The sequence below is a fragment of the Canis lupus genome, chromosome 12 (genome assembly GCF_011100685.1).
Source record: "Canis lupus familiaris isolate Mischka breed German Shepherd chromosome 12, alternate assembly UU_Cfam_GSD_1.0, whole genome shotgun sequence".
Taxonomy (NCBI): Eukaryota; Metazoa; Chordata; class Mammalia; order Carnivora; family Canidae; genus Canis; species Canis lupus.
The window spans coordinates 434,569-498,938 of NC_049233.1; the positions used below are offsets into that span (position 1 = coordinate 434,569).

Genomic DNA, 64,370 nt, shown 5'->3' on the forward strand with positions numbered 1-64,370 from the left:
ATAAACGAGATAAAAGGGGCAGAATGGGAATGAAGAGAGAATATAATCTCACAGCATGAACCAGCACGGTATACCACTGGGTTCTGGGTGCATGCTGGTCATGTTTTAGAAGGTATTAACTTCTACCACTGTAGAACAAAACGAGGCAGAGAAAACAAAAAACACAAAACAAAAAAATATATCTCGTATATCTACGAAAATCAAATTGAGTATGTTGAAGGAAATCTAGAAGTGGAAAATATATCTAAGATATATAATTGTAGAAACATGAAAGTCAAAAAGGACAAAACTTTTTTTTTTTTTAAGATTTTATTTATTCATTCATGATAGACATAGGGGGAGAGAGAGGCAGAGACCCAGGCAGAGGGAGAAGCAGGCTCCATGCAGGGAGCCTGACGTGGAACTTGATCCCGGGACTCCAGGATCGCGCCCTGGGCCAAAGGCAGACGCTAAACCGCTGAGCCACCCAGGAATTCCCCCAAGGACAAAACTTAAAAATGAAGAGGTTGTAAAATATTGTAGTTAAGGTGGGAAAAGAGAAAAAATATTGGAAATTTTTAGTGTGATATAAAAGTGAGTTGTACTGGAAGAAGGGGGAAAAGGGGGGCGGACCCTCTGGTTCTATATACTGTAAATCCTTCAACTTTCCCTGGAGTTTTCCAGTGCTGCTCGGTCCAGAGCTTGCTCTTCCCCTGTTCTTCCAGCTGGTCTTCTGGGGGAGGGGCCTGCTGTGCTGATTCTCAGGTGTCCGCACCTGGGGAAGATCCCCCGCCTCCTGCCAGGTGCTGAGCTCAGTGGGAGCTGTTTATCCTGTGAGGCCTCTGTCCCCTGGCGGCCCCGCTCCGTCCCAGGCACAGGGTGACACCAGGAAGAACAACCACACTGGCCGCGGCCAGCTCTCCAGCCCTGGAGTCAGCTCCCACAGTAACTCCCACAGTCTCCCAGTCCACACTGGCCTGGATGCTCCTGGGGCAGGGGGTGCTGACCTGCACAGCTTGGGGGTGCCCGAAGGCAGGAGGGTCCTTGGGGTCTTGTGCCCTCCCCGCCTCCACCTGTCCTGGGGGGAGCACCGGATCCTGGGCTGTTTCCCCCCGGTGCTCTAGGATCTGGGGCCTGCGCTGCTAGAATCATGCTCCCTGGGCTGCGGCTCCCTGGGAAGGCAGCAGGGCAAAACACCCTCCGCCCAGAGCCCCCACCTGACCGACCGGCTTCTCCCCGAGGCCCCACCGGGTGCAGCTCCAGCCCTTTACCGAGCTCGGCCGCAGTGTGGGTGCACTCTCCCCGGGTGCCCCTCCTCTGCTAGTGACCCTGGGAGACTGGAGGCTCCACTGCACCCCTGTGCTTCTGCCCAGTATCCCTGATGAGCGCCTTTCCATCGGGGAAGAATCCAGAGCGGAGCTAAAGTCCGCTTCTCAGGAGCTGGGCTTTCCTGTCCCCCTCCCCAGGCTCCCGCAGGCTTTAGCCCAGCTCCTGGCAGGGCCCCTCCCCCACTGGATTCTTTTTTATTTTATTTATTCCACCTTCCTACCTTGTTAGAAGCGAAAACCCTTCTCTCTGTAGCATTGAGGCTTTTGTCTCTTTAAATCTCAGATAGGATTCAGGGGTGCTCAGGATGGTTTGAAAGTTATCCAGGTAAGTGGGTGGGGCCGGGTGAGGTGAGGACCCTACCCCTGTGCCATCCTGCCTGAATCTCCCTGAAGACTATTCTCTAGTTAGTAAGATAACAGACTTAATGTCTTCCTTATAGTTCACTGTATTTTCTACTTCTTAAAATGAGCTTATATTACTTTTGGATGAGACAAAGTATTTTGAAAAACTAAAAATGTTTGTGATTAAGATCATATAAAGAAAACCCTTCGAGATTCTTAGAATTATTCAGAGACCCAGGCATACTTTCATTTCCCACAAGACTAAGACCTGCTTTTTACATAGCAAAAACAAAACAAAGATATGAGCTTACTTATCATCCTGAAGGCTAAGTTGTAACTTCTCTCTTGGTTCAGCTTCACTCTGGCTACTAGAAGATGACGCAGATGGAAGGGAAAACCTCCCTTCTACTAAATAAGAAGCCTCATTATCAGGATACCTACACAAAAACATTTTGTTTTGTTAATAATTAAATTAAGCATATTTAAAATTCACCATGACATTAGGGCCTCATGACTATAAAACCAACTGCTAGGGGATAAAAACAAATAGGTCCCCTGATGTTCAAAACCATCATCTCATGTGCAAAGCACTGAAAATCTATGTATCAGGAATGATGTGTATATGTATTAAACAAGTCACAGAAATCTTAAAGCTAAAAGTTTTTAGAATTAACTCCTTCATTCCAAAGATAAAGATAAAGCTTCTCACCAAATGTTTAGGTTGGGAGGAAGACAGGAAAGGAGTTAGATATTTAAGCATGGGCAAACTTTCCAGATCATCATACAAGATGGATGAACTGTACACATTACATATGGAGATGCAACTCAAATTACCAGCCACCAGTAAGACTGAACTAACACAAATCCAAAACACTGTGAACAGAGAAAACAATTAGTAGACCAAAAGGTCACTGGTACTCAGTTCCAAATCCACCCACCCACTACTGATTAAGGCAATGGAACCGGGCGGGAAACACATAAATGTTTTATAATAATTATATATATGAATATATATATAATAGACATATACATACAGATCATATGTTTATATATACAATATATGTAAAGCAAAAGCTCAAGCTTGGCTGAGAAATTTTTTTTAATTCATTTATTTGGGAGAGAGAGAGAAAAAGAAAATGTGCACATGTACCCGTGCAAGTGAGCAGGGGTGAGGGAGAGGAGAGAATTCCCAAGCCAACTCCCCACTGAGTGTAGAGCCCAACACGGGGCTCAATCCCAGGATCCTGAGATCATGACCTGAGCCAAAACCAAAAGTCAGACTCTTAACTGATTGAGGCACCCAGGTGCCCTTTGGCCAAGAAATGTTTACAGGAAGTATCAGTGTGTATTGCAGGCTTTCTAGATCTTACCAAAAAATCATCTGTTCAAGCAATTCTTTCCTGTTGTCAATACCAGAACTATTTCTAGCAAGTGTTGAAACAGCAACAGGCAAGCCAAGACCTGAACAAGGAGTGATATTTTCAAAAATCTCATTATTACCAAGTAATGAATAGTTTAAAAAGCTTGGAAATGATTTTTCAGTTACCCCTCAAAAATTTTCCATCTCACAGTGAAACGCCGGGACACCTGCACCCTGATGTTTATAGCAGCAATGTCCACAATAGCCAAACTGTGGAAGGAGCCTCAGTGTCCATCAAAAGATGAATGGATAAAGAAGATGTGGTCTATGTATACAATGGAATATTACTCAGCCATTAGAAACGACAAATACCCACCATTTGCTTCAATGTGGATGGAACTGGAGGGTATTATGCTGAGTGAAATAAGTCAATCAGAGAAGGACAAACATTATATGGTCTCATTCATTTGGGGAATATAAAAATAGTGAAAGGGAATAAAGAGGAGAGAAGAGAAAATAAGTCGGAAAAATCAAGAGAGGGTGATAGAACATGAGAGACTCTTAACTCTGGGAAAATGAGTGAAAATATCAGTGAGGGTGACAAAACATGAGAGACACCTAACTCTGGAAAATGAACAAGGGGTGGTGGAAAGGGAGGTGGGCAGGGGGTGGGGGTGACTGGGTGACGGGCACTGAGGAGGGCACTTGATGGGATGAGCATTTGGTGTTAGGCTATATGTTGGCAAATTGAACTCCAATTAAAAAAAATTTTAAAAAAATTTTCCATCTCACTGCAATAGTAAGTTTTTTTTAATCAAATATTACTACAAATTTTTAAAATAATTAAAAGCCTCACAAATCTTAGAAAACTAATAAATCTTAGGGAAAAATAATTTTCTGGAGTAGCACAAAGGAGATAAAATCAGCAAGCATTGAGAGGTAATTTTCATAATATTTTGCTACTTCATAGCAGAGACTATAAATGTCAAACTATCTTTTTATAATTAAAATAAACATAATAACAAAATACAATACAGCTTAATTTACTCCAGGTTTGCAATAGTAAAGAACAGCAGAAGATGTGGTCTATGTATACAATGGAATATTACCCATTAGAAACGACAAATACCCACCATTTGCTTCGACATGGATGGACCTGGAGGGTATTATGCTGAGCAAAATAAGTCAATCGCAAAAGGACAAACATTATATGGTCTCATTCATTTGGAGAATATAAAAAATAGTGAAAGGGAATAAAGGGAAAGGGGAAAAAATGAGTGAAAATATCAGTGAGGGTGACAAAACATGAGAGACACCTAACTCTGGAAAATGAACACGGGGTAGTGGAAGGGGAGGTGGGTGGGGAGTTGGGGTGACTGGGTGATGGGCACTGAGGGGGGCACTTGGCAGGATGAGCACTGGGTGTTACGCTATATGTTGGCAAATTGAACTCCAATAAAATTTTTTTAAAAAAAAGAATAGCAATTGCCACACTTATGTAGTAAAGAAGCAAAGACCCAACACTGAAGGAACACACAGATGATTTCAGGATGTACTTAAAGTCTACCTAGAATGAGTTAGGTACTCATTCTAACATGGAATAGAAAAAAAACTGAACCAGCAAAATCTAACCCCTGATTTCAGAAATTACTGTTAAGGATAAGTAAATGTTAATTCAAAAAGGAAGTCCACTAAAGGAAAAATCTAAGTTAAAGCATAGCTGGCACATATACAAGGCAAGAACCGTCAACATGTATACAAAGGACTAACTCTGGAAAACCCTGACACAGAATCTGTATTATTCTGGAGAGATTCTCCAGTCCACATTGGTTCTACTTAACCCTGCTCACAGTACTTAGGAGATGTTATCTCTGAAATATTTCAGAGTGTTTATCATGTAAGGGCTATATGGAATTCACTAACAAAAATTTAATCACAAAAGGCTCAATAAATGAGAGAGTATTGGCCCTATGCCTTGAAAAATGAGCAGAACCAAGTATGACATCAGGGGGCTTTTAATGATGACAAGTAAACAAGCAAAGGTGGAAGAGAATTCAGCTTTATTGCATACCCACTACCCCACTACCTTAACTCATTTATCCAATTTTATAAAAGAAGAAACAAACTGAGACTAAATTAGCTAAATTTACCCAAGATTGCACAATTAGGAAAATTCAAACCCAGGTCTGACTCCAAAATCCACTCAAAGCACTAAGTGTGTGATGGCAATAGCTAAGTGCTTCAATGTGTTTTGGCAATGTGTTTAGGTGTACAAAATAACACGGTGAATGACACCGTGGAGTCTGATTCTAAAGACCTTAAAAGGTGTATTAGGAAGTACCTGTATTCTGCAGCCAGGGAAGGACTAATCCCAGCAGAGAAGGGGAGCGAGCCTAAAACCTGGAAGGATAATCAAAGAGCTACCACAATTGGTGAGATAGACAATGACGGACTATGCTGGGGCCAATGACAGAGGCTCGCAAGTATAGGTTTTGGGGGAACTGGGTTAACTTAATTACTCTATAGAGTAGAAAATGTGACTGTGAAATATCCATGCTCCTGTGGGAAGCTCACTTCACCCCTGTCACCAACGCAGTGACATCCATTCGAGCAACTGGCCCTCCTCCTAACTGTTGTCAAATCTCTGTGCAGTCATTCCCACCAGCATGCAGTTAGTTCCCCATCTTTTAAAAAAGCCCTCCCCCCTCATACCCTGTTGCCCCCCGGCAGCTCTCTCTGCACTCTCTTTACCACATACTCCTCCAAAAGGAATCACTACAGGTATCTTACACTCCTGTCATCTCCTGGACCCACTCCAGGCCGGCTCTTGTCCCACCACCCCATCAAAATGCTTGTCACCATCACCACTGAGCTCCCTGTTGCCAAACTCCATAATCCCACAGTCAATTTTCAGTCCCATTTTCTTTGTCCTAACAATATGGGATTTGTACTCTTTCCCCAACGAGCTACTTTCTTCACTGGTTCCCAAGACACAGATGTCTAGGTTCTCCAACCTCACCCAAGCTACTTCTTTCCTTCTCTTTGGCTAATTCCTCATCTCCTGGACCTCCACACAGTGAGGGTTTCAGGGCATGCTCCTGGATCCCTTCCACTGACTCACCCTCTCTGGGTGATTGCCCTCAGCTTCAGAGTTATTTATTTATTTATTTTTCATTCATGAGACACACACACACACACAGAAAGAGAAAGAGAGAGGGAGAGAGGCAGAGACCCAGGCAGAGAGAGAAGCAAGCTCCATGCAGGGAGCCTGATGTGGGACTCGATCCTGGGTCTACAGGATCATGCCCTGGGCTGAAGGCGGCGCTAAACCGCTGAGCCACCTGGACTGCCCAGCCTCAGAATTTTAAATGCAATATGAAATTTCTATCTCTAGTTTGGGCCTCTCCCCTGAACCCCAGATATGCAACTACTTACTAGACATTTCCACTTAGGCCTACCACCTATCACTTTTTATTTTATTTTATTTTTTTTTTAATTTTTATTTTTTTTTTTATTTATTTATGATAGTCACAGAGAGAGAGAGAGAGGCAGAGACACAGGCAGAGGGAGAAGCAGGCTCCATGCACCGGGAGCCCGATGTGGGATTCGATCCCGGGTCTCCAGGATCGCGCCCTGGGCCAAAGGCAGGCGCTAAACCACTGCGCCACCCAGGGATCCCCACCTATCACTTTTTAATCTAAACTATTACACAAGTCTTCCAAGTAGCCTTCCCACATCTAATCCGGTACTCATTAAGTTATTCATTCATTTACAGATCTGTAAACCACATTAAAATATATACCACATGCTGTATTCCTATTTAGAGTCAAATCCAAGAAAATTCAGATATAAAGCAAATATTCATGCATCAATCATTACAAACACAAACCATGAAACACACTCTACTTATCACTGGCAATGCAAATATAAAGGAGGATCTCTATTAATTACAACAGTGTTAAGTGCTGGGATGGAGATTGGCCATAGGTGCAGTGGCAATATAAGCCAGTGGAAGACGCCATCCAATACCTAGTCTTTCATTTCCAAAAAAAGATTACACTTGTTTAAACCATCCATGGACATACCACATTCCTAAAGTTCTCCTAAAAGGAAAAATTCCCTAAATTCCCTCTATATTGCATTTCCCACCCCTCTGCCATCACCTAAAGTGAAGAGAATACATTATTTTTTCTTTTACTGTATCTGAACTAAGTAGCTATGTCTGAGATTTCTCTTGCTATTTCTTTAAAGCAGGAGCCTCAAAATTTTACACTTGAATTCACTAATAATGCTTTAATTACATTCCTGGGTATATAAATTTTCATTTACTGTAGTCAGTAATTGTCTACACATACAATTAACCACATTCAAAAGCATAGGCTGTCAAGCTTTCCTAACATTCATCATTTACTCCGGGTGTTCTAAGAAATAATCGATAATTAGGTAGGCATTTAACATATTAGTTCAAAGTTTGAAATAGAAAGTAGAAATGTGGAGTACCTTCAGTGGAAATGGGGAAGACTCTGGAAGTAGCACATTTGAGTAAGCAGCATCACAAGCATCCAATTTAGGAAATGATTAATCTGAGATGTCTATTAGAAATGCAAGTGAGCTGCATCCATGCCTCTTTTGGACATTAAAAGTCGATTGATGAAAAAAAAAAGAAAAGAAAAGAAATGCAAGTGAGGAGTGCCTGGGTGGCTCAGTCGGTTAAGTGTCCAACTACTGACTTCGGCTCAAGTCATGATCTCAGGGCCATGAGATCGAGCCCTGTATCAGACTCCCTGCTCAGTGGGGAGTTGCTTGGGATTCTCTCTCTCCATTTGCCCTTCCTCCCAAAAAGTAACTAAATAAATCTTCTTTAAGATTTTATTTATTTTTTCATGAGAGCTACAGAGAGAGAGGCAGAAACATAGGCAGAACCCCAATGTTTATAGCAGCAATGTCCACAATAGCCAAACTGTGGAAGGAGCCTCAGTGTCCATCAAAAGATGAATGGATAAAGAAGATGTGGTCTATAGATATAGCGGAATATTACTCAGCCATTAGAAATGACAAATACTCACCATGTGCTTCAACATGGATGGAACTGGAGGGTATTATGCTGAGTGAAGTAAGTCAATCAGAGAAGGACAATCATTGTATGGTTTCACTCATACAGGGAATATAAAAAATAGTGAAAGGGATTATAGGGGAAAGGAGAGAAAATAAGTTGGAAAAATCAGAGAGGGTGACAAAACATGAGAGACTCCTAACTCTGGGAAACAAACAAGGGGTAGTGGAGGGGAAGTGGGTGGGGGAGGTGGGCAGGGGGATGGGGTGACTGGGTGATGGGCACTGAGGGGGGCACTTGATGGGATGAGCACTGGGTATTATATGTTGGCAAATCAAACTTCACTAAATAAATATATATAAATATATATATATAAAAGAAACAGGGGATCCCTGGGTGGCGCAACGGTTTAGCGCCTGCCTTTGGCCGAGGGTGCGATCCTGGAGACCCGGGATCGAATCCCACATCGGGCTCCCGGTGCATGGAGCCTGCTTCTCCCTCTGCCTATGTCTCTGCCTCTCTCTCTCTCTCTCTCTCTCTGTGACTATCATAAATTAAAAAAAAAAAAAATGAAGACTGTATTTTAAAAAAATAAATAAAAAGAAAATTAAAAAAAAAAAAAAAAAAGAAACATAGGCAGAGGGAGACCCAAGCTCCCCATGGGGAGCCCAATGTGGGACTCAGTCCCAAGACCCTGGAATCATGACCTGAGCCCAAGGCAGACACTCAACCACTGAGCCACCCAGGTGCCCCTAAATCTTTTTAAAATAAGGAAATGCAAGTGAGGTTGGCAGGTACATATAGAATGCAGGGTAGGAGAAATATCTAAGTTGGAGAAATAGATGTGGGAGGTGATGTGTTTTAAACTGTGTTTAAAGCCTTCAGCAGAAAAAAAAAAAAAAAAAAAGATTTCAGCAGAGGTGAGGTCCTGAAGGGGGTGAGGCCCATAGAAGAAAAGGAAACAGAACCAAACCCTCGACTCCTCAGAGCTAAGCAAGCTGATCAGAATGCACACCTAGAGCATACTGCAGTCTGGTTCTGTGTCTAGAAAGCACGTAGACCAGGGAAGCCCAACCTTTAGTGTGCACAGGAATTTCCTGGACTTACAAAGACCTAGACAGGCTGGAGTAGAGCATGAGATTCTGGATTGATAACAAAGTAGGTGCTGCTGCTGCTGGTCTCCAGATCACAAATTTGGCAACAAACACATAGAGCAGGATTACGCACATATGGCTGTGCGTCAGTCTCCTCTGTAGGGTTTATTAAGTGATTCCTGGGCCCATGCCCAACATTCCAAGATGGTGGGTCTGCAGAGAGACCTGAGTATTTGGTAACAAAAGCACAAGCAATCCTGGGGCTTTGCCAGATAGGGAAGCATTGAAGAGAGTACTCATTGTGGGAAGGGGTCTTACATGAACATTTTTTAAGATTTTATTTACTTATTCATGAGAGACACAGAGAGGCAGAGACACAGGCAGAGGGAAAAGCAGGCTTCACGCAGGGAGCCGGAAGCAGGACCAATCCCAGGTCCCCAGGACCACGCCCTGGGCCGAAGGCGGCGCCAAACCACTGAGCCACCCAGGCTGCCCTTACATGCAAACTTAAATTGTTTTTTTGTAGGAAAAAAATTCAAGATATGCTGGGAGAAACATTTTCTCTTCCATGGGATACAACTAGATGAAAGATTTAGGAAGTGGTTATTAGCTCAACATAAAGAAAAGCTCTCATTGCTAAAAGAGTAGACTTTCAATGTTCCCACCACAAAAAGAAAAAGAACTATGTATCATGATGCATGTGTTAGCCAAGGTTATGGTGGTAATCATTTTGCAGTATATAAATGTATCAAATCAACAGACTGTACACTTAAACTGACAATATGTCAATTATTTCTCAATGAAAGTGGGAAAAAATTCTGAATTCCTGATCTCTGCAAGTATTCCCTCATGGATTTCTTGTTCCTTATTTTGAACAACAGATTCCAAGTTGTTTTAATTGAAACTATATATATATATATATATATATATATACACACACACACACAAAACTATATATAGAGAACTATATATAACTATATATTCTTATATATAAACATATAAACACATAAAATATAAAATATCCATAACAAATATAAATATTAAAGCATATTTTAAAATATATGAAATATATGTAAATTATATATATAGGGAAATATATACTATAGATAGATTACATAGACACATAGAGCTAGTTAGAGAGTATTGGGCCTCATTTTATTTCAGAGAAAGCCACAGAACAGGCCTGAGGCTACACAACCAGTAACTGAATACACAATCCCACCCTAGGTCAAGGCCAAATAGGAACCACTGCCCCTGCTGCTGGGCACAGATGCCACAGCTCACATCACTGGACTCTGAGGCCAAGACTACTGTCGCTGCTGCTCCTTGCAGCTGGATGACACTGTGGCCACTCACCCCACCTGTGTCAGATGCATGCAGCACTGTCCCAGCTTCTGTGTCACCAGGTCCTAAGCCAGAGTCTGGCACGTGGTCACCAGACTGGTGGAGCCTCAGCCTGTGTTGAACTACAATGATGTTCGACATCATGGCTTTGATCTGGATTCCTCAGGAGTAATCACCAACACCCTTGCACTTGAACTCATTTATTCTAGTCTCTGCATTTCTAGCCACAGGATTGAGAGGCCATGCATTCCAGTGATTCCCAAAGTCACCCCTGTTGTAGGCAGACTCTAAGATGGCTCCAGTGTTCCCATCCTCTGGTATTCATGCCCTTGTGTGATACCCACTTTGGGAACAGAAGCTGGACTTGCTGGTAACAAATAAAATAGGGTGAAGTCATGCAGTGAATATCTGGGATCACCAGGAGACAAGATATGAGGGGCCTGAGGCCAATTATCTCAAGGTGGGCCATCTAAGCCAGGCTGGGCAAGTGCAGGTTTCTGATGGAACCCCATGCCAAGTGATGCTGCATTCCTTTACCATCTGAGAGATTTGTTCTCCAGATCTCAACTTCCACTACCACCACCATCGGACAGAAGGATGAGAGGTCACCAACAGGGATTCTGATTGTGGCTGCAATGAACAGGGAAATTCTGGGAAAAGGCCGGGAAGAGAAGGGAAGAAACCCAGACTCCCAAATGTAACAGCTAGTGAGCCCATGTATGCCCCCAGGGTAGCCCCGTGGTTCCAGAGAGAAGTCTCCAGTCTCCCTGTGCTGCCCCTGGGGCCCAGCTCTCCTTTATTCCAACAGTGTCCCAGGGAGCCCACAGCGGTCCCCCCTGTATACCTATCTCTGCTCATCATGAGAAGAGACCACTACGGCCACCCTATCCCAAAAGTCCTTTCCTCTTTCTATGCAGTAGTTCAGTTGTGTGCAACAGAAACCCAGCTAACGGTGGTGTCAGTGGGACAGCAGCTTGTGTGTGTGTCCCATGTGTGAGGCAAGCCGTCTGGGGCTCTAGGGCAGCTCTACACCACAGGCTATCCAGACACAATGGTCACGATAACTCTGGGAAGTTGCTTGCCCTCATGAGCATGACCCAGAGGACTTAAGACTATGTCTGTGGTCCATGAGCAGGGCAGGGAGAACAGAAAAAGTTTCCCTCCTTTAAGGGCAACAGCTACTACCTCAGTCGACAGACACCAGAATGACCAAAATGTATTCACACCGACAAAAGGAGCCTCAAGGGAGGCTAATGAATGAGGCTATTTTTAATCTAAGTGACTGTGCTCCCATGAAATTGTCACTACGGAATAAGGATGACTTCTGCTTCACTTAAAGTTTAAAAAATCACCAGCGACAGAATTGTCATCGTCAATATCAAACTTGGACCAGATTTGTATGTAAATAGTGAGATGATCCCACAACAACTTGTTAATTGGGAACAAAGCAGTTGAAGAAAATTTTGAATTGCCATAGCAAGCCCCACCTCCATTTAACAGACACGTATTAAGCAGTAGTAGACATCAGGCTCTCTGCTAGTGAGAGAAACATAAAGGAATTCACCACGGGGTGAATAATTTGCTAAACATAAATTGTACAGTGCAGTCTGGGTGGCTTAGCGGTTTAGCACCGCCTTCAGCCCAGGGTGTGATCCTGGAGACCCGGGATCGAGTCCCATGTCGGGCTCCCTGCGTGGAGCCTGCTTCTCCCTCTGCCTGTGTCTCTGCCTCTTTCTGTCTCATGAATAAATAAATAAAATCTTTTTTTTAATCTTTTTTTTAGTATTTTTTTAAATTTTTATTTATTTATGATAGTCACAGAGAGAGAGAGGCAGAGACACAGGCAGAGGGAGAAGCAGGCTCCATGCACCGGGAGCCCGACGTGGGATTCGATCCCGGGTCTCCAGGATCGCGCCCTGGGCCAAAGGCAGGCGCTAAACCGCTGTGCCACCCAGGGATTCCAATAAATAAAATCTTAAAAAAAAACACACACACACACACAAATTGTACAACTGTTTTTTTTTTTTTTTGTACAACTGTTTTTGAGGAAACATCCTCCAGATGTTTATTGAGGCACTTACTGAGTACCTACTGTGTGCCAGGTGTTGTGCCACCTGCTAAGGACATAAAGAAGATGCAGACACATCTTTGTGATCTGTCTCATGCTGTTGAGGTTCCATGCCAATCCATGACTTTCCAGAAACCCTACTTGTCCTCAGTGGGAAGGAGCTGAGACTTGGAAAGAGAACTTTTGCCCATTTGGTCCAAAACTTAGTGGAAAGGTGTAGTTAGAGAATATGGACTTCCTAATGTAATTGATTCATCAATACAAGAGAAAATTACTAAGAAATCATCTGGATGAAGGAAAAAAAAACAACAAAGTAGAATCACAAGAAGTGACTTTGTGGGATCGCATCTGAGGCAAGCTGGAATAGTGGGAGACCAGGATTTCCCTGGCAGCCTAACACAGTTAAGTTAAAAAAAAAAAAGGTTTAGTTTAGTGATCGTGCTTTCCTAGATATTTAGAAGGTCTAACAAGTAAGGGGGGAAATATTCAGGGAGGACAACCTCTCAGGTTCCACAAAGTTGAGACAGACCTCTGCAAATGACAGCCATGATTCTCATATCTAGGACCCTGCTTTGATAACACAGCTCAGCCTGCAGACTATCTTGTCCAACAAGGAGCCCAGAGTGATAATTATCTTGTTCAGTGACTGTGCAGATGATGTATAAACACATCCAGTGTAAAGACCTTGTACCCTCCATTCCTGCCATCTGTCACCTAGAACATCCCATGCAGATGGATCTATAATAAGACCCTATGGTCTCCACCTCCTGGTCCACATGGCCTTGTAGAATCTCCTCCTACTGAGTGTGGGCAGGATTTGGAGTATATTCCAACCAATAAAATGTGGCAGTGGTGATGCTGGATCATATAAGATTATGACTTCCATCTTGCCAGCTTCTTCTCCACTTGCAAGTTTTGCTAAAGCAAGGAGTAGTGTGGGAAAAGACCAGCAACGGAGGTCCGCCTCTCACCTACATCAAGCAAGACAATGAGGCTCCAGTCCACTGGCCCAGAAGGAACTATTCAATCTTCCCCCATAAGGCAGCACTTCCCTTTTTTTTTTTTTTTTTAAAGTTAATTTATTTTTTATTGGTGTTCAATTTACTAACATACAGAATAACCCCCAGTGCCCGTCACCCATTCACTCCCACCCCCCGCCCTCCTCCCCTTCTACTACCCCTAGTTCGTTTCCCAGAGTTAGCAGTCTTTACGTTCTGTCTCCCTTTCTGATATTTCCCACACATTTCTTCCCCCTTCCCTTATATTTCCTTTCACTATTATTTATATTCCCCAAATGAATGAGAACATATAATGTTTGTCCTTCTCCGACTGACTTACTTCACTCAGCATAATACCCTCCAGTTCCATCCACGTTGAAGCAAATGGTGGGTATTTGTCATTTCTAATAGCTGAGTAATATTCCATTGTATACATAAACCACATCTTCTTTATCCATTCATCTTTCGTTGGACACCGAGGCTCCTTCCACAGTTTGGCTATCGTGGCCATTGCTGCTATAAACATCGGGGTGCAGGTGTCCCGGCGTTTCATTGCATTTGTCTCTTTGGGGTAAATCCCCAACAGTGCAATTGCTGGGTCGTAGGGCAGGTCTATTTTTAACTGTTTGAGGAACCTCCACACAGTTTTCCAGAGTGGCTGCACCAGTTCACATTCCCACCAACAGTGTATGAGGGTTCCCTTTTCTCCACATCCTCTCCAACATTTGTTGTTTCCTGCCTTGTTAATTTTCCCCATTCTCACTGGTGTGAGGTGGTATCTCATTGTGGTTTTGATTTGTATTTCCCGGATGGCAAGTGATGCAGAGCATTTTCTCATGTGCATGTTGGCCATGTCTATGTCTTCCTCTGTGAGATTTCTGTTCATGTCTTTTGCCCATTTCATGATTGGATTGTTTGTTTCTTTGGTGTTGAGTTTAATAAGTTCATAGCACTTCCCTTTCTTGAAGGCAGACGTTTTATTTTGCTTTTTAATTTAAATTCAGTTTAGTTGACATATATATTATTAGTTTCAGGGGTAGAATTTAGTGATTCATCAGATGCATGTAACACCCAGTGCTCATTACATCACGTGCCCTCCTTAATACCCATCACCCAGTTACCCCATCCTCCTACTCACCCCACCCCTGCTCCAGCCTGTTTCCTATAATTAACAGTATCTTATAGTTTGCCCCACTCTGTATTTTTATCTTATTTTTCCTTCCCTTTCCTTTGTTCATCTATTTTCTCTTTACAAATGTCAAGTTCTTTTTTTTTTTTTTTTTAATTTATTTATGATAGTCACACAGAGAGAAAGAGAGGCAGAGACACAGGCAGAAGGAGAGGCAGAGACACAGGCAGAGGGAGAAGCAGGCTCCATGCACCGGGAGCCTGACGTGAGATTCGATCCCGGGTCTCCAGGATCGCGCCCTGGGCCAAAGGCAGGCGCTAAACCGCTGCGCCACCCAGGGATCCCCAAATGTCAAGTTCTTAACCAAGTTCTTCCCTGCCTATAAAATGGGGTTGAAAGCAATCCCTATTTCATAGGGCTATTATGAGGTTTTTAATTCATGTACATCCCTTAAAACACTGACACTTTTATTAAGCAGAACCCAAAAAAGGAAGAGAGTCCACCAATTTAGCTTCTGTTTTCTTCTTCATACAATGAAGAGTATCAGTTCTGCCCAACACTCAGCATCCAAGCCCCTCTCACCTGCTATAGATGGAGAGTTGTTCTGTCACTTATAACCCATGGAGTGGGGGTAGAACCACCATAAAATGGCCACGGTGGAGGCAAGGCTGAGGAATTCTCAAAGCAACACTCACACAAACACATACATACAACCATATGTTTCTACATGCTCAGTTACACATATATATATACAAATCACCACAAATACTCATACACAAATCTATATATAGGACTGTGAACCTACCCAAACAGACACATACACGCATAACATATTCCTTTTACATATGCTAATTAAACTGCGGTCTGGCTTACTTCCACTTCATCTTTTTAAATATTTAGGGGAGAATTTAAAATGGTGGAGGAGTAGGGAACCCTAAGTTTTTCTGGTCCCACAAATACAGCTAGATAGTTATCAAATCATTCTGAACACTTGATACATCATCTGGAAACCTGAGAAGAGAAATGCTACAATTCCACAAATAGAAAAACAACCACTTTTTTAAAGGTAGGAAGTAAAAAAAAAAAAAAGGTAGGAAGTACAGACAGTTGAATCTGTAGTGATATATCTGAGGATACAGTAGAGGGGAGGGAGCCTGCTTTAAAGGATACCGCAAAGTATTATAAGCAGCAGAGTGCAAAATCAGAACTTTGAAAAGTCAGCTACAGTGGCCTATGTTCCTGGCTTAGGGGTGCTTAGGTAGTGAAGCAGGATGGAAGCCCAGGTGGGACAGGGTGGTCTCAGGATCCCTGGAGTCACAAGAACGAGAGTATCTGAATATGACAGGTTCCCAGACATAAGAGTGGAGAAGCTGGCTGAAAACAGGGAGTCTACACACCAGTTTTCTGCTTTGTGTTGTCATAAATCACAAACAGCCACATGTTTCATGAGGCTACTCTCTAGGCCCAGCAAAAAGCAGAAGCTCGGCAAGACCCTCCTCCCCAGTTGGGGAGGAGTAGCACAGGTCCCTGCTGCATAAGTCCATAAAATTTAGTGACCTGAAACTCAGTGGCATGCCTGAGATCAAAATGCTCCATCATGGGCAGCCCGGGTGGCTCAGCGGTTTAGAGCCTGCCTTTGGCCTGGGGTGCGATCCTGGAGTCCCGGGATCGAGTCCCGCATCAGGCTCCCTGCATGGAGCCTGCTTCTCCCTCTGCCTGTGTCTCTGCCTCTCTCTGTGTCTCTCATGAGTAAACAAATAAAATCTTAAAAAAAAAAAAAAACCTCCATCACAGGCCAGGTGAACAGAGTTCCAATGGAAACTGGAGACAGTGACTGACTGCTTTTCTGTGAGGGCTCACTGAAGAGTGGGGAGAATGAACTTTCAGCTCCAAGGCTGGACAGTGGGGTGCCACCATTCTCATCCTGCACAGGGGTGCTGAAAGCCTTCAGGGAACAACACAGCACCACCTAGGGGAGTCTGGAGCCTGGCCTCCTGGCAAGGGACACGCATTTACAGTATGTCAAGTCCACCTGAGAATCAGCACAGCAGGACCCTCCCTCAGAAGACCAGTACAACCAGTGGCACCAAGTTTGCTGATCATAGCAGGCTATGAAGATTCAGCTCTTGGGGAAGACAGTAAAAAGCATTGTTTTTTCTAGTCTTTAGGCTTTCAGTATTATTTTTTTCAGTTATTTTCTATTTTTTCACTTCTGTTTTTGTCCTTTTATAATTTCTTATATATATTATACATATTTTTAGTTGTTTCCTTTTATTGAATTTTATTTTACTTTTATGTGTATATATATATACACACACACACATACATATATATATATATGTTTTTCTATTTTCTTACTCTGCAATCTCGTTTCTTAACAAGCAGAACAAAACATACCCAGGATCTAGTTTTTTGTTCTCTTTTGTTTTGGTTTTTCTTCCATTGTTGTTGTTTTCTTTTTTTCTTTTCTCTTCTAGACAAAATGACAAGATGGAGAAATTCACCCCAAAAGAAAGAACACGAGATAGTACTCATTGTCAGGAATTTAAGCAATATGGATATAAGAAGTCTGAACTAGGGACTCCTGGGTGGCTCAGCGGTTGAGTGCCTGCCTTTGGCCCAGGGCATGATCCTGGAAACCTGGGATCAAGTCCCACATAGGGCTCCCTGCATGGAGCCCGCTCCTCTCTCTGCCTATGTCTCTGCCTCTCTCTTTCTGTGTCTCTCATGAATAAATAAAATCTTAAAAAAAAAGTCTGAATTAGAACTTAAAATAACAAGTATAAAGACACTAGCTGAGCTTGAAAAGAGCAGAGAAAACATTAGAGAATCCTTTACTGTAGAAATAAAGAAATAAAATTTAGTCTGGCAGAAATTAAAAATGCTATTACCGAGATGCAGTCCCAAGGGGAGGCTACAAAAAAGATGAATGAAGCAGAAGAGTAAATCAGTGATACAGAAGATAAACTGATGGAAATAAGAAAGCTGAAAAAAAAAAAAAAAGAGACAAAGGAACCTATTAGATCATGAAGAGATACTTAGAAAACACAGCAATTCCATAAAGGGAAATAATACCTATATAAGTGGGAACCCATCATGCTAATAGACATCAAAAGGATAGTGGGGGGCGCCTGGGTGGCTCAGTTGGCTAAATGTCTGTGGCTCAGGTAATGATCCCAGGGTCCTGAGATCAAGCTCCACATCAGGCTCCTTGCTCAACAAGGAGCCTGCTTCTCCTTCTCCCTCTGCCTGCTGCTCCCCTTGCCTGTGTTCGTTCTCTCTCTCTCTCTCTCTCTGTCAAATAAAAAAATAAAGTCTTAAATAAATAAATAAATAAATAAATAAATAAATAAAGTCTTTAAAAAAAAACCTGGGGAAGCCATCCTTGTACTGGACAAATTAGAGCTTAAACCATAGATATTAAAAGAGGAAGGAGAACACTATATCAATAAAAGGGTCTATCCAACAAGAAGATCTAACAAGCGTAAATATTTATGCCCCTAACTTGGGAGCAGCCAATTATATAAACCAAGTAATAACAAAATTAAAGAAACACATGGATAGTAATACAATGAATAGTAGGGGACTTTAACACCCCATTCACAGCAATGGACAGATTATCTAGGCAGAAAATCAACAAAGAAACAAAGGGTTTTTTTGTTTTGTTTTGTTTTTTTTGGAAACAAGGGTTTTGAATGACACAGTGGACTTCAAGGATATATATTCAGAGCATTTATCCTAAAGCAACAGAATACACATTCTTCTCGATCACACATGGAACATTCTCCAGAATAGACCACAACCTGGGTCACAAATCTGGCCTTGACCAGTACCAAAAGATTCAGATTATTCCCTGCATATTTTCTTTTTTCTTTTTTTTTTTTTTTGGGGGGGGGGGTTCCCTGCATATTTTCAAACCACAATGCTTTGAAACCTGAACTCAGTCACAAGGGAAAATTCAGACAGAACACAAATACATGGAAATTAAAGAGCATTCTACTATGGAATGAATGGGTTTACTGAGAAATTAAAGAAAAATTAAAATGATTCATACAAACTAATGAAAATGAAAGCACAACAGCTCAAAACCTTTGGGATACAGCGAGGGAAGTACATTTCAATACAAGCCTCTCCCAAAATATTAGAAAAACCTCAGGCACCTGATGGCTCAGTCAACCATCTGCCTTTGGCTCAAGTCATAATCTCAGAGTCCTGGGATCCAGCCCTGCATCGGGCTCCTTGCTTGGCAGAGAACCTGCACCTTCCCTCCTTCTGCTGCTCCCCCTCCTTGTGCGCACATATGCTCTCTCTTCCTCTTCAGATTAATAAAATCTTTGGAAAAAAAAAAAAAAAAGAACTAGAAAAATCACAAATGCACAAGGAAACCTTACACCTAAAAGAGCTGGAGAAGGAACAGCAAATAAAGCCTAAATTCAGTAGGAGAATAGAAATAAAGATTAGAGCAGAAATCAATGATATACAAGTCAGAAGAACAGTAGAACAGATCAACAAAACGAGGAGCTGGTTTTCTGAAAGAATTAATAAGACAGATAAACCCTTGCCAGACTTACAAAAAATAAAAAGAGACAGGACTCAAATAAATAAAATCATAATGAAATGAAAGAGGAGAAATAAATGAAAGAGGAGAAATCACAACCAACACCAAAGAAATACAATTATAAGAGAACATTATGAGCAATTATATGCCAACATATTAGGCAATCTGGAAGAAATGGATGCATTCCTAGAAACATTTAAACTAACAAAACTGAAACAGGAAGAAACAGAAAACCTGAATAGACCCATAGCCAGCAAGGAAATTGAAACAGTAATCAAAAGTCTCCCAACAAATAAGAGTCCAGGGCCAGACAGCCCCCCAGCGGAATTCTACCAAACATTTAAAGAAAAATTAATACCTAGTCTTCTGAAGCTGTTTCAAAAAATAGAAAAGGAAGGGAAACTTCTAAACTCATTCTATAAGGCCAGCATTACCTTGAACCCAAAACCAAAGACCCCACCGAAAAGGAGAATTACAGATCGATATCCCTGATGAACATGGATGCCAAAATTCTCATTAAAATACTAGCCAGGGGAAAAAAAAAAATACTAACCAGGGGATCCCTGGGTGGCTCAGCGGTTTAGCGCCTGCCTTTGGCCCAGGGAGCGATCCTGGAGTCCCAGGATCAAGTCCCGCGTCGGGCTCTCGGCTTCTCCCTCCTCCTGTGTCTCTGCCTCTCTCTCTCTCTCTTCTCTCTCTGTCTATCATAAATCAATCAATCAATCAATCTTAAAAAAAAAAAATACTAGCCAATAGGATCCAATAGGACATCAAAAGAATTATTCACCATGACCAAGTGGGATTTATTCCTGGGCTGCAAGAGTGGTTCAATATCCACAAATAAATCAATGTACTATACCACATTAGTAAAAGAAAGGACAAGAACCGGGGATCCCTGGGTGGCTCAGTGGTTTATAGCACCTGCCTTTGGCCCAAGGCGTGATCCTGGAGTCCCGGGATCAAGTCCCACGTTGGGCTCCCTGCATGAAGCCTGCTTCTCCCTCTGCCTGTGTCTCCCTCTGCCTGTGTCTCTGCCTCTCTCTCTCTGTGTGTGTGTGTGTCTTTCATGAATAAATAAAATCTTAAAAAAAAAAACAAGGGACAAGAACCAAATGATCATATGATCATCTCAATAGATGCAGAAAAAGCATCTGACAACATAAAGCGTTCTTTCTTAATAAAAACTCCCTGCCATGTAGGGACAGGAAGAACATAACTCAATATCACAAAAGCCATCTATGAAAAACCCACAGTGAATATCATCCTCAACAGGGAAAAACAGAGCTTTTCCCCTAAGATCAGGAACATGAAAAGGATGTCCACTCTCACCTCTGTTGTCCAACATAGTACTGGAAGTCTTAGCCTCCACAATCAGACAACAAAAAAGAAATTAACAACTAAGTAGTAAAACTTTCACTCTTCGTAAATGATATGATACTTTATGTGGAAAACCCAAAAGGTTCCACTCCAAAATTGGCAGAACTGATACAGGAATTCAGCAACATGGCAGGACACAAAATCAATGCACAGAAAAAGAAAAAAAAATGCACAGAAATCAGTTGCATTTCTACACTAACAATGAGGCAGAAAAAAGAGAAGTCAAGGAATTGTTCCCATTTACAATTGCACCAAAAACCATTAGATACCTAGAAATAAACCTAACCAAAGAGGTAAAGGATCTGTACCCTAAAAACTACAGAACACTTATGAAAAAAATTGAGGGAGACAAAGAGATGGGAAAACATTCCACGCTCATGCATTAGATGAATGAATATTGTGAAAATGTCTATGTTACCCAGAGCAATCAACACATTCAGTGCAATCCCTATCAAAATACCATGGACATTTTTCACAGAGCTGGAACAAATAATCCTAAGATTTGTATGGAACCAGAAAAAAACTCAAATAGCCAAAGGAATGTTGAAAAAGAAAACCAAAGCTGGGGACATCACAATGCCTGACTTCAAGCTGTTTTACAAAGCTGTGATCATCAGGACAGTATGGTACTGGCACACAAACACATAGATCAATAGAACAGAGAACACAGAAATGAACCCTCAACTCTATGGTCAATTTATCTTTGACAAAGCAGGAGAGAATATCCACTGGAAAAAGACAGTCTCTTCAATAAATCGTGTCGGAAAATTTTCATGTAGAAGAATGAAACTGGACCGTTTTCTTATACCATCCACAAAAATAAACTCCAAAAGGATGAGAGACAAAAATCCATCAAAATCCTAGAGAACACGCAGCAATCTCTTTGACCTTGGCCACAGCAACTTCTTGCTATACCTGTCTCCAAAGGCAAGGGAAACAAAGACAATAATGAACTATTGGGACTTCAAGATAGAAAGCTTCTGCACAGCAAAGGAAACAGTCAACAAAAGTAAGCAACCTAGAGAACGGGGGAAGATATTTGCAAATGACTTATGAGATAAAGGGCTAGTATCCAACATCTGTAAAGAACTTATCAGGGATCCCTGGGTGGCGCCGTGGTTTGGCGCCTGCCTTTGGCCCAGGGCGCGATCTTGGAGACCCAGGATCGAATCCCACATCGGGCTCCCGGGGCATGGAGCCTGCTTCTCCCTCTGCCTGTGTCTCTGCCTCTCTCTCTCTCTCTCTCTCTCTGTGACTATCATAAATAAATAAAAAAATTAAAAAAAAAAAAAAGAACTTATCAAACTCAGTGGTATATGCATACAATGGAATATTACTCAGCCATTAGAAACGACAAAAACCTACCATTTGCTTCATCCTGGATGGAACTGGAGGGTATTATGCTGAGTGAAATAAGTCAATCAGAGAAGGACAAACATTATATGGTCTCATTCATTTGGGGAATATAAAAAATAGTGAAAGGGAATAAAGGGGAAAGGAGAGAAAATGAGTGGGAAATATCAGAGAGGGTGACAGAACATGAGAGACTCCTAACTCTGGGAAACGAACAAGGGGTGGTAGAAAGGGAGGTGGGCAGGGGGTTGCGGTGACTGGGTGACGGGCCTTGATGGGATGAGCATTGGGTGTTATATGTTGGCAAATTGAACTCCAATAAAAAGAAATTAAAAAAAAAAAAAAGAACTTATCAAACTCAGCACCCAAAAAAACAATCCAGTCAAGAAATGCACAGAAGACATAACTAGACATTTCTCTAAGGAAGACATACATATGGCCAACAGACAATGAAAAAATACTATCAATCAGGATCATGAAATTACAGATCAAAACCGCAATGAGATACCACCTCACACCAGTCAGAATGGCTAAAATTAACAATTCAGGAAACAACAGGTGTTGGTGAGGAAGCAGAGATAGAGGGCCTCTTCCACTGTTGGTGGGAATGCAAACTAGTGCAGCCGTTCTGGAAAACACGATGGAGAGAAGTTCTTCAAGAAGTTAAAAAGTTAAAAATAGTTCTAAGCCAGGACCCAGTAATTGCACTACCAAGTATTTATCCAAAAGATACAAACATAGTGATTTAAAGGGGCACAAGCACCCCCAATGATAAACATAAAAGCAGCAATATCCATAAAAGCAAAACTATGGAAAGAGCCCAGATGTCCATTAACAGATGAATGGATAGGGGATCCCTGGGTGGCTCAGCGGTTTAGCGCCTGCCTTTGGCCTGGGGTGCGATCCTGGAGTCCCAGGATCGAGTCCCACGTCGGGCTCCCAGCATGGAGCCTGCTTCTCCCTCCTCCTGTGTCTCTGCCTCTCTCTCTCTCTCTTTCTATGTCTACTACAAATGCTACTTGTTTAGCACTGGGTGTTAAACAAGAAGTTGAAAACAAAATTTTAGGGACCCTTGGGTGGCTCAGTGGTTGAGCGTCTGGCTTTCGGCTCAGGGAGTGATCCCAGGGTCCTAGGATTGAATCCCACATCAGGCTCCCTCCAGGGAGCCTGCTTCTCCCTCTGCCAATGTCTCTGCCTTTCTGTCTCTCATGAATAAATAAAGAAAAATTAAAACAAATTTTTTTTAATTCCATTTCATCTCATTACTGTAATTCATTTTTGCATACTCCTGTGGTGGAAATCCCTTGATCTATATAAATCAACATTATAACTCAACATTATTTCATGTCTCCTGAACTAAAATCCCTTTCAATTCTGAACAAGGAATATGATTCTTGGTTTAAATATCCTACTATACTCATAAATCTCAGCCTATGAAGTTTCACAAGTCATAACAAATGTGGGTTAAGATTTGAGATATCTTTTTTTACTATTTTGTGTATTACCATATAGACAGAAGAGATCATAGCATTGTGTTCACCTTCTTTCCCAACTACTCTCTTGAAAAATCCTGGGTACTTCATTATTGTTTTATGTCACAGGTTGGTAAACTATGGTTTGCTACCTGTGTTTAGATGGCCTGCAAGCTAAGAATGGTTTTTACATTTTTAAATGATTGGAGATTAAATCAAAATAAAAATATTTTATTTATATTTTTTAAAGATTTTATTTACTTATTCATGAGACCCACTGAGAGAGAGGCAGAGACACCAAGAGAGGGAGAAGCAGGCTCCTTGCAGGCAACCCATTGTGGGACTCCATCCCTGGTCCCAGGATCACACCCTGAGCCAAAGGCAGATGCTCAACCACTGAGCCACCCAGGCGTCCCAAAATAAGTATTTTATGACATATGAGAGTCAAATTTGTGCCCATACAGAAAGTTTTATTAACAAAGCAATGTCTGATTCCTTTGGTATTGTCTAACACTGTTTTCACATTATAAATACAGAGGAAGGGTATGGGCCTCAAAGAGGAAAACGCAGCTTATCCGGTTCTTTACAGGAAAGGTTCGCCAACCCCTATTCTATGTCATATTGTTTTACCTAAACATTCCCCTATCTTTCCTTCCATATTCAACATAAAGTCTTGTTAATAATCAGTCTCCAGGTAAACACATTCTTCATAGACCTTTGAAATGCACTTCCTCCTGGGAATGGTCACCTACAAATCGAAAGCCAGAATGGAATGCTAGTTACAAATGAACAAATCAAAACCAGAACCAAACCTCACCACCATTATTATCCTCCCTCCAAAGCAAAGCTGAAGAGGCTGGCCACCCCCGGACCCCCGTTAGCGGCTTTCCAACTACCCTATCTTAGAATTGATGCATTTTGTAAACTAAATTTTACCCCTAAAATTCCTAAGAGTCAAATAACAATGAGAAAAAAGGTAAATGTAATTTTCCCAAGTTTAATCGTCTTCAAATCATTGGCTACCAGAAAATAAGAGCAAGCAGACCGATTTTATTTAGTATGCATGATTCTAAATCCCTGTACCCTGTACACTTGATATTTCCTACAAATAAACAATTTCTGGCTCTTAGGATAAAAGGTTAAATACTACACTGTGTAAACGACATCACAACTTACACAGGAACAAAATGGGTCACTGGGCCTTTTGCTTTGTATCCTCCACTCCTCGCTCGGCAAGGCGAGCGGCAGAATGGCAGGACTAGGTCTTGCACTCCAGCGGGGCAGGTAAACAATGTCTTTACAGCCCGCCTAGAAAGGGTAGGGCGAGGAGCTGCTGAAGCCCACGGCAGGGAAACTTAGCTAATCCTGGAATGTTAAAAGGCTAAAACTCACCGAGTCGGAAGTGACGTGCCAGCTGAGCCCCGCAGGTCGGCCACGTAACTGGCCGCCGCCTCGGTCGACACCTGCTTCTGGACGGGGCTGAACAGAGGAGAAGTGTAGCTCAAAGTCCGCAAGCGGCCTGACCCTATCCCTCGCGGCTCACGGACCCACGCGGGCCAGCAAGCGTGGCCGCAGCCAGGCCCCGCAGCCCGAGGGGCCAGCCGGCTGCCCCCGCGCCCAGCGGCGCCCTGCGGGCCATGGGGCTTCAGCGCCCAACCAGGCGCATGCGCGGCCCTCTTTCTCCAGAGGATTCCTGCGGTCACCGGGACGCCCACATTCCAGCCACCTGCCCCTCGGGGTCCCTTCTCGCTCTTGCCTCCTCCGGCCGCCTCTCACCTCTGGCCCCGCGCCTCCTCCTTCTCCCGCGAGGACCGCTCGACCTGCCCGCGGCGGCCGGCCGACACCCCGGCTCCCACTGACACGAGCCTCTCGGCGCGGCTTCCGCTTCCGGCGAGTATTGTGTGTCGCGCCGCGGGGCGGGGGCGGGGGGAGGAGGAAGGAGGGAGGCAGCGCTCCGGCGGCTCCGCGCCCCGCACTCCCGGACCTGAAGCCGGGAAGGTAGGTGCCGTCCCGCCGCCGCGCCCGGGCCCTGGGGCCTGCCCCCGCCGGCCGGCTCCGCACGCCGCGTCCCAGCGCCCCGCGACTGCGTCACCGGCCCCCCGCACGTAACCACAGCTGCCTCCGCCCGCCTCGGGCCCGGGCGGACGTTTTGCCGCCCCGGCGACGTCAGCGCGTCCGGCGTTGCTTGGCTACCCCGCCGTTCCCCCGTCCCGCTGCCGCTCGCCTCCCCGGGTGAACCTCTGACGCCGTCACCGCGGGCCCCGGCTGCGTCATAGCGGCGGGCATCCCACCTCCACGTCACACCTCCTCCTCACCTGGACACGCTGTCCTCCCTCCCTGTCAACCGCGACGCTTCCTCTCCCCCTCCACTCCCCCTACGCCACATCTGGCGAGAGAAGATGGAGACGAGGGTGGGACTGAGCTTTGGACGACGCTCAGGAGAGGGTCGCAAGGTGGGACCCCGGACAGTGGTAGAAACAAAACGAGGACGTCCCTGAAGTTTGCCCTTCTACTGAGATGCGAGGAATAGAGAGAACGAAATGACCAACCCAGAGGCGCCTGAGGCCTCACTGTGGCTGTGACTCCAAGTCCTCTCTGTGCTTCCCTGACCTTTTCCCCATTTCTCTTTCACACCACTTCTTTGCCAGTCTAGATCCACCCCGGTCCCTAACTCACCGCAGGTGAGGAGGCCACCTGATTTCTGGAAGCAAGGGGCAGGTTCACTAGTCCAAGTTGGATTCCTTTCGGAAAAGAAAAAGTCATCTGACTGAACTTCTCTCCTGGTTGAGGGAAGAATTCAGGTCCAAATAAGTTATCAGCTACTACGCCAAATTAAAACACTTTCAATGTATGTCATTGATATATATAATAATCATTGTCACTCATTACATGTCCACTTCTCCCTTAGCACTTAGAGTTAACTATATTTCCTTTCTTCTCTTGGGTCACTTGGTATGCAAGGGAAGGGATAGGGGCTAGAGAAAGCAAATATTTCAGGGATAAAAGTGGTGAATTTCAAGGAAGGAGTGGGGGACCAGCCTTCTGCCTTATAAATCTCTTTGATGCATTTCCAATATTTTGAGCCTTCACTTAAGGGAGACTTTGTCTCATTATGTTTCTCTAATTCCCAACCACTCCAGGTCCTATTAATTGGAGGCACAGTACCTCCAAGGAATTAGTTATCAATAGCTGTTTCAAAAGACTCCATTTACTGCTGGATATTTAGAAAAGGCTTGTCAGCCCTCCTTTCAAGAAGTATCGACTAATACTCTCTTTAGTGTATTTGCACATATTTATCACTTCTCAGCAGTTCCAAATGTCCAAATGCACGCAAAGAAATGGGGTGTTGAGTGAATCATTTCATTCCAAGAAGGTGCACTTCCTCTAGACTAGTCTGATAAAAGGAAGAATATCAATTTTTTCTGAAAAGAAGAGCTTGTCACTCTTGCCTAACTTACTCCTTCTATTACCCTTTGAAAAAGTGAGAGAACAGTGGCAGAGAAGGTTATATTCCAAGGGGCTATTGTAATAAAGTTCTTCTGTAATACAAAACTTTAAAATATACTTAAGAAATCTTAATACTTTGGCTTTTATGGCACTTTTCACTTTCCCAACTTCCTTTCTCATCTATTAGAAGAAATATGTCAAACTAGGGATACTTTGGTCTGTTTTTAAGATACATGTGGGGTAAGTCTGGATCAGGAGAGTTATGCTAGGCCAGAGTTGAAGGAAGCCTCTAACAAGCAAAAGTAGAGGTAAAGACAAAAGAGATTGGTGATTGGGTGTCAGTGTTCTGAGGAGGGAAAAAAAAAATAGATACCCAGGAGTCACGGGTTTTGAAAACAAAGAGGTTGAGGGGCACGTGGGTGGCTCAGTCAGTTAAGCATCCAACTCTTGACCTCAGCTTGGGTCTTGATCTCAGGGTCATGAGACTCATGTGTTGGGCTCCACTTTGGGCACAGAGCCTACTTTAAAAAGGGAGAGAGAAGGAGAGGGAGGTTGAATCTAGCGGAAAAGAAGATGTAAAATACCAAGATAGGGCCAACTGGAGTTAGGATTTATCATGGGAGTAAATGTCAGGCCAGGGATACAAAAATATTAAACCCCCAACTAATATTTTTCTCTCTCTGCCCCCTTTCATCCCTAAGTTAAATAATGGCAGAGACAAGTCTGTTAGAGGCTGGGGCCTCTGCAGCCTCCACAGCTGCAGCTCTGGAGAACTTACAGGTGGAAGCGAGTTGCTCTGTGTGCCTGGAGTATCTGAAGGAGCCTGTCATCATTGAGTGTGGGCACAACTTCTGCAAAGCTTGTATCACTCGCTGGTGGGAGGACCTAGAGAGGGACTTTCCTTGTCCTGTCTGTCGAAAAACATCCCGCTACCGCAGTCTTCGGCCTAATCGACAACTAGGCAGTATGGTGGAAATTGCCAAGCAGCTCCAGGCTGTCAAGCGGAAGATCCGAGATGAGAGCCTCTGCCCCCAGCACCATGAGGCCCTCAGCCTCTTTTGCTATGAGGATCAGGAGGCTGTATGTTTGATATGTGCAATTTCCCACACCCACCGGGCCCACACCGTCGTGCCACTGGATGATGCCACACAGGAGTACAAGGTGGGGAACCAGACACATGATGCCAATGTGGGACAAGAGGGAGGAGCGCAGAGGATGGGAGACTCCCTGGGTAGAGGATCCTAAGCTCCTGAGGGCAAGACTGCATCTGGCCTTACTCTCTAGTCCCTTCAAAGCTACATACACAGAGGGCACACTGTGCATCTGATCAGCTATCCTCAAGCATGAAGAAGAGCAGTTTTGAGGAGTGCCTCAAAATTGCCTTCTGACTTTTCATAACATTTGAGTCTTATGGGTGTATGCATGGTCTTACGTCATTTTTCTTTAAATGAATGAAACCATTTGGAGATGATCAAACTTAGGAAGAATTGAAAGTGGTCTGGTTTCTTCATTCTGTCCTCCTGCTCAGAATGTTCCTTATTTTCCCATTGGTATTGGAAATACATAACATCAGTTTAGACTGATCCTCACCAGACTAAGCTGAATTCATCTGTCATTTACATCTTCCTAGATAATGGAAATGTGGCATCTGATTTAATTACTGTTGGGACACAGGGTATATATTTGAGTAATAGGAACTAAAGATTTTAATACTAGGCACTGAACAAGTATTTTGTTTAATTATGTTAATATTGGAAACAAGATTTAAGGTGATTTACAGTGTAAGTAATAAAGACTTTATATTTGCTGGTGCTTTGAGTTGGATGGGAGGACAAGTATAAAGGATATCAGAGTTCAAAAAGTCACTTTGACCATAATAGGCAGTCACTTGAGTAAGAAAGTGATAGGATTGGGGAAGGACATGGAGTTGGTGACAGCTGGACAACTGTGAGATTCAGTGAGAGGGAAGTTTGGTGGGTAAGGAGGATGATGGGGACAGGCTGGTGGCAGGAGGAGAGAGCAGAAGTTGACATCCCAAATGACAGGCAAAGAAGGGAGTAGAACCAAGAGGTGGAGAGATGGATAGGAAGCAAATAAATGGTTTAGGATAAATGGGTTAACCTCTGAATGTAGGGTGTTCCAGCCAACCCCAAATGCCACCTCTTCCACTTCCCACCCTCAGGAAAAACTGCAGAAGTGCCTGGAGCCCCTGGAGCAGAAGCTGCAGGAGATTACCCGCTGCAAGTCCTCTGAGGAGAAGAAGCCCGGAGAGCTCAAGGTAAAGGCACAAGATTCCATTTGGGCTGCTCTGCAGGCGGTTAACTACACATTAACCACACATTATTTAATCTACCAGTCCTGATTCATTAGAAAAATGCTGTTCTCTCAAAAACAATGGCTTCTTTGTCACTATATGTTGCACTTAAATTATTTGTCATGAATTAAGTATTGAAGAGAAGGATATTAGAGATGAAGGAAGGATAGACAGGACATCTTACATGTGGAGATTTGAGGGAGTTCATGCCCGTTGGTCTCCTTTTTTCTTGTAAAGAAGGGAGAGAGTAGGAATAGGAGTCCTTAGAGGGATTGAGGAGAGGAGAATTGGAAGGTCCACTGGGGAGAAAGAAAGAAGAAGCTGGCAAAGAGCTCCCAGAGAGAGACTTTAGGCCCACATTCTCTTAAGTTAGCCCAGGAATGCTAGATAATGTTAGTCCATTTCTAGACTCTTCCTCTCTGCATCCTACATCTATAAGATCCTATCTATCCTTCAGGCAGGATGAAAGCCACTTCCTATGCAGCCTTCCTTGAAGCTTTAGAAATTAACTTTCTTAATTTGCATATAATTTTGGTTCTCTTTCATAGCATTACCATATTTGTAGCATGATAGTTTGGTATCTGACTTATTTATAGGACAGTAAACAGTTCTTTAGTGGCAGTAATAACTAAATATTTATTGAGTCCCAGGTATTAATTCATTGGGTGCCATGACATTCCAAACTTACAGGGTTATATTAGGTTTTAAGGTTCTGCCCAGGTTAGAGTTCTAAGAGTTCAGGACAATGAACATGTGAGACCTAGAGGAGCTATAAGACAAAGGAAAGGGAGTCCTGAAGGTCTTCTTTAGCGAGGGTGAACTTAGATGCCTTGTAAAGTAGGTATTATTACCCCCAGTTATCTCAAGAGGAAACAAAACCTGAATAAGTATCTAGTCCAAGATCACACAGCCAATATGTGGCAAAATCAGGGATACTAGCTCTGCATTTATCAATAAATATATATTAAACTTCCAAATTCTGTATTTGACACTGGGGAACAATGATGAACAAAAACACAGTCCCTGTCCTGCTTGAGCTTACAAATGAAGTGGAGAAAATAGATAATGACATGGCACAAAAAGCACAGTTGCAAATTCATAAGAAGACAAATAGAAATTGGACCTCATTAAAAGCATCCAGAAGAAACAATGAGTTCTTGGAGTTGAGATTTAGGGATCACCAGAAATTAAACACAAGTTCGAAAATAATAGAAACACTAATTTTTTTAACAATGACAACATTTTGACAGAAAGCAAGTATTATTAAGTATTACTAAGTATACCTTAGTACTTTATATATTTGAATAAAGCAAGCATTTGAATTTTTTAAATTTTTAACTAATTTTGATTGCAAAGGTGAACTTTAAAAAAAAGTTCTTTGTTCTTTTGGAGGGCTCCTGAGAAACTTAAAATATGTGAAAACGAAGCTTATTCCCAGTCTTAACTTTCCTGTTCCTGTTGATCACCTTCTTAAAGGTAAAGGATAAAGAGGGGAATAAAAATTTTTTAAAACCTTCTAAATGCTTGAGCAGAACTGTGATGATTTAAAAATTCAGAGGTCTCTAAAACTACCACCAACATTCCTTTTGTGACCATTTGAATTCTCCTTCCTACCTCTCCCTCAACCCTACTTCCAGAATCAGACCCAGTGCCCCCTTTTAAAAATAAATAATTAGTAATTAACCACACTGAAGTGAAAACTAGGCAAAATAGCTTATCTGCGTAATTTTAAAAACAGACTGCGCCACCCAAATACACCCACACAACATAAAGGAAAGTGATTTAGATAAAATCTGTTATATAAATATTTGGGCACGAATACCCTGAAAGACCCGCAGTGTGTTTTATCTTTGTATGTATACATGATGTCATAAACAATACAACAAACACAGATTCAGACTGAAATAATTGCATAGTAATGTTGACAAGCACCACAAGCAACTTAGCTCTTGATGACATAATTTTTCAAAATTATAAGTAACTTTTGGTAAAGTTCTAAGAAAAACAAAATGCAGTCTTAGTTTTATTCAGCCGTTTCTGAAAAAAAAAAAATTCAGGTGTATTAAAATTGGGTAAGGATTACTCTGTTTATGTATAAAATGACATTCAAATCCAGGTCTATGTTTTTAAATATACAGCAGAACATAGAAAATGGTGCAGGACAGTGCATTGTCACAGAGTCATCTCACATATTGTAGTGCTACCAGCCTTACCAGAGTACCTCCAGTTAAGGCAAACAAAAAAAACGCCCTTGTTTTCAAATTATCCCTAGTGGGAAGTAACACCCCCATTAAGAACCATTGCCCTACATAGATAGAGTGAAAAAAAGAAAAGGGATTATGGGATTATATGAAAGATAGCCCTTTTGCTTCCTATTTACCACAGTTATGAATCCTGAATTCTACCCATACATCACCTGTCAATGTACACTAACACACAGAGACACACACACAGGAAAAAACTGTATTTTACTTGAGGATTAAGAAATAAAATTCAATTATTTTACCAGCATAAATGAGTTTATTCAGGAATAGCAGCAAATTGCAACTCAGGACAAGCAAGCTAAGGTGAAATCATAGGCAAGTCCAGAGAACAAAGAAGACCAGTCTTTTATAGAGGAAAGGGGGTAATTGGGAAGGGCTGTTAGAAATGTTAGAAAGTCCTTGGAGGAAACTGGGAGTTCAGTTTAGTGACTTTTCATTGATTGGGTTGTGACAGTCTGTCACTGGCTGGGTTTATTGCCCTGCACAAAGAAAACCTTTTTTCCTCCTGCTGGGGTGGTAAAGATAGTAAGGACTTGCAAGGTGCATCTCTTTGATTGGGTCTAGAGTTGGCCAGTGGGAGGGCATGGGAGCTCCCCCTGCTGGCATCCTGACTGCCTTTTAGTGAGGTTTCCTTTTATTAATTTGCACAGGGTAAAAGTTGTAAGAATATATTTTGTTCCAGTGTGCACCTGAAAAGGCAACCATGGAATGAGAAGCAGCAGCAGCTCTAGAACTGGAGCTAGCCAGCATCTGCTGAGAACTAGCTTGAAATACAGAAATACCAGGCTTGTAAGGCCCATGCTGGCTTTGCAGCCCTTCTCTATTCACCCTCACTATTCACTGCCTTTCAGTCCCTACCTACTTTACTTCCAGAGTCCCAGTCTCTGCCTCTCTTTTCCTTTCCTCTTGGGTTTACTTTTCCCCATCAATCACGTGACACTTGGAGACTCCATCTGGACAGATCACTTATTGCAGTGGAGGTACAGAAGGAAGGACATACTTGCTGATAACCCTCAGAAAGTATTATGGCTGGTGTTTCAGTCCTATATTATCAAATTTCAGGAATGTTAGAGGTTTAATTCTGTGTAGTAGCTGAGAGAAAACATGTTTCAAATTTCAACTACTAATCAGAAACTTCTGGAACTGTCAGTTCTCTGAAGTAATTAAAACTATTTAACAGATTCTTCCCTGAAATCTATATACAGTTGACCCTTGAACAAGGTTAGGCATGCCAACCCCTGTGCAGTGGAAAATCTGCATATAACTTTCAACTCTCCCAAAACTTAGCTTTTTTATTAGCTTCAGAGGTAGAGTTTAGTGATTCATCAGTTGCATATAATACCCATTGCCTCATCACATCATGTGCCCTCCTTAATGCCCATCATTCAGAAAGGCAGATGGGTGTGCCCACCCATCTGCCTTTCCTCCAGAACCCCTCAGTTTGTTTTCTATGATTAAGAATTTCTTCTGGTTTGTCTCCCTCTCTGATTTTGTCTTATTTTATTTTCTGTCCCTTCCCCTATGATCCTCTGATTAGTTTCTTAAATTCCACAAATGAGTGAAGTCATATGATATCTCTCGTTCTCTGATTGACTTATTTTGCTTAGCATAGTACCATCTAGTTCCATCCATGTCATTGAAAAACTTAATTCTTGGTGTTCACTTTGGCAGCACATATACTGAAAAACTTAACTCTTAATACCCTACTGTTGACCAGAAGCATTACTGATGACATAAACAATGATTAACACCTATTTTATATATTATTGTATTGTATACTGTATCCTCACAATAAAATGAGCTAAAGTAAAGGAAATGTTAAGAAAATCATAAGGAGGGATGCCTGGGTGGCTCAGTGGTTGAGCATCTGCCTTTGGCCCAGGGCGTGATCCTGGAGACCCGGGATCGAGTCCCACATCGGGCTCCCTGCGTGGAGCCTGCTTCTCCCTCTGCCTGTGTCTCTGCCTCTCTCTGTGTGTCTCTCATGAATAAATAAATAAAATCTTAGAAAGAAAGAAAGAAAGAAAGAAAGAAAGAAAGAGAGAGAGAGAGAGAGAGAGTAGATGGGGAGGGATGGAGGGTGGATGCAGCCCAAGACCAGAACCCGACAACGTACCCGCACAGCACCGCCCGCCCGCCCCGAAAGAAAAAAGAAAAGAAAATCATAAGGAAAAGAAAATACCTTTATGGTACTATACCATATTTATAAAAAAAAATCCATGTATAAATGAACCCTCACAGTCCAAACCTGTATGGTTCAACAGTCAACTGTATATATTTTGTAACAACCCATTACTAAAATCTTACTGATTCTGATATTTTCCAGTTGGTTCTCTGGTTTTTAGTGGGTAGATGTCTGGCAATAAACAAATGATGACCATCTTGTCTCTAACCTTCTAGTACTCATTACTTTCCTTTCCTTGATAAACTGCATTAGCCAGAACTTCAGAGTTGGGAATAGCAGATATATCTTGTATCTGAAATAGTAAATGTCATTATATTACCGAGTTCTTATATCTTGCATTTTTTTTTCACTAACTTATAGAAGGACAGGCTTTTTAAAAGTTAATCTCTCTAATGGTCTTAATTCCCGAGCAATCAGTAGGGGTAACAACGGGGATGGAGCCATTATTTACAGAAGGAAATTTCAATGGAGAAAAACATGAATGTCCTATGAAACTATTTCCAATGACACTGGAAGTCTGTGTTAATTCATACACATGGTGGGTAGGTAAGGGCCCCACTGGCCCTGCTAAATATAACACTTTTCCTCTTTTCTCAGAGACTAGTGGAGTGTCGCCGACAACAGATCTTAAAGGAATTTGAAGAGCTTCATAGGCGGCTGGATGAAGAGCAACAGATGTTGCTTTCACGACTGGAGGAGGAGGAACAAGACATCCTACAACGCCTCCGAGAAAATGCTGCTCATCTTGGAGACAAGCGCCGGGACCTGGCCCACTTGGCTGCTGAGGTGGAGGGCAAGTGCTTACAGTCGGGCTTCGAGATGCTTAAGGTTCGACCTTTGTCCCTGCATAGCTCCTCAGGTCAAGTGCAGTATAGGTTTGCACAGGCCATTCTGTCAACCTGGGATGCTCACTCTTCTGCTCTGCTTCTCTAATCCAGTTCTTCCTTCCAGACATACTCAAAGGATCTTTTTCTATAGAAAGGCTTCTCTGATTTCTCCCATCCCCTTCTAATCATTTGTGTTCTTATGTCTTGTGAACAATTATGTACTTAATTTGTACCAAAGAAAAAAATTCCCTTTGGAAGGAGGGAAATCGAGTCTGAATTAGTGAAAAAAAACTATACGTTAAAAATTATGTAAATGTAGTTGCCATTACTTTTAGGTCCTGGAACTTGACTTACGTAGTACTAAAAAAAAAAAAAATAGAAACCTAGTTTGAAGGACACTTGAAATTATGTATAAATAATATATTACTTTGATATGTAAATAATGCCTCTAAAATGTTTGAAGTAATTTGTTCTTTTATGCCGATGAATGGTGTTAGCAAGGCTGTAGGAAATATGTCTCTTATTTTAGGGATTAGATTACCAGCATTTGAATCAGTGAGGCTTCATTGTACATTTATCTGCATGTTATGTATTGCTTGGTATTTATTCTTGTGTCCCTTCATGTATGTGTGTTCTGCCTTCCATATTAAACTGGGAAATCCTTGGGGGGCAGAGATTTGTCTTCTTTGTCTTCTGAACCCCAAGTATTCACAAATCAAGATTGGCACACGGTTATTAATGTTTATTAACCAGTACCAGACGGGGATAACAAACAGCAACAGGAAAGTGATTCATTCCTATGGCACCAGTCTGTACTGATCCTCAAGGGAGACAGGTGTGTGGTTGGTACTTGGGGGACAGAGTAAAGAGCGGACACAATCCCTGTCCCTTGCATTGAGCTCCCAGTGTCCTTGAGGAGCAAGACAAAGACACAAGAAACCATTTGGAAGTGATGGCAAATTACCAAGCTTCATGCTAAACAAAAGTTGAAAATGGGGATCAGGTTGGCAGGGATGTACTCAGATCCCTCTGGAGCTCTTCCATTTGCATTGTGACCCACAGCTTGCCCTGTTTCTATTTGATAGAAATAAAATCTAGAACTTTGGGGAGGAAGGGGAACCTTTTGCCTTTAGGACCCTTGACTACCAGGACCAATATTGCTTTCTTTTCTCCTTCCCTCTAGGATGTCAAAAGTACCCTGGAAAAGTAAGTGATTCTTGCATCTCTTTGAGTGAGTTAGGTGTTGGCTTAGAGACCAGGAGTACAGTAAAGAGGGGAGACAGACAAGAAAGCCAGGCAGCGTCTGGGTAGGATGTGGGAGAATGTTCATTGCATCCATGAAGCCAGTTAGAGAGCAAATCACTGGGAGTAATAGATGTTACCTTTTCCCCTTGAAGCATCAGGACTAACCTGGTAAGGAAGTACCAAGATAATGTAGAACCAGATTCTCCCTATGCCTGTGGATGGAAATGTATCCAAATACAGACAAAGGAGGGGTTGGGAGAATGGGGAGAGTGATTACCCACTTGCATGAAATACAGCCATTCCCCCAGAAAGTTCTGAGATTCATTCTTAAAATAAGGCTGTGTCCAGGGGGCCATGTGGCTCTCCATAGATTGGCAAAAGAAAGCAGTAAGTGAGTACTTGTCTTCAGAGAGGAGGGAGAAAGTGGGAGGATGGAGAATTTTAGTTTCTCCCTAAAAATGGCAATATCTGCATACTCACTCCTCTGGAGCTTCCCTTGACCCTGCCCTTTCTTCCCCTATCTCCCTATCCCTCCTAGATGTGAGAAGGTGAAGACCATGGAGGTGACTTCAGTGTCCATAGAGCTGGAAAAGAACTTCAGCAATTTCCCCCGACAGTACTTTGCCCTAAGGAAAATCCTTAAACAGCTAATTGGTGAGTTGTTCCCAAAAGTAAACTAGTAGGGGGAATCAGCAGAGAAGAAAGTCTTTAGGTCCCACTTTATCTGGGCTTCACTTACCTCATCTGTCACTTTTTGTGCCCATAGCCACATCCATCTCTTTTCTTGGCTTTCAGTCTCACTGTCATCTACTCTTAGGCCCACACTTTTCTAAATAGGCACCCAGAGAGGTTAAATAATATGCCTGAACATGTTTCCCCCTTGAGAGTAAGAGGGAGAATCATTAACATTTACTCAGAGAAAATAGTCTCAAACCAGAACTGTTCCAGATACATGGTCACCCTGTCCCTAGACCAAAATGCTATCTGCTGTGTATCCTTAACATTTTCTGTTCTTTCTGGCCCTTAAACTATGACTTGTGTTTCTTCATATAGTGAGATGATGTCACAGGGGGGTGGCCAAGGGTTAGAGAGGAGCCTAAACCATCAGCCTTTGCTGAATCAAGAGCTCATTACTTGTTTATTTTAGGGCCAGGATGAGAAGGGATGCCATTGTTCCCTCCTCTCCCGTAGGTGACACCATAGATTGAGAAAGTTAACCAAATCATGGTGTTCTGGGGACCTTTAAGGAAGCAGGCTCTGTAAAGGCAGGCTGGAAGAGTGAGGCAGGGGCATTTAGCTATTCCCATCCTCATCTAGCTCCCCACTCTGGCTTCTCCCGCCAGCGGATGTGACCCTGGACCCAGAGACTGCTCACCCTAACCTAGTCCTGTCAGAAGATCGTAAGAGCGTCAAGTTTGTGGAAACAAGACTCCGGGATCTCCCTGACACACCACGGCGGTTCACCTTCTACCCTTGTGTCCTGGCTACTGAGGGCTTCACCTCAGGCCGACACTACTGGGAGGTGGAGGTGGGTGATAAGACCCACTGGGCAGTGGGCGTGTGCCGGGACTCTGTGAGCCGAAAGGGCGAGCTGACTCCACTCCCTGAGACTGGCTACTGGCGGGTGCGGCTGTGGAATGGGGACAAATATGCAGCCACCACTACGCCTTTTACCCCTTTGCACATCAAGGTGAAACCCAAGAGGGTGGGCATATTCCTCGACTATGAGGCTGGCACGCTGTCTTTTTACAATGTCACAGACCGCTCTCATATCTACACTTTTACTGATACTTTTACTGAGAAACTTTGGCCCCTCTTCTATCCAGGCATCCGGGCTGGTCGGAAGAATGCTGCACCACTTACTATCAGGCCCCCAACAGATTGGGAGTGACAGGTAGGGATGTGGGGATACTTGGAGTGAGTCAGGGTCAAGAGCTATGGGCCTTCCTTCTTGTGACCTGCTGGAATGTCTTTGTGTCTACCTGGTTCCAGTCCTTCACTGTCTAGGAGAAACACCTTGGTTTCTAGAATGGTTTATATGGAGAAGTAGGTAGGACTGGTCTGGGATGAGAGCAGAACTGTGTCTCCCTCCTAAGTGTTAGGGTGGGGAGCTCGTTCCCAGGGGTTGTCTCCCCTGAAGTCCATCAGGTTTTCTATTGCACATGGATAGGTTAGGAAGGAAGGGAGAGGCTTTTCCAGAAACAAAAAGTCTATGGGAGGGTCTGACTTGCTCAAAACCAGAAGAGGAAACAGAAACCCCTGTACATCCTTTTAGGGGTTCTTTGACCCAGGATGGTCTTACTTCTTGAAGAAGATCAGAGGGGTCTGTGTACCTCTAGATTAAAATAAAAACGAATGTTAGCTGCCCTTATGGGTCTAGAAGTTAAGGAGTTTTTTTGAGGACAGAGATTGAGCATCAAGAAGATTAGAAAGAAAGTCAGGAAAGGGGCTAAAGGAACAGATTCCTAGAGACTAATGAAGGGTTTCTTTGGTCTTCCATTCCCAGAGTAAGTTGCCATTATGAGTAGGATTGGCCAGAGGTAGGAATGTGGGGAAGAGAGAGTGAGAAGAAAAGAGAGGAGAATGCAGGTCCCTACCTCAGCCTTCAGCAAAGCTGGCCTAGTGCCTGCCTCCTTAGAGTTGGTTATCTCCAAGAAGTTGGAGATGCAGAGATGAGGTACCAGACACATCTACCCTTTCTCCTGCAGAGATGAGGTACCAGACACATCTACCCTTCAAGACACATCTACCCTTTCATTGCGTTCCCAAGGGAACCTGGAAAAGACAGTCAGGTATTAGAGGAAAGACAAAGGCTTTTCTATCCAAAGCCCTGGCCTTAAAGAATGTTACTAAGCAGCTGCTCCCAAGTTGTCAGCCTTGTTACTTGGCTAAGGTGTTCAAGCCAAAAAGGGAGAAAGGAAATGGAGTCTTTCTCACCCTGAGGACAGGGTAGAAGAGAGAGTGTAGAGGGGTGGGTCAGATAGGCAACTTTCTGTAGCCTGTGTGCGTATGGCCTGGAACTGTTGTTCACAGGAGCCAGTCTTTTCTTATTTGTTGCCATCCTTCACCTTTTGCCATTTCCCCTATCAGAGAATGTAAATCATTTTAACATTAGGCCAAAATAAACAACTTATAGGGTACACATGTTGTCAAAAAAGGTTACAGCAATGCATGCCAAACCAAACAAATGATATGGAATATCTGCTATTTGGATGATCAGGGGTTCACAGAAGATTGGGACATGAAACTGTAATTTATTGAGGGTGTTTCAGTTCCTCCTACCACCTCAACAGGACTTTGTCCAGACTCTCCTCTTACCTTTGTGCCTTTGACTGTGGTTCTTTGTGGCAAGATGCTTTGGTTGGTAAAACATAATATGGAACAAAGGATCCACTGAAGTGATCTCTGTGTTGTGTGGTAATTTGATGGTGACCCTGTATTGATGTGTAAGAATCACTGGTGTTAAGAATGCACATTCCTGGGGTTCATCCTTGGTGATTTGATCAAGATCTGGGATGGGTCTGGATGTCTACATTTTAAACATATACCTCATTTGAATGTAGGGACCCTTGTGAAATTAATCCCAGAGTAGGTTTCGGCCATTTCTTCTGAGCTGAAAAGCCTGGCTCCCTCTGGCCTGATGGGATTTGAGAAGGGAGAGAGGCCTTCTTCTCTCCTGACTTAATGCTGCCCTCTCCCTGTCTTGGAGTTCATTCATGTTCTGCCCTCCAGCTCATATACATCTACTTCTAACTTGAGGAACTGGTGGTCATGAACTATGAGGCAGAGGTAAACAAAGGATGTCAAACAGAACAAACCAGAGACAGAAGTCAGAGTAAGAGATATGAAGTATATGCATAGAATGGAGAAGGCAGGGGAGGGGAGAGTTTCAGGGGCAGGAGATACTATCAAAAGTTTCTGTGCTCCAGTACCTAAGACTAGAAGTTAGCTAAGATCACCTGCTGTGCACTGCATAATAGGAAGTGGGGTTTTGTTTTGTTTTGTTTGTTTTTTTGTAAGTGAAAAAGAATGGTAATAAGCTGTGCTTCTTCCTTCCCTCGACCCCCTGATGATCCTTTCCAATTCTAGTACCAGTGCTTTTTTGGAATGCATGACTTCTTTTCCTTCAGTGTGTAATCTTTCAGGCATCTGCCTTTAGCTCCAAGGCAGTAGGGCAGAAGTTGTAGCTGGGTATAAATTGCACATAACCATCTCCCCAACCTATCAGCATGAAGAGACCAGTCTTCTGTCCTAAAGATGTTTCGCAGTTTAAGATATGCTCCTGTTCACTAGCCTTTCCTACCTAGTATAATTGATCATGGGCTCAAGGAAGACTAGAAGGAAGCCAAATCTCCGAAAGGGACCCTGGACTTGGATTGTAGGGGTGGGTAGGGGTTTACAAACAGCTGGGGTCTGTGAGGCCGCAGGGCGGCGCCATAGTATAAGTATGGCGGAGGGAGGCTCGCGGGTCCAGGAACTACACTTCCCAGGAGGCCATCGCGGGCGCCCGGGGCGGGGCTATCGGAGGGGCGGGGCCTGCGTACGCTCGTGCGTGAGGGCTAGCGCGGCGCCGATGGCTGGGCCGGTGAAGGACCGCGAGGCCTTCCAGAGGCTCAGCTTCTTGTACCAGGTGAGTCGGCGTCGGGGGCGTACGGGGAGGCGGCCGGTGTGGCGGGCCACAGAGCAACGGTTTCCCTCCTCCAGGCCGCACACTGTGTCCTTGCGCAGGACCCTAACAACCAGGCGCTAGCGAGGTTTTACTGCCACACGGAGAGGACCATCGCCAAGCGGCTTGTCTTGCGGCGGTGAGACGGTCCGGGACCCTGGCGGCGGGCGGGATGCGGGCAGAGTGGGAGCGGGGAGAGCGGGCGGAGCGATCGGACCATCCCCTCCGCTCACAGGGACCCCTCGGTGAAGAGGACCCTCTGTAGAGGCTGCTCTTCCCTCCTCGTCCCGGGCCTCACCTGCACCCAGCGCCAGAGACGTGAGTGCTCCCAGTGGTGTTGGGTGATTGAGGAGCACCGGGCTGGGGAGGGGACCCCGTCCTTCCTTAGGTGGGCGTCTGGCGCGGGATTTACAGCGGCCATACACAGCAGGTGTGTTCAGTCACTAACTCGGTTTAGACGAACTAAGGTCTGGGCAGTAGGGAAATGATGTTGCCGTAGGAGGCAACGCACCCCCATCCGTACCTTTATTTTGCATGGTGGAGCGCAGGATTCACATCACCATTCATTTACTCATTCAGCAAGTTATTTGTTTTTCTAAGATGTCTGAAGTATTGTACAAAATGGATTATTCTCATTGAAATCATAGACCGATAAGATAGACTAAGAAGCAAGAGTAGTGTAGAAAAATGCTTTCCGGGAATCCCCGGGTGGCTCAGCGGTTCAGTGCCGGCCTTTGGCCCAGGGCGTGATCCTGAAGTCCCGGGATCAAGTCCCGCGTCAGGCTCCCGGGCTCCCGGCATGGAGCCAGAAAAATGCTTTACTTAGGGATGTAAAATCCTTAATTACTTACACCAGTAGTGGTGTGGTTCATGATAAGCAAAAGGAGTAAGAGAGGGAAATTCTAGGCATGTGTGAGCATTTTGAGACAAGTTTGTGGTGTCAAGGAGACCAGAGTTCAGGAGACTGGAGTTTGAGGTAGGCAAGGGCAAAACATGAGGCTAGAGAAGGAAATAGGGCAGATCTTGAAGAGGCTTGTTAAGGGGTTTGGACTTTATCTTAAGGGATACCAAAGAAATTGACAGACTTTAAGCAGGGGTAAGATAAATTTGTATTCAAAGTTGGGGAGTGTTGGAATTCCTACTATATAACAGTGGAGGCAAAACTGGGTGCGGGAAACCTTTTCTTCTCCTAAACCTGGGCACTCCCCTGCCCCTACTTTTACCTCAGGCTGTAGGGGACAGCGCTGGACAGTACAGACTTGCCTAACATGCGAGCGCAGCCAGCGTTTCCTCAATGATCCTGATCATCTGCTCTGGGCAGACCGGCCTGAGGCCCAGCTGGGGAACCAGGCAGGTGAGAGGTTTGTAGAGAAAAACTGGGGATGCCCCAGGAAGATAGGGGTGATGGAGGGCATAGAGCTGAAGAGGACACATTGGATTCTGGATTGCTGTGAGAGTGCTTCAATCTTAAAAAACTCAAATTCTCATCTACCCAGATCTCAAACCACCACAACCCCTACCAAATGCAGCCCACCCCATTCCAGTCCACCTCCCTGAGGAGAAAGTGCAGCCTCAGAGCTCCAGTCACCATTGATGGATTCACCCTTTCAAATAAAGTATAATTGTGTTTCACTTTATGTGCTTCTGAGAGTGTTTCAGCTCTGCATTCTGTTTTTCCTGTTTCAGTTTGTATTTCTCTATCACTGGCTAACCTCCCTGTCTTTGCCAGTGCTCATTCCTACCATTCAGAGATCCTGATTTCCATAGACCACTTGACCCCACTAAGCAGCTTCCATTTCCAGGGCCCTGATCCTAGTGCTCCTTCATCCTGCTTTTCAGTACAGTGCCACATTTGGAACTCAGGATCTAGGGTTGTATGTAAGAGCTTGAGCCTTCCTTCATAGAGCAATGCTTCATAGAGCATTTTTTATATAGGGAGCCTAACTGTTGACTAAGGGGCTAGACATACTACTGATGCACTGATGTTGTTTTTAAACAAGGGAAAAAGTTCAGGGGATCAGAGTGGTTTCTGATCCTCTCTCAGAATTGGTCTCTCCCAATTTCTTGGTTTTCTTCTATAAAATCCTAGTAAGGGAAATTGTGCAAACGTGAACTGACAGGGTCAGAGCTGCTAATGAAAGGACACTGGTGGACACTACACAAGTATGCCCCATAGGTAAACTTGCAGAGTTTTCTTGAGAATGAGTAAACAACAAATTGTTTTATTTGATATCTCTAAGGAACTTATTCAAAGACAGGATTTCAGACTGACCTCTCTGCTAGGTACCAGCTAATCGATTTACCTGAAACATATACAAATAAAACTCACTATTCTCAGAATGCAATGTTTTTCTTCCCTTTTTCTTGCAAATACTGTGTTGTACTTATATATTGCTGCATAAAAATCACTGCATAATGTGAATTCAAACAACAGTGATTCTGTGGACTAAGCTGTCTGAGAGTTTGGCTGGGTAGTAATCTCCTTCTCCATATGGCATCAGCTGGAGTCACTCAGCTGCGTTTAGCTGGTGGCTGTGGCACCTGATCTGGATGACCCAAGAAGCTTTATTTGCATTGTTTGGATGTCCTCACAGCTTGGCTGTCTCAGAGTTGTTGGACCTTTTTTTCTTTTTTTTTTAAGATTTTATTTATTTATTCATGAGAGACACACAGGCAGAAACACAGGCAGAGGGAGAAGCAGGCTCCATGCAGGGAGCCCGACATGGGACTTGATCCCGGGTCTCCAGGATCACGCCCTGGGCTAAAGGTGGCACTAAACCGCTGGGCCACTGGGGCTGCCCCTGTGGGACCTATTAAATGCTCTCTGACTTCCACAGAGAGCATTTCAAGAGGACCAGCTCCAAGGTGCAAGTGCTTATCAAGCCTCTGTTCTTTAAATTTTTTTCTTTAAAGCTTTTATTTATTTATTCAGGACAGACAGAGAGAGACAGGCAGAGACACAGGCAGAAAGAGAAGCAGGCTCCATGCAGGGAGCCTGATGTGGAACTCGAGCCCGGGTCTCCAGGATCACATCCCCGGCCGAAGGCGGCGCCAAACTGCTAGGTCACCCCCAGCTACCCTCAAGCCTCTGTTCTTATCACACTTGCTAATATCCCCTTGACAAAGCATGTCAGGTAACCAAGCCCAGATTCAACATGTAAGGGGCTATACTGGGGCATGAACACTGCAGGGGGTGGGGGAGAGGAGGGGAGGGTTGTTCATTCCCTGGGGACCACCAGTTGTAGCAATTTACCACATCTTTATTTTGCCTTCATCCCTGACTCAGTCTCTCCACTGACTCCTTCATATGTCAATAAATTATTTGCATGGAAAATAGTAATTAGTGTGCAAGTAACTAAATGTTCCTGAGTTCTTTTAATCATTACCTGGGACAACATAGACCTGGACCTTTTTTGTCTTCAGCTCATATTCCTTGGCTGCACCCATGAGTCTCACTTCTGAGCTCATTGGCTCGCTCTTGCACACTAGATCTGATTATTGGCTAAATTTGTTTTGAGGAGTCTGCTTCTCCCTCTGCTGCTTCCCTGCTCACATTGTGTGTGTGTGTGTGTGTGTGTGTGTGTGTGTGTGTATGTGTGTGTGTGAAATAAAATCTTTTTTTTTTTTTAAGATTTTATGTATTTATTCATGAGGGACACAGAGAGAGAGAGAGGTGCAGGGACACAAGCAGAGGGAGAAGTAGGCCTCGTGCAGGGAGCCTGCCGTGGGACTCGATTCCAGGTCTCCAGGATCACACCCTGGGCTGAAGGTGGCGCTAAACTACTGAGCCACCCAGGCTGCCCAATAAAATCTTTTAAAAAATATCAGTGAGGGTGACAAAACATGAGAGACACCTAACTCTAGGAAATGAACAAGGGGTAGTGTAAGGGGAGGTGGGCAGGGGGTTAGGGTGACTGGGTGATGGGCACTGAGGCGGGCACTTGGCAGGATGAGCACTGGGTGTTCTGCTATATGTTGGCAAATTGAACTCCAATAAAAAAATAAAAATAAAAAGTTTTCCATCACTTTCTATTTTATAAACAGCTTCAGAAAAATAGGTATTAATTTTCTTTAAATGTGTGTTAGAAATCTGATGGGAGGCCATCTGGCCCTGGACTGTTGTTTGTTAGATGATTTTTGATTACTGATTCAATTTCTTTGCTGAATACAGGTCTGGTCATGTTTTCTTTTCCTTCCTGTTTTAGTTTTGGTTGTTTATATGTTTCTATGAATGCCTCTATTTCTTTCAGATTATCTAATTTGTTGGCATATAGTTGCTCATAATATGGTCTTATAATTGTATTTCTTTGGTATTGGTTGTGACCTCCCCTCTTTCATTTATGATTTTCTTTCTTTGGGTCTTTTCTCTTTCCTTTTTGATACATCTGGCTAGGAGTTTATCGATCTTATTAATTCTTTCAGAGAACCAGCTCCTAGTTTCATTAATCTGTTCTACTGTTATTTTTGTTTCCACAGCATTGATTTCTTCTCTAGTCTTTATTATTTCTCTTCTGCTGGATTTAGACTGTATATGCTGTTCTTTTTCCAGCTCCTTTAGGTGTAAGGCTAGGTTGCATACTTGAGATTTCTTGCTTCTTGAGTATTGCTATATACTTCCCTCCTAGGATCACTTTTGCTATTTCCCAGAGGTCTTGAATGTGTTTTCATTTTCATTTGTGTCCACATATTTTTACTAATTCCTCTTTAATTTCCTGGTTAACCAATTCATTCTTTAGGAGGATGCTTTTTAACTTCCATTTTTTTGTAGTCCTTCCAAATTTTACCTTGTATTGACTTCAAGTTTCATGGCATTGCATAAAAACCAAGTACTCCTAGCATAGCATTTGAAAATAGCATGGTATGATCTCAGTCTTTCTGTAAGCATTTGAGACCTGAGTTGTGACCCAGTATGTGATCTGTTCTGGAGAATGTTCCATATGCAATCAAGAAGAATATATATTCTATTGCTTTAGTTTGAAATGTACTAAATATGTCATGAAGTCCTTCTGGTCCAATGTGTCATTCAAAGCCATTGATTCCTTATTGATCTTCTGCTTAGATGATCTGTCCATTGCTGTGAGTGAGGTGTTAAAGTCCCTTACTGTTAGGCATTACCATCAATGTGTTTCCTTAAGTTTGTTATTAATTGGTTTATATAACTGGCTACTCCCAAGTTAGGGGCATAAATACTTATTTACAATTGTTAGATCTTCTTGCAGGATAGATATAGTGATACAGTGTCCTTCTTCAAGTCTTATTACAGTCTTTGGTTTAAAATGTTTCTCTGACGTAAGGATGGCTACTTTAGCTTTCTTTTGATGTCCACTAATATGATAAATGATTCTCTACACCTCACTTTCAATCTGGAGGTGTCTTTGGGTCTAAAATAAGTCTCATGTAAGCAGCATATCAATGGGTCTTGTCTTGTTATTCTGTCTTTTGATTTGATCATTGAGTCCATTTACATTCAAAGTAATTACTGAAAGATGTGAACTTAGTGCCTTTGTATTACCTGTAAAGTCACTGTTATTGTAGATTTTCTCTGTTCCTTTCTGGTCTTTGTTACTTTTGGGCTCACTCTCTGATCAAAGGATCCCCTTTAATATTTCTTGCAGGGCTGGTTTAGTGTTTACAAGTTCCTTTAGTTTTTGTTTGTCTGGATACTCTTATCTATCCCTCTAATCCGAATGACGACCTTGCTAGATAAAGTATTCTTGACTGCATATTTTTCCCATTTACCACATTGCATTTTTAACTGGAGTCCTTTCTGGCCTGGTAGGTTTCTCTAGACAGGTCTGCTGCCATCCTTATGTTTCTACCCTTGTAGGTTAATGATCTCTTGTTCTGAGCTGCTTTCAGGATTTTTTCTTTATTTCTGAAATTTTCAAACTTCATTATAATATGTCAAAGTTTTGACCTGTTTTTGTTACTTTGAAGGGAATTCTCTGCCTCTTAGACTTGAATGCCTATTTCCTTCCCCAAATTAGGGAAGTTCTCAGCTATAATTTCCACAAATAAACCTTCTGCTCCTTTCCTGCTCTTCTTCTGGGACTCTATAATATGGACATTTTTTTCTCTTAATGTAAATCATTATTTTCCCTCAGTATGCCTTCCTGATCTAATAGTTTCTTTCTATCCTCTTTTCAGCCTTTCATTTTCCATCATTTTATCTTCTATATCATTTGTCTCAATACTCAGATTCATTGGCCTCCACATTGGACTGCGTCTTAGTAATAGCATCCTTAATTTTAGCCTGACTGGATTATAGTTCTTTTACTTCTAAAGTAAGGGATTCTCTAGTATCTTCTATGCTTTTTTCAAGCCCTGCTAGTCTCTCTATAATTTTTTTTTTTTAATTCTCATTGAGGGCAGCCCGGGTGGCTCAGTGGTTTAGCGCCGCCTTCAGCCCAGGGCATGATCCGGGAGTCCCGGGATCAAGTCCCACATCAGGCTTCCTGTGTGGAGCCTGCTTCTCCCTCCACCTGTGTTTCTGCCTCTCTCTCTCTCTGTGTGTGTGTCTCTCATAAATAAATAAATAAAATCTTTAAAAAATAAAAATAAATAAATAAAATAAGTAAAATAAAATTCTCGTTGAGATATCTTACTTATACCCTTATTGATTAAATCCCTGGCTGTGAATACTACCTCCTGGTCTTTCTTTTGGGGTGAATCTCTCCATCTCCTCATTTTGTCTAGAAAAGAAAAGAAGAAAGTAAAAGAAAACAACAAAAGCAAACAAAACCCAAAAGATTAGATCCTGGGTGTGTTTTTGTCTGCTTGTTAAAAGAAACTAGATCCTGAAAAAAGAAAAAAGAAAGGAAGACTAGGGCAGCCCTGGTGGCCCAGCGGTTTAGCGGCGCCTTCAGTGCAGGGCGTGATCCTGGAGACCCGGGGGTCAAGTCCCACGTCAGGCTCCCTGCGTGGAGCCTGCTTCTCCCTCTGCCTGTGTCTTTACCTCTCTCTCCTTCTGTGTCTCTCATGAATAAAGAAAAAATAAAATCTTAAAAAAAAAAAGATGAAACAGACAAACTCACCCCAAAAGAAAGAACTAGAATACAAAACAACAATAATAAAGATACTAGCTGGGCTTGACTAAAACATAGAAGACACTAAAAAATCCCTTTAGTGTAGAAATAAAAGAATGAAAATCTAATCAAGCTGAAATTTAAAATGCTAGTACTGAGATGCAGTACAAATGGAGTCTCTGACAACAAGGATAAATGAGGCAGAAGAGAGTTCAGGATATAGAGGACAAAATGGTGGAAACAAGGAAGCTGAGAAAAACTACTGGGTCATGAGGGAGACTTTATTTATTTTTATTTTTTTATTTTTAAAGATTTTTTTTAAGGATTTTATTTATTTATTCATAGAGACAGAGAGAGAGGCAGAGACACAGGCAGAGGGAGAAGCAGGCATCACACAGAGAGCCTGACGTGGGACTCGACCCAGGGTCTCCAGGATCACACCCCGGGCTGCAGGCAGCGCTAAACCGCTGTGCCACCGGGGCTGCCCAAAGGGAGACTTTAAAAATTAGTGATACTGGGTCGCCTGGGTGGCTCAGTGGTTGATTGTCTGTCTTCAGCTCAGGGCGTGATCCTAGGGTCTTGGGATCAAGTCCTGTATCAGGCACCCTGCGAGAAGCCTGGTTCTCCCTCTGCCTATATTCCTCTCTCTCTCTCTCTCTCTCTCTCTCTCTCCTTGTGTCTCATGAATAAATATAATCCTAAAAAAATAATGATACCATAAAGCAAAATAATATCCAAATAATTGGGGTCCTAGAAGATAAAGAGAGGGAGGAGGGCAGAAAGTTTATTTGACCAAATTATAGCTGAGAACATCCCTAATCTGGGGACAGAAACAGGCATTCTAGTACAAAAAATACAGAGAACCGCCCTCAAAAAAATAAAAATAAGTCAACACCTCAACATAGTATAGTGAAGCTTGCAAATTTAAGAGATAAAGAGAAAATCCTAAAATTATATATATATATAAAATATATATTTTATATATTTTTATATATATATATATAAAATAAAAAAGAAAATCCTAAAAGCAGCTCAGGACAAGAGGCCCTTAAGCTACAAGGGTGGAAACATAAGGCTGACAGCAGACTGTCTAGAGAAACGTAGCAGGCCAGAAAGGACCCAGTTATAAATTCAATGTGGTAAATTGGAAAAATATGCAGTCAAGAATATCTTATCCATCAAGGCTGTTATTCAGAATAAAAGGTGAGATAAAGAGCAGGACTTCAAAAACAGAAGGAACTTGTAAACACTAAACCAGTCCTAAGAAATATTAAAGGGGATCCTTTCAGCAGACAGCCCAAAAGTATGAAAAACCAGAAAGGAACAGGCAAATTACAAGAACCATGACTTTACAGCATACGATGATACTGAATTCATAACTTTCAATAGTGACTCTGAATGTAAATAGACAAAATGCTCTATTCAAAAGGCACAGGATATCAGATTGGATTTTTAAAAAATAGAAAAAGCAGACACATCAATAAGCTGTATACAAGAGGCTCATTTCAGACCCAAAGACACCTCCAGAGTGAAAGCAAGGGGTTGGAGAAGCATTTGCCATACTAATACAGCTCCAGAAAGCTGGAGTAGTAATCCTTATGTCAGACAAATTAGATTTAAACCAAAGACTGTAATAAGAGATGAAGGAGGACACTATATCATAGTAAAAGACTCTAACAAGATGATCTAACAATTTTAAGTATTTATGCCCCTAACTGAGGAGCATCCAATTATATAACCCAATTAATAACAAGATTAAAGAAATACATTGATACTAATACAATACTAGTAGGGGACTTTAATACCCTACTCACAGTAATGCAAGTAAGCAGATCAATAAGGAACCAATGGCTGTGAATGACACACTGAACCAGATGGACTTCACGGATATATTCAGAGCACTCCATCATAAAGCAAGAGAATACATATTCTTCTTGAGTGTACATAGAAGATTCTCCAGAATAAATCACATACTGGGTCCCAAACCAGATCTCAAGTGATACAAAAAGACTGGGAATATTCTCTGCATATTTTCAGACCACGATACATTAAAACTTGAACTCAATCACAAGAGAACATTTGGAAGGACACAAATACATAGAGGTTAAAGAGTATCTTATTAAAGAATGAATGGGGGATGCCTGGGTGGCTCAGCAGTTAAATGACTGCCTTCATTCAGCTCAGGGTATGATCCTGGGTCTGGGGATCAAGTCCTTCATCGGGCTCCCTGTGAGGAGCCTGCTTCTCCTTCTGCCTGTGTCTCTGCCTCTCTGTGTGTCTCTCATGAATAAATAAATAAAATCTTTTTTTTTTTAAATGAATGAATGGGTTGGCGGAGAGGCAAGATGGTGTAAGAGTAGGGGGTCCTCATTTCATCTGGTCCCCTAAATTTAGCAAGATAACTATCATACCATCCTGTACCCCTACGAATTCAACCTGAGATGTAAAGAAAGAATTGCTGAAATTCTACAAATAGAAAAGTGACCACTTTTTGCGAGGTAGTAGGAGTTTGGAGAAGAGAAATGGAGGGGATATATCAGAAGATAAATGGCGAGGGGGAGGGAGCCTTTATAAGCCTCCTGCAGGAAAGTGATATACAGCCTTAGACCTCAAAAGTCAGACCTTTAGAAATCTCCTGTGAGAGACCTCCCTGCCTGAAAGGTGGTCGGTGGTGAAGTGAGGCAGAATTGCAGATGGAACAGTGGGGTCTCAGTATTCCTGGAGGAACAGAAAGAACAGAGGCACCTGAACCAGCAGAGTTCCCAAGCATTGGAGCTGGGAAATGGGTTTAGGTCAGGGAAGCCTGGGAGAAAGCTCAGCTTGTTGTGCCATAAACTTCGAACCAGGGCAGATTGGGTAACTGGTCTCCATGTTGGGTCCCTGCAAAGGACTGGAACACAACAACCCTGTGCCTTTCTCTAGGAGAGGCAGAGTGGGTGCACAGTCAACTGGCTGAACGCTGTCAGAGCCAGGGTCTTGCAATGAACAGAATGAGGGCAACCCTCCACTTCCTCCAGGAGGGATGGACAGAGTTAAGTGCATGCACAAGCAAACAAAAGCTCTCCCTGCCGGGGCCCTGCAAATTGCATAAACCAGGGTCACCCCACCTGCCCCTGGGGAGGATCTGACTGGGTTAGCACCATAGGAGTCTGCAGAATTTGGTACACACTGTGACCACAACTCTGGGGCTAGCGACTAGAGCGTGGAAATTCTTATTTTTCCTTTCACCCTCAGAAGAGGCACAGAAAGCCTCAGGGAACAAAAGCCTCATATAGCAAAGAGCTTACACTGAGCCCTACCACCTGGCAAGGGGTGATACAACTCCACCCAGGCAAAGACCCCTCCCCCAGAAGACCATCTAGAACAGGTGAACAGCAAGTTTACTAACCAAACAGGACTGGAAAACTCCAGGACTGGGGGAAAGTAGTATGTAGAACTCAAAGTTTCAAAAAAAAAAAAAAAAAGAACTCAAAGTTTCTCTCTTATGATTTGTTTATCTTTCAGGTTAAAATTTTCTTTTTTTTTTAATTTTTATTTATTTATGATAGTCACACACAGAGAGAGAGAGAGAGAGGCAGAGACACAGGCAGAGGGAGAAGCAGGCTCCATGCACCCGGAGCCCGACGTGGGACTCGATCCCAGGTATCCAGGATCGCGCCCTGGGCCAAAGGCAGGCGCCAAACCGCTGCGCCACCCAGGGATCCCAGGTTAAAATTTTCTAATATTTTTTCTTTTTTTCCCATCTCAACTAGTTTCTTATTTTATCATCTCTTCAGGGGTTTTTTTGTTTTTGTTTGTTTGTTTTTTAAAGATTTTATTTATTTATTCATGAGAGACATACAGAGAGAGGCAGAGACACAGGCAGAGGGAGAAGCAGGCTCCATGCAGGGAGCCCGGGTCTCCAGGATCACACCTTGGGCTGAAGGCAGCGCTAAACCCCTGAGCCACCCGGGGCTGCCCTCATCTCTTCATTTATAAGTATTTTCTTTTTTATTTTCATATTTTGCCATTACATGTTATAGATATATTATTCACCTTTGGCATCCTTTCACTGTATTCAATTTTATTTTGGGATGTATATAAATTTTGTTTTTTTTTTTTTTGTAACCTTTGAATTTAGTTACCTTCTAAAACACAGATCAAAATACAGTCAGAACCAAGTGGATCATCCTGTTTTGTCCATTCTGTAAGATTATCTTCTCTCTCCCCCATCCCTTTTCACCCCCGCCTTTTCTATCTCTTTTATTTTTTATTTGTCTTTTTTCTTTTATTTTCTGGTTCCTGCCCTCTTCAGAATTGTCTAGTGTGTATTTTGCTTGGGTTCCAGTTGATATTTTTGACTCTGCTCACACATACACCCATTCTGCCGTGGATGAAATGACTAGAAGGAGAAATTTACCACAAAAGAAAGAACCAGAGGTAATACTCTCTGCTACATATCTAATAGATACGGATTTAAGAAAAATGTCAGGGATGGAATTCAGGATTACAATTATAAAGTTACTAGTTGGCCTTGAAAAAAAAGACTAGAGAATCTCTTACTGCAAAAATGAGATCTAATCAGGCCAAAATTAAAAATACTCTGAGATGCAGTCTAAACTGGATGCTCTAACAGCTAGGGTAAATGAGGTAGAAGAGAATAAGTGACATACAAGACAAGTTGATAAAGGAAGGAAGCTGAGGCAAAGAGAGAAAAACAACTAAGCCCACAAGGCTCCAAGAATAAAGTGATAGTTTGAAAAAAAACATTCATATTATTGGAATTCCTGAGGTCGCAGAGAGAGAGAAAGAGGACCAGAAGGTATATTTGAGCAAATCATAGCTGAGAACTTCCCTAATCTGGGAGAGGAAACAGGAATTCATATCCAAGAGATGGAGAGGACCCCTCCCAAAATCAACAAAAAGATTATAAAATAGTGAAGCTTGCAAATTTCAAAGAGAAAGAGAACATCCTGAAAGTAGCTTGAGACAAGAGAATCCTATCAATGGGAGAAATATTAGATTAATAGCAGAATTATCTACAGAGACCTGGCAGGCTGGCATAATATATTCAGGATACTAAATGAGAAAAACTTGCAGCCAAGAATACTTCATCCAGCAAGGCTCTCATTCAGAATAGAAGGAGAGATCAAGAGCTTCCGGGATAGAAACTGAAAGAATATGTGAACACCAAGCCAGCTCTGCAAGAAATATTGAGGGGAATCCTGGGGACTCCTGGGTGGCTCAGCAGTTGAGCATCTGCCTTTGGCTCAGGGAGTGATCCTGGAGTCCCACATTGGGCTTCCTGCATGGAGCCTGCCTCTGCCTCTGTGTCTCTGCCTCTCTCTCTCTCTGTCTCTCATGAATAAATAAATATAATCTTTTTTAAAAAAATAAGGGGGATCCTGTAAGTGAAGAGAGAGTGACAATGTGCAGAAACAAGGACTGTACAAGTAATACAATGGCACTAGACTCATATCTTTCAATAATTACTCTGAACATGAATGGGCTAAATGCTCTAGTCAAGAGACAGAATCTCAGACTGGATAAAAAAGCAAGACCCATCCATATGCTGTCTACAATAGACTCATTTTAGACCTAAAGACACCCCAGACTGAAAATGACAGGGTGTAGAAACATTTATCATCTAATGGACCTCAAAAGAAAGTTAGGGTAGCAATCCTCATGTCAAATAAACTAGATTTTAAACCAAGGACTGGAAAAAAAAAAAAAAAACTGTAGTAAGGATGGACTTAGTAAGAGATGTAGTAAGAGATGGAAAGGCACCATATCATACTTAAAGGGTCTATCCAAAAAGATCTAACAATTATAAATATTTATGCCCCTAATGTGGGAGTAACCAATTATATCAACCAATTAATAACCAAAGTAATAAAATACATAGATAATAATACATTAATAGTAAGAAACTTCAACACTCCACTCTCAACAAGGGACAGATCTTCTAAAGAGAAGATCAACAAGGGCAGCCCTGGTGGCACAGTGGTTTAGTGCTGCCTGCAGCCTGGGGTGAGATCCTGGAGACCTGGGATCGAGTCCCATGTCGGGGTCCCTGTATGGAGCCTGCTTCTCCCTCTGCCTGTCTCTCTCTCTCTCTCTCTCTCTCTCTCTCTGTATCTCTCATGAATAAATAAATAAAATCTTTAAAAAAAAGAGAGAGAAATCAACAAGGAAACAAAGGCTTTGAATGACACTGGACCAGATGATCTCACAGATATGTACAGAACATTCCATCCTAATGCAACTGAATACACATTCTTCTCAAGTGCACATGGAACTTTCTCCAGAATAGACCACATACTGGGTCACAAATCAGGTCTCAACCCATACCGAAAGATTGGGACTGTCCCCTGCATATTTTCAGACCATAATGCTTTGAAAATAGAACTCAATCACAAGAGGAAATTTTTTTAAAGATTTTTATTTATTTATTCATGAGAGACACACAGAGAGAGGCAGAGACACAGGCAGAGGGAGAAGCAGGCTCCATGTAGGGAGCCTAATGCGGGACTTGATCCTGGGATTCCAGGATCACGACCTGGGCCGAAGGCAGGTGCTAAGCCACTCAGCCACCCAGGTATCCCCACGAGAGGAAATTTGGAAGAAACTCAAACATATAGAGGTTAAAGAGCATCCTGGAGGAGGAGGAGGAGACTTTGTTACTGCAGAATTTAGATCTAATCAGGACAAAATAAAAAATCAATTAAATGAGATGCAATCCAAACTAGATGTCGTAACGACTAGGGTTAATGAGGTGGAAGAGTGAGCGACATAGAAGACAAGTTGATGGCAAGGAAGGAAGCTGAGGAAAAAAGAGAAAAACAATTAAGAGATCATGAGAAAAGGTTAAAGGAAATAAATGATAGCCTCAGAAAGAAAAATCTATGTATAAGTGGGGTTCCAGGAAGCGCTGAGAGGAACAGAAGGTCAGAAAGCATATTTGAACAATCATAGCTGAGAACTTCCATAATTTGGGAAGGAAAATAGGCATTCAGATCCAGGAGATAGAGAGGTCCCCCACAAAATCAATAAAAACCGTTCAACACCTCGAGATTTAATGGTGAAACTTGCAAATTCCAAAGATAAAGAGAAAATCCTTAAAGCAGCAAGATACAAGAGATCCCTAACTTCTATAGGGAGAAATATCAGATTGACAGCAGACTTCTCCACAGAGACCTGGCAAGCCAAAAAGGGCTGGCAGGATATATTCAGGGTCCTAAATGAGAAGAACATGTAACCAGGAATACTTTATCCAGCAAGGCTCTCATTCAGAAAAGAAGGAGAGATAAAGAGCTTCCAAGATAGGCAGAAACTGAATGAATATGTGACCACCAAACCAGCTCTGCAAGAAATATTAAGGGGGACTCTGTAAAAGAAAGAGGAAGCCCAAAGAAACAATCCACAAAAACAGGGACTGAATAGGTATTACAATGACACTAAATTCATATCTTTCAATAGTTACTCTGAACATGAACGGACTAAATGATCCCATCAAAAGATGCAGGGTATCGGAATGGATAAAAAAGCAAGACCCATCTATTTGCTGTCTACAAGAGACTCATTTGAGACCTAAAGACACCTCCAGCCTGAAAATGAAAGGGTGGAGGACCATTTACCATTCAAATGGTCCTCAAAAGAAAGCAGGGGTGGCAATCCTCATATCAGATAAATTAAAGTTTATCCCGAAGACTGTAGTGAGAGATGAAGAGGGACACTATATCATACTTAAAGGGTCTATCCAACAAGAGGACCTAACAATCATGAATATTTATGCCCCTAATGTGGGAGCTGCCAAGTATACCAATCAATTAATAACCAAAGTAAAGAGATACTTAGATAATAATACACTAATAGGAGACTTCAACACGGCACTTTCTGCAAATGACAGATATTCTAAGCACAACAAAGAAACAAGGGCTTTAAATGATACACTGGGGAATCCCTGGGTGGCTCAGCAGTTTGGCACCTGCCTTTGGCCCAGGGTGTGATCCTGGAGTCCCGGGATCGAGTCCCACATCGGGCTCCCTGCATGGAGCCTGCTTGTCCCTCTCTGTGTCTCTGCCTCTCTCTCTCATCTGTGTTTTTCATGAATAAATAAATAAAATCTTTACAAAAAAATAAAATAAATGATACACTGGACCAGATGGATTTCACAGATATATACAGAACTTTCCATCCAAAAGAAACTGAATATGCATTCTTCTCAAGTGCACATGAAACTATCCAGAATAGACCACATAGTGGATCATAAATCAGGTCTCAACTGATACCAAAAAATTGGGATTGTCCCCTGCATATTTTCAGACCACAATGCTTTGAAACTAGAACTCAATGACAAGAGGAAATGTGGAAGAAACTCAAACGCATGGAGGTTAAAGAGCATCCTGCTAAAGATGAATGGGTGAACTAGGAAATTAGAGAAGAATTCAAAAGATCCATGGAAACTAATGAAAATGAAGATACAACCATTCAAAATCTTTGGGATACAGCAAAAGCAGTCCTAAGAGGGAAATACATCGCAATACAAACATCCTTCAAAAAACTGGAAAAAAAACTCAAATACACAAGCTAATCTCACACCTAAAGGAACCAGAAAAAGAACAGCAAATAGATCCTACACCCAGCAGAAGAAGAGAGATAATAAAGATTCGAGCAGAACTCAATGAAATAGAGACCAGAAGAACTGTGGAACAGATCAACAGAACCAGGAGTTGGTTCTTTGAAAAAATTAATAAGATAGACAAACCAAAAAAAAAAAAAAAAAAAAGATAGGCAGTGGGGGGCTGGGCAGGGACGTGGCCAAGGCAGGGGGCGGGCGGGGGAGGGGATCCTCCACTCCCCCATCCTCTGCCTTGGGGCATGCAGGCCCTTTCAGGGATTGGGAAACTCCGGGCTTTGGGGATGCACACCAGGCTTCGCCCAGAGATTCAGCACCGCGCAGGAAGAGGCGGACAGGGGCCTCTTATAGCAGGTCCCAACCTCCCAATTTCCATATCTGGTCTCCTGGCTTTTCAAAATAGCGAACTTGAAAGGACCGGGTTTCTGCCACTGGCGTCCAGCCCCTCTTGCCGCTTCACCGGAGTGTGAGGGCTCACAGAGCTGGCGGCCGCAGGGTGTGGGCAGGGGCTCGGAGGAGGAGCTCGGGCCCAGAGGACAAGAAAATGGTGGCCCGTCTGCAGGCACAGTGGTCAGGATCGCAGAAGCTTAATTTGTTTATTTATTCATTTATTAGATTTTATTTTTCATGTAATCTCTACACCCAATGTGGGGCTCACAACCCCCAGATCAGGAGTAGCTTGCTCCACCCCAAGCAAGCGGCCAGGCCAGCCGCCCAGCATTAGCTCGGTTCTGCAGTGTTTGGTACTGCCAGCAGGTGCTCTCCTTCCCCCTTTCCTCTCCCTCCTCCTGACCAGCCAGGAACCTAGACGACGAGACCTTTAGAGAGTAGTCAAAAAAAGAAGTGTGTGCGTGTAGGACGGCTGAGGTTAGACGTGAAGAGCGGGAAACTGGGGAGCACAGGTTGGGGACCAGGTGGGGATGGGAAGTCCGCCCCCCCACGCGGCCCGCTCTTTGGCAAAGGGTGCCTAGGCCCTGGGCGTCCCGGGGTCATTGGCTGCTCCCATTTGGAGACGTGGAGGTGCAGTCAGTTTGATCCCGCATCTGATAGGCTGAAGATCCGCAGCTCTGTCCTGGGTGAGTTCTGGCCACTCCGGGGATAGAGACGAGTCCAAGATACTTTTTTATTTCTCTGGAGGAGAGAAACACATGGGGCGGACCGCCTCTGCTCTCAGGCAAGGGAGGCTGGTGTGAGGATGTCACTGAAAATAGTTCTACGGAGATAAAGTCGAATTCACTTCTGTTGTCCCCTAGTGAGTACAGGCCCCAAGGGAGACGGTGCCCGGACTAACACTGGTCTCCTGGATTCCTACCCAGTGCCTCCCCATAAAGCCCGGGCTCCCGTCCTCTTGGAAAACAAAGCCAACCGCAGCAGAGGATCCCGGTCCCCAGGCTTCCGAGTGGCCCTGGTGTGCGCGCACCCGCCACACCGCGGGGCGGAGGGGCTAGAACCCCAGCCGGTGCGGGTCGGAGCTCAGACACCCGCGTTCAGGGCGACGGGTGCGCAGGGTACCGGAGCTGACCCGGCCACCGGGCGGCGGTGTTCCCAGTGTTCCCGGGCAGCAAGGCGCATCCCAGGGAGGGTGGGGGAGAGCGCGGGCGGCTGCGAGGTCGCCCCGACTTTGCTACAAAACCGCGGAGGGAGATGAGGGGCGAGCAACAGTGACGGTCGATGGAAACCTAGTCCTCGCTGCCACAAAGGAACGACTGCGTTGGCGACAACTCGGGGCTTTGGGGCTCGGGCGGAAGCACAAGCGGCCACCAAAAATGAATTAGCGGGGGGGGGGGGGGGGGCGGGGAGCCGGAGAGCAAGGAAGGTTGGGGAGGACACGGGTAGGAGGATTCTGGCGGCACATGCCACCGGCCAGGCCAACCGGGTCTGGGTGCCAGAGGGTGCTCATGTCGGGAGCCTCCGCGGCTTGCGGCTCTCAGGCTCCCCCAAGGCGTTGCTCAGCTGCAAGGCGAACCTTCCCATCTAGGAGATCGAGGGAAGCTGACTGGTAACTCAGGGAGCACCAGCGATGCCCTCTCCTGCGCGAGTCGGACTCCAGCCCCAGCTCGCCCCCTCCCTGCCCAGCTGGCCTCCGGTGTTTCCCGTGGACTCAATGGGTATTCTGTTCACCCAGAAACATACTCTCCTAATAAACAGCTTTGGGCCTGGTGGAAATGACAGGAGAGGGTAGGACTTCACACAGCAGATTTTGTTTCTTGAGGTTGTATCATGTCTTCTTTGTTGCTGATTTTTATTTTTGTTTGCATAACTGTGGCAAAAACTAATTCAGTTGTATCCCTCTCCTAAAGTATTGTCGTTAGCAACACCATACTTTAGTTATCATTCATTGAGGACCAGAAGAGTAATAGCACCTACCCTACGAGGAGAAAATGAATGAATATTTACTTGGATCTTACACTGTTAAGCTTACAAACAACTTTCAAAAGCTCAAGGTAAAGCAAATTACTACAGTGTACACCTCAAGCTAATATAATACTGTATGCTAACTATACTGGAATAAAATTTTTTTGAAAAGAATAAATAGGGGCACCTGGCTGGTTCAGTCAGTGGGGCAAGTAACTCGATCTCAGGGTTGAGTTAGAGCCCCATGCTGGTGTAGAGATTACTTTAAAATCTTTAAAAATAAATAAATGTTAAAAGTAAAATTTAAAAACTCATGCAGTACCAAAAACAAAAGGGTAAAATAAAGATATTTTCAGACAGGGCAGCCGGGTGGCTCAGCCGTTTAGCTCTGCCTTCAGCCCAGGGCATGATCCTGGACACCTGGGATCGAGTCCCACCTCAGGCTCCCTGCATGGAGCCTGCTTCTCCCTCTGGCTGTGCCTCTGCCTCTCTCTCTCTCTGTCTCTCATGAATAAATAAAATCTTAAAAAAAAAAAAGATATTTTCAGACAAACAAAAGGAAAATTCATCAGCTGCACATTGACAATATAAGAAACTAGAGGACATTCTTCAGATAAAAGGAAAGCTATCCCAGCTAAAAGCACATAACTACAGGAAGAAATGAAGAGCACTAGAAAGGGTTAATATATAGATACATTTTTTAAATAGTTATTTAAGTAATCCCAACACCCAACGTGGGGCTTGAACTCACAGCCCTGAGATCCAGAGTCACATGCTCTTTTGACTGAGCCAGCCAGGCACTCTAATATATAAATATAAAATAACAATTCCCAGATGTCAGGGTGGTTCAGTGGTTTAGTGCCTGCCTTTGGCTCAAGTCCTGATCCCGGGGTCCTGGGATCGAGTCCTACATCGGGCTCCCTGCATGGAGCCTGCTTCTCCCTCTGCCTGCATCTCTGCCTCTCTTTCTGTGTGTCTCTCATGAATAAAGAAATTTAAAAAATAATAATAATAAAATAACAATTCCTGGGTAAAAATTTAAAAAGTAATGTTTTCTAAGATTTGTAATAATATGTAGAAGTAAAAATATATATTACAGAAAAAAATCTAATGGCGCTATCTCAATATTTTTCATTTGCTCTATTAACAATCTCTATCTTATTTTTAAAAATTTTATTTATTCATTCATGACACACACACACACACACACACACAAAGGCAGAGACACAGGCAGAGGGAGAAGCAGGCTCCATGCAGGGAGCCTGACACGGGACTCTATCCCGGGTCTCCAGGATCACGCCCTGAGCTGAAGGCAAGCGCTAAACTGCTGAGCCACCTAGGGATTCCCTCCACCGTTCTTTTTATTTTATTATTTATGTATTTATTATTTTTATTTTTTTAATAATAAATTTATTTTTTATTGGTGTTCCACAAAGATTTAAAAATAGACCTGCCCTACGACCCAGCTATTGCACTGCTGGGGATTTACCCCAAAGATGCAGATGCAATGAAACACCGGGACACCCACCGTTCTTTTTAGATACCAGATTGCTTCTCATTTAAAAACACAAATTTGGGGCACTCAGGTGGTTCAGTCGGTTAAGAGTCTGCCTTTGGCTCAGGTCATTGTTGTGCCCAAGATTGCAAATCTGAGAAACCACCAAGGAGCCGACACCGATGCAAGCGCACGAGGGTTTATTAGCAAGCTCGAGCTCGGGTCCAAGTATACCCGATGAAGCGGAGCAGGGACTTGGACCCCTAAGTGGGTTACAGCTGGATTTTTTATGGGCTGGTCTAGGGGATTTTCAAAAGGGGTGGAGGAATTTCTGAAGTTCTGTTTACATTCAGATATGGGGCTTTCAAGGGCTTTGAGCTCTGTTCTCATTCTAATATGGGACTTTTCTGCCACGGGGTGGGCTCTGTTGTCTTTCTGATATGGGATCCCTGCCGAGGACATAATGCAGTTTTTCCTGTAAGGTTCAGCTCTTATTCCCAGGGGCCTAAGATAGCTGTACTTGTGCTAATGCTAAACTTGAGGTAGAATGGCCTTAATTTTTCTCTGCCTCCACAAAGTAACAGATACTTGTGACCAACAAAGAGTTACAAGACCCTAAAAAGGGAGTGAGCCATTGAAGGTGTTATCACTAGTCCTTACTCGATGGTGGTATCAATAGATAGGTTAAAAGGATTTAGGTTCCCTGGTTGGCTTTAAATAAAAGACCAACCCTACTAGTCCCCAGTGGCAATCCTGGTTGGGACCCCTCTCACTCCTGAGAGCTTTCTCTATATCCTTGCTTAATAAAACTCTATTGCTTTACTCACTCTCCTTAGTCCATGAGATTCATTTTTCAACTCCATGAGACAAGAACCCAGCTCTCCCACTTCATTCTTTGTTTGGCTTCTTTTACTCAGCATAATCATTTCAAGATCCAAAAAGATTATCTCATATACCAATAGTTCATTTCTTATTATTGCTGGGTAGTGTTCCATAGTATGAATATCCTACATTTGTTTATCCATTTACTTGTTAATGGACATTTAGTTTATCTCAAGTTTTTGCCTATTACTTAATAAAGTGGCTATGAATATTTGTGTAGAATTCTTTTTTTTTTAAGATTTTATTTACTTACTCATAAGAATACAGAGAGAGAGAGAGAGGCAGAGACACAGGCAGAGGGAGAAGCAGGCTCCATGCAGGATCCGGACACGGGACTCGATCCCGGGTCTCCAGGATCAGGGCCTGGGCTGAAGGCGGCGCTAAACCGCTGAGCCACCCGGGCTGCCCTGTGTAAAATTCTTGTATGGACATATGCTGCTTTAACTTCTCTTGGATAAATACCTAAGAGAGGATTGGCTGGATCATATGATAAATGTATAGATGCATATAGATGCACAAACCAATAAATAGAAGAATACACACCAGATGATTAGGAGTTACAGCTGCTAAAGGGGAGAATGGGAATTGAGCTATTTTACTCTGTTTTTGTCTACATTGGAGTCTTAAGGATAATATGTTATTTCTTGTGTAAAAAAAAATATTGCTAAATTCTAATTTTAAAAATTAGGATCAAGTAAATATGAAAATTTGGTATGCAGTAAAGTGGCATCTAAAATCTCTGAGCATAAGATAGTCTTTTTAATAAACAGTATTAGGACAACTGTATAGCCTCTGGGAAAAGATAAAATTAGAGCCACACTTCACATCACACATTAAAACAAACCCCAATAGATCAGAAGTTTATATATAATGACACCATACCAGTACTAAAAGAACACATTGGTTAATTCCTTTGTAACCTGTGGATTGGGAAGGCCTTTTTATTATGATTCAAAACACAGAATAAAATATTAACAAACATAAGTATATAAAATTAAAAATAGGGACGCCTGGGTGGCTCAGCGGTTGAGCGTCTGCCTTTGGCTTGGGTCATGACCCCGGGGTCCTGGGATCTAGTCCCACATCGGGCTCCCTGCATGGAGCCTGCTTCTCCCTCTGCCTGTGTCTCTGCCTCTCTCTCTCAATCTGTGTGTCTCTCATGAATAAATAAATTAAAAAAAAAAAGAAAGTTCCTTTATCTCCATCCCCCAAGATACATGCCCGCAACCATCCCCAAGCACATGGCCCACCCATACACATCTGAAGGGTCTCATGACTCAGGTTTTATTAGACAGTAATAAGTGACCTTTTCCTCCTCAAGGTCCTGGAAACCTTGCTTCCAAATTCCTTAGAGACTACACTATCCTCAAACCCCTCCCAACTCCCAGGTATATAATCAGCCACCCTTCACGGGCCAGGGCAGCAGCTACTCCTGCCCATGCGTCCTGTCCCCCTGCTTTAATAAAACCACCATTTTGCCCCAAAGACATCTCAAGAATTCTTTCTTGGTCGTCAGCTCCAGACCTCGCCCCACCAAACCTCACCTATATATTCCAAAACTTAATCAAAATGATCTCGATTGAATTCATGATCAAATAAAACTACATCAAGATACAATTTCTCACTGATCAGAGTGACAAAAGTGCCAAAGTTTGTCGAAGTAGCCTGTTAGTAAGGCTGTGGAGAAGCAAGCCCACTATCACCGCTGATAGGAGAGCAAAATGTTTAATAGAATCCCTGTGGAATAGAATTTGACAAAACCTAACAAAATTACATCTATAATTACCCTTAGACTCAGAAACCTCATTTCTAATCTACTCAGTATATATTTCCACAGTGAACAGACGTGAGGGTATTCATTTTGGCATTATTTGTCATAACAAAACACTGGAAATGACACGATGTCTACCAGTAGGAGACTTAATAAACTGTGGTACATCGAGACAGCAATGCTATTCAGTTGTAAAAAGAATGAAAAAGACCTGCCAATACTAATATGGAGCAATCCTCAGGATATACTGTTAATGACATAAGAGATGTAGTTTTTGAGTGTAGGTGAGGTTGGCGGTGTGAAGTCGAGCCCACAGCCAAGAAACAACTCTTGAGGGATGCCTGGGTGGCTCAGTGTTTGGGCGTCTCCCTTCAGCTCAGGGTCCCTGCATGGAGCCTGCTTTTCCCTCTGCCTGTGTCTCTGCCTCTCTGTGTCTCTCATGAATAAATAAAATATTTAAAAAAAAAAGAATTCTGGAGACTTCTCTGGTGCAAAAAGGTGGTTTTATTAAAGCACAGGGATAGGACCCAGGGGCAGAAGGAGTTGCACTGGGGTTGTGAGGAGCAATTGATAATATACTTGGAATTGGAAGAGGTAAGGAAAAGGGAGGTTTTCAGAAGAACTTTCATGCGCTAAAGAGGACCTTCTAGATACTGGAGGCCTTCTCATTGTCAAGTTAAGGTTGTTGAGGGGGTAAGCTCCTGGACCCCCAGTAAAATATTAAACAGTTGGGAGCTTCCAGGAGGAACATTATACTCTGCCTGCCTCAAGTATTTGTCACTGGGCTGCAGATTATAAGGACATTTAATTATTTATTTTTTAAAAAAGGTTTTATTAATTTATTCATGACAGACACAGAGAGAGAGAGAGAGGCAAAGACACAGGCATAGGGAGAAGCAGGCTCCATGCAGGGAGCCTGACATGGGACTCAGTCCCGGGTCTCTATGATCACACCCCAGGCCAAAGGTGCAGCACTAAACCGCTGGGCCACTGGGGCTGCCCCAAGGACATTTAATTTTATCTACATTTCCTTCTGAAAGGTTATTGATAAGAATGCTTTTATTCTCATAAAATGCTAAGACGTTTGTAAACTGAGGGAGGCTTATGTCTTACAGGACTGTGATCTAACCATTTGTTTTTCTTTCCCTTAGCTTTAGGGCAGCCAGGGGGGCCTGAGGAATGTCACACAGATCATTGGGGGGATTGGGGAGAAGGGTTTGTGGAGTGCCAGGTCATGTTTTGCCCTCAGTTTGGCTTCTGCTCCTTCTCCAGAAGCAAGGTACAAAGATGTGCCTATATAATGCTGTTTGTATAAGAAAGGAGATTAATTAAGAATAACACATATATGTGTTTATTAATAACACATATATGTGAAAGACTAAAACAGAAACCAATACAAATGGTTACTTAAAGGGGGAAGGAAATAAGAAGGTGGAGGAATAGGAGACCCTAACTTCATCTGGTCCCCGGAATACAGCTAGATATTTATCAAATCATTCTGAAAACCTGAGAAATAGATCGGAAATCTACAAGCTGCAATTGTACAAGTAGAAAAGCAACCACTTTGTGGGAGGTAGGAGGTGCGAGGACCCAAATCCAGGGTGAAATATCAGAGGATATGGCAGAGGGGAGGGCGCTGCCTACGGGGGCTACTGCAAAGCATTGTATGCAGCGGAGCACAAAATCAGAACTTCTAGAAGTCTCCTACAGTGGGGAGTCCCTGGCTTAAAGGGACTCAGGCGGCGATGGAGGCAAAATCCCAGGTGGGACAGCGGGGGTCTCAGGATGAAGAATGAGAGTGTCTGAGCGCAGCAGGTCCCAG

At 43.1% G+C, this 64,370-nt stretch overlaps 3 protein-coding genes across 4 annotated transcripts; 2 read left to right on the forward strand and 1 right to left on the reverse strand.

The window, feature by feature from the left end:
* Nucleotides 1-23,904: 23,904 nt before the first annotated feature.
* LOC102154829 (Wilms tumor protein 1-interacting protein-like) lies at nucleotides 23,905-25,841 on the reverse strand. Its single transcript, XM_038553368.1, has 4 exons — nucleotides 25,835-25,841; nucleotides 25,232-25,759; nucleotides 24,848-24,934; nucleotides 23,905-24,203 (listed from the first exon to the last, which is right to left on the reverse strand). Exons 1-4 carry the CDS (start codon nucleotides 25,839-25,841, stop codon nucleotides 24,163-24,165), a joined length of 663 nt encoding a protein of 220 aa, XP_038409296.1. The 3' UTR covers nucleotides 23,905-24,162.
* Nucleotides 25,109-39,139, forward strand: RPP21 (ribonuclease P/MRP subunit p21). Of its 2 annotated transcripts, XM_038553402.1 has the most exons (8): nucleotides 25,115-25,453; nucleotides 27,604-28,063; nucleotides 29,085-29,180; nucleotides 34,263-34,493; nucleotides 35,676-35,698; nucleotides 36,276-36,391; nucleotides 37,081-37,265; nucleotides 37,564-39,139. In XM_038553402.1, the coding sequence occupies exons 2-8, from the start codon at nucleotides 27,611-27,613 to the stop codon at nucleotides 37,633-37,635; spliced, it is 1,176 nt and encodes a 391-aa protein (XP_038409330.1). In that variant the 5' UTR covers nucleotides 25,115-25,453; nucleotides 27,604-27,610; the 3' UTR covers nucleotides 37,636-39,139. The 2 variants fall into 2 exon arrangements, with proteins under 2 accessions (XP_038409329.1, XP_038409330.1); XM_038553401.1 differs by having other exon boundaries at nucleotides 25,109-25,453; nucleotides 37,081-39,139.
* Nucleotides 39,140-40,303: 1,164 nt separating this feature from the next.
* RPP21 (ribonuclease P/MRP subunit p21) lies at nucleotides 40,304-42,038 on the forward strand. The gene is made up of 5 exons (NM_001252381.1): nucleotides 40,304-40,367; nucleotides 40,442-40,542; nucleotides 40,639-40,721; nucleotides 41,632-41,757; nucleotides 41,900-42,038. Exons 1-5 carry the CDS (start codon nucleotides 40,311-40,313, stop codon nucleotides 41,995-41,997), a joined length of 465 nt encoding a protein of 154 aa, NP_001239310.1. The 5' UTR covers nucleotides 40,304-40,310; the 3' UTR covers nucleotides 41,998-42,038.
* The last annotated feature ends 22,332 nt before the right edge of the window (nucleotides 42,039-64,370 follow it).

Bases quoted from the DNA above. Each gene is read 5' to 3' on its own strand.
- LOC102154829 (XM_038553368.1), bottom strand. The intron at 24,935-25,231 runs GTGAGAGGCGGC...TCCTCTGTTCAG, and splicing joins GAGGAGGCGCGGGGCCAGAG to CCCCGTCCAGAAGCAGGTGT. The intron at 24,204-24,847 runs GTGAGTTTTAGC...TTCGATTTGTAG, and splicing joins GGCACGTCACTTCCGACTCG to GTGACCATTCCCAGGAGGAA.
- RPP21 (XM_038553401.1), top strand. From the start codon at position 27,611: ATGGCAGAGACAAGTCTGTTAGAGGCTGGGGCCTCTGCAGCCTCCACA. The intron at 28,064-29,084 runs GTGGGGAACCAG...TCCCACCCTCAG, and splicing joins ATGCCACACAGGAGTACAAG to GAAAAACTGCAGAAGTGCCT. The intron at 36,392-37,080 runs GTGAGTTGTTCC...TTCTCCCGCCAG, and splicing joins AATCCTTAAACAGCTAATTG to CGGATGTGACCCTGGACCCA.
- RPP21 (NM_001252381.1), top strand. From the start codon at position 40,311: ATGGCTGGGCCGGTGAAGGACCGCGAGGCCTTCCAGAGGCTCAGCTTC. The intron at 40,368-40,441 runs GTGAGTCGGCGT...TCCCTCCTCCAG, and splicing joins GGCTCAGCTTCTTGTACCAG to GCCGCACACTGTGTCCTTGC. The intron at 41,758-41,899 runs GTGAGAGGTTTG...TCATCTACCCAG, and splicing joins CCAGCTGGGGAACCAGGCAG to ATCTCAAACCACCACAACCC.